The 72089-nt window shown below is 34.6% G+C and overlaps 6 protein-coding genes and 4 long non-coding RNA genes across 10 annotated transcripts in view; 6 read left to right on the top strand and 4 right to left on the bottom strand.

The window, feature by feature from the left end:
- Window positions 1-18487: 18487 nt before the first annotated feature.
- LOC137572834 (seminal metalloprotease 1) lies at window positions 18488-19442 on the bottom strand. Its single transcript, XM_068284676.1, is given in 2 exon segments — window positions 18488-19312; window positions 19314-19442. Coding segments are annotated over 2 exon segments (795 nt in total). The 5' UTR covers window positions 19428-19442; the 3' UTR covers window positions 18488-18631.
- A 7749-nt stretch (window positions 19443-27191) lies between these two features.
- LOC137573031 (uncharacterized) lies at window positions 27192-28418 on the top strand. Its single transcript, XR_011031777.1, has 3 exons — window positions 27192-27529; window positions 27589-28241; window positions 28315-28418. It is a non-coding gene; the product is annotated as an uncharacterized lncRNA (long non-coding RNA).
- A 63-nt stretch (window positions 28419-28481) lies between these two features.
- LOC137573008 (uncharacterized) lies at window positions 28482-30133 on the top strand. Its single transcript, XR_011031767.1, has 6 exons — window positions 28482-28569; window positions 28637-28858; window positions 28936-29197; window positions 29257-29700; window positions 29757-29927; window positions 30008-30133. It is a non-coding gene; the product is annotated as an uncharacterized lncRNA (long non-coding RNA).
- A 2746-nt stretch (window positions 30134-32879) lies between these two features.
- On the bottom strand, window positions 32880-33833 carry LOC137572830 (seminal metalloprotease 1-like). Its single transcript, XM_068284672.1, has 2 exons — window positions 33586-33833; window positions 32880-33520 (listed from the first exon to the last, which is right to left on the bottom strand). Exons 1-2 carry the CDS (start codon window positions 33806-33808, stop codon window positions 32973-32975), a joined length of 771 nt encoding a protein of 256 aa, XP_068140773.1. The 5' UTR covers window positions 33809-33833; the 3' UTR covers window positions 32880-32972.
- A 734-nt stretch (window positions 33834-34567) lies between these two features.
- LOC137572919 (seminal metalloprotease 1-like) lies at window positions 34568-35538 on the bottom strand. The gene is made up of 2 exons (XM_068284773.1): window positions 35308-35538; window positions 34568-35244 (listed from the first exon to the last, which is right to left on the bottom strand). Exons 1-2 carry the CDS (start codon window positions 35522-35524, stop codon window positions 34706-34708), a joined length of 756 nt encoding a protein of 251 aa, XP_068140874.1. The 5' UTR covers window positions 35525-35538; the 3' UTR covers window positions 34568-34705.
- Window positions 35539-41637: 6099 nt separating this feature from the next.
- Or35a (Odorant receptor 35a) lies at window positions 41638-43307 on the bottom strand. Its single transcript, XM_068284754.1, is given in 5 exon segments — window positions 41638-41706; window positions 41777-41959; window positions 42269-42364; window positions 42425-42844; window positions 42846-43307. Coding segments are annotated over 5 exon segments (1230 nt in total).
- Window positions 43308-48920: 5613 nt separating this feature from the next.
- On the top strand, window positions 48921-49799 carry LOC137573044 (seminal metalloprotease 1-like). The gene is made up of 2 exons (XM_068284888.1): window positions 48921-49144; window positions 49211-49799. Exons 1-2 carry the CDS (start codon window positions 48943-48945, stop codon window positions 49756-49758), a joined length of 750 nt encoding a protein of 249 aa, XP_068140989.1. The 5' UTR covers window positions 48921-48942; the 3' UTR covers window positions 49759-49799.
- Window positions 49800-50790: 991 nt separating this feature from the next.
- Window positions 50791-53051, top strand: LOC137572775 (uncharacterized). The gene is made up of 5 exons (XM_068284600.1): window positions 50791-51061; window positions 51127-51229; window positions 51374-52036; window positions 52106-52424; window positions 52488-53051. Exons 1-5 carry the CDS (start codon window positions 50880-50882, stop codon window positions 52892-52894), a joined length of 1674 nt encoding a protein of 557 aa, XP_068140701.1. The 5' UTR covers window positions 50791-50879; the 3' UTR covers window positions 52895-53051.
- A 16759-nt stretch (window positions 53052-69810) lies between these two features.
- Window positions 69811-70639, top strand: LOC137573039 (uncharacterized). Its single transcript, XR_011031783.1, has 3 exons — window positions 69811-70198; window positions 70270-70470; window positions 70534-70639. It is a non-coding gene; the product is annotated as an uncharacterized lncRNA (long non-coding RNA).
- A 904-nt stretch (window positions 70640-71543) lies between these two features.
- LOC137573042 (uncharacterized) overlaps window positions 71544-72089 on the top strand; it is a 705-nt gene continuing 159 nt past the window's right edge. The window contains exons 1-3 of the long non-coding RNA XR_011031784.1: window positions 71544-71620; window positions 71686-71856; window positions 71910-72089. The exon at window positions 71910-72089 is cut by the window's right edge and continues 159 nt beyond it. This is a non-coding gene — a long non-coding RNA (uncharacterized lncRNA). The remainder of the gene's footprint in view (window positions 71621-71685; window positions 71857-71909) is intronic.

The raw sequence follows: 72089 nt of genomic DNA, 5'->3' as shown, positions 1-72089 counted from the left end.
ACATATGAGATTCCAACTTTGATACTGACCAATTCAATTAGTCTAAGGTATAGCTTCAGTTATATAATCTTTAACCTGAATCAAATGATTTAGTTGCTCAATTTTTTGTATTGCAGCTCAAGCAGGAGCGATAATTTCAACATAATCAAGGTGGAAACTGAAATACTTCAAAAATATTTAAGTGAGAAAAAGTTGGAATGTTACAAAATTATTAACATTCAAAAAACTCATCGAAGTTCTGGCTTAGTCGACTTTACTTTTGCAAAGAAAACTATTTTAGTACTTCGTCAATAAGTCGGAGTTGATCATAATCAACACTACGCATGGGTGATCTTAAATCTATGACTAGTGGCTATAAATGATTTAACTATGCAACTTTAATTATTATTCGTTCACCCGCAATCCCCTTGTCACATTGCAATTAATTTAAATGACATCTAAAAGACATTTCCCCCACAACGAGAGAGATGACAGTCCAAACCCCTCACCAACCACATGACCTGGCCGCCCACTGTGCTCCACGACACCTCCCATTTCCCATCTCCCTCTGTGTCTCTTCCTCTGCCGCTTGTCAACCCAAAATTTTACTTAATTTCAATGATTGTTGTTGGCTCGTCTGCATAAATGTTTTATTATCTCACACCCAGTGAATGAACGAAGAAACATGACAACATTTTTTGCTTGAGGGCAGCACAAAAAAAAGAAAAGAAAAAAGAATGAGGGCCATCTCCCTTCCCATGAAATATATATAGACGAGAAAGAAGAAGAAAATGGCCAACTCGTGTCAAGTGACTTTTAAGCCATATTTAATCCGGCTTGTAAGGGAGACGAAGAGTTCGAGGCAGAAAGCGGAGTAGAAAAGTAAGCGGATGGATAGGAAGTCTACACCAACGAGTGCAACGATGGGAACAAAACCAAAACTAGAAAGGCCCACCGAAGTTTCCAGACCCTAGCTCCCCACTGACTTGTATTAAACTATATTATATTTTACATATATATAATTAATTTAAGTAAATATTCAAAATGCTTTAACATATTTTAATGCAGATAAAGTAGTCTTAGACAGCATAAAATTTGTTAGCTCTATTAAAATTATATATTTTTATTTGTATTGCATCAAAACGTGTCCTCGGTTTTAACAAAATGTTATAATTTTCAATCCAGCAAGCTTTATTCAGCAGATTTTCATATGCCTATGTATGCAGTTATATATTCTGATCTCTAATCCTATGTAGTTGGTTGGTTTCTGAATACGTATTAAAATGTTTATACCCGCATGACAAGAGTATAGAAAAGGCCATATACATATAACAAGCTGAGCCAGTTGGATGAGATATATATTGGTATATACATACATTTGTATATAATATATAACTACATATATAGTATGGCTGGAGTATAAACTGTTGCGACAATGTCAACATGCAAAGTTCTTCCTACCGCAAAAGATGACAGATGACCACTTCATGAACCCATGCATTTTAATCCAACAACTGCAACAAGAGCAAGAACAACAAAAACAATGCCAAACTGACCGGGCCTTGTGTCTGCATCCGGTCCAGGGGCAGCAGTACGAGAAGGATCAGCAGCAGGAGCACGGCCAGTACTGACTACTGAACTCAGGCTCAGTCCCCCGGGTGGATAATGATGGAAATGCATTCTGTAAATGCAAAATATACTTTATACACATAAATAATTTCTTTCTCCTGCCCATCTGCCCCTGCTGTTTCTCTCTCCAGCTGGCTTACAGAGAACTCTGTTTGGTGGCCCTTCCCCATTCTCATTTCTCATTTATGCATTACGTTTTAATTTTGCACCAAAAATTTTATTTTAAATGCAAGTATAATGTAATGTAAATTTCCATTCGTTGTATAAGAGGGCGCTTGGTAGGAATATGAGTGGGGGGCGTGGCTGGTATAAGTAGCTTTACATGGAGAGGTCTCCAAATTAATGGATTTTTAATTGTCTCTTTCTCACTTACACCGCAGCAGCCAGTCATCCGACCAGCCAGCCATCCAGTCAGCCCGCCAGTCGGTAGTCCTTCGCGGGATGTCCTTTTTAAGTCTGAGAGGCAAATTACCTCAAAATGTCGTGTGTGTGTGTGTGTGTGTGTGTATGTATATGCGTGTGTCCTTTGTGGGTCTTGGTGTGTTTTTTGTTTTCTCTTTAAGTTTATGAAAATGAAATTCATGCTGAATGAAAGGTAAATTAAGTAATATGTAAAAAAGAGAGGCATTTGTTTAATAAGTGGCTTAAATTCATAATTCATTAATTATTCAAAAAGTTAAAAACAACTATTTTTAAGTCACTCCTTTTTATGTTTTATGCTTAATTAAATTCATTCAGAATTCATCAATACCGATATTTAGGAATCGTTAAAAAGAAAAATAAAATATGTAATATAAATAATATTTAAATATTATAGATTTAAAATTAGTAGAACTTCAGTATTCATTGACTTTTTAACTTTCATTTTTATCCGACCTGCGTCTATATTCTTAATTGGCTTCACAACATTATTTTGTTTATGTTGTTGCAACTAGTTTAATTAACGTAGGCATTTACTTGAAGTTAGTCTCAATAAAAATTTCACCCCAAAAGTACATATACCTTTTACTAAGTCTGTTGTGTTATTACTTTTTATTTTATTTAAATGTTACTTGTTCCTATCCCTTTGACTGGTCAAATTGAAAATAAATATATTTCAATTATAATTTCTCTCAATTAAGCTCCTATCACTCTCTACCCCTCCATTAGCCCAAACATGCAGGGAATTTCTCGTATTCCCTTTTCCAACACTAAGTGATGGCAGAGTAAGAGTCAGAAGAAGAAGACAAAACCTTTACTCGCCAATTAAATCGCTTATAAATATCTAAAAAGGACAACCAGATAACCTTCATTTTCAATGCACCTTCCCTTTGGTGCCCTGTTCCGTCTATATTTCTATGAAATAGCATCATATGGCCAATTATTGCTTGTCCATTTATCTGGCATGTCCAGTCAAAATCAGAGACTCCTAGTCCAAGGTTTGTTTTCCACCCCCTTAGCCAAAAACACATAGATACTCATATGCATGTTGTATAATTGCTTCATTTATTGATTTCAGTATCGAGTAGAGGCTAGAAGATTGCTATACCCTGTACAAAATAAATAGACAGGACTCAGACAGACAGAAAAGATATTAAAAATCAGTTGGTATCTCTATAGAGATTGCCTAAGATTGACTCCAAATCTGTACACGATTTCCTGTCATGGGAACAGGGTACAATAAAAAGAACCAAAACGTACGTACCCAAAGGAAATTGCCAAATTTTTACTCGTAAATTTCAAGGGCGAAGATGTAGGCAGGACCTTTACACTGATGAAAATGTGCTTTATCATGGTATGCGGTTCATATGACTTTAATATTTTTTTCTTCCTCTTTTATTTTGCTTCTATATTTTTGTGTTTTTTGTTTGCGATGTGTGAAGACGGCAGCGGAAATTAGCTTGATTAGATTGTCTGGGATGGCAATATTATAAATGACAGACACCAGGGAAGGAAAGAGTCTTCCTTTTTTCACGAAGTGAAAGTGATGATAGTTGAATAAGGCGGCTGAATGAATCTTCATACTTATCATGCCAAAATATTTAATGCATTCATAAAAGTTGTGTTCAAAAATTACTTTAAATAAAATTCTAAAACATAATGGAAAAACATATATAGATGTGTTTGAGTATATATTGTTAGAAGTTAAAATAGATTTTAACTCATTAACTGTACAAGTCAAGTTGATTTTTTTTACTTTATTTTAAAAATTACTATTAACGACTAGACCAGCATGCTTTTGGAAATGCTTAAAATGTCTGTTAGATTGATATATTGGTTCTCTTCACAACTTGTGAAAACCAATCATTCCAATCTTCCATGTGTTTTAATTAATTACTATCGACCTTTTGAAATTTCATTAAGTCGTTTTTTAGGCAATTATTAATTAGATTCAGTATAAAACTTTAGTTTTTTCCATAATTGGTTATACTTCTAAAATAATAAGACAATTTAAGATTGCATCTAAAAGGAATCTAATATTTCAATTTCTAGAATATTCATTTATTTATGAAAACTTATTTATTTATTTTTGTTTTTTTTTTAAGTACAAAAATATTAACTCATTATCGAAGCCAAGTGCTTTCGCTTGGGAAATGCAATACACAATTTGTTGGTCTCAAGATGAAAGGTTCACTTGGGTGACCAGCTGTCCAGCTTTTGGTTGGACAAGTCCCACACCGATACCCCATACCCTCTGGCACACGAAATGTTGTATTACGTCGTTCTGACAAGCAACATGAATATTCACTTTGCACTTTGCCGGAATGCCCGGATTTACTATACAGGTGTTTTGCTCTAGTCAGCCCCCGGGTGCCAGCCAGTCAGTCCAGTCAGTCAGCCAGGCGGGACGACGATGAAGCTGATGTGAATGTGGATGTAGATGATGATGTTGTTTCTACCGAAAATTTGCATCTTAATCTCTGCCCGTCAGCGACGCTGTTGACAAGCATAAAGTGAGAGAGAAGAGGAGAGAGTGAAGGAGCAAATCGCCTGCTTACGCCTGAACTTACAGGACAACATTGGCCGTGGTCAAGACAAGGACCCTTGATTGTTGTTTAGATTTTGCAATTTAAATCACATTTACAGGTGCAATGTCCTGGTGCTGGTTAAAAGGAACGGCCTCCCTTGCAAACACATATGTACAAGCATGCAAAGACACTCACACATACTTCTACACGCACACACACAAACACGAAAATCTGGAAGGGCAAAAAAGGGATATCCAATGACGACTTTTGGCTTTTACTTATTTTCCAAATGAAATGAAATGTATCCTTATACGGCTATGTATGTCCTTTCACTCTGCAATGTAAATTGTTTAAATGTGCGCATAAATTTGCGAGAGAGACAAAATTTGAAATTCCGATTTTCGACCAGATTGGTAAACAATTTATGTAAACGCACACACACACACATTGAGACAGCATACACACACGCAGCCAGAGATAGCCAAATCGGAATCAGAATCATGGTCAGAAGTGTCCTTTCGGCTTTGCTTTTTAGCATTTGTTTGCCCTTCTATCTTTGCTCATAGTTGCAACCCCTTACTCCGTTCATGTAATTGCGTAACCCTTTTCTAGATAATGGGACCCTTGAGTACTTGGAAATTTCTATGTTTTGCCTCAATGTTTGTTTGCCTTCGCCGCCGCCACCGCCGACGTTGTCTCCTTATGGTTATGACTTGCCCAAACCAACTGAACCAAAACAAGCCAAACCAAACCACTTGGCCATCACTTTTGCTTATCTTAAGTATTTTACTTATGTCCTGCCAGACGCCTCTCTCATTGTTGTTATTGTCAATTTTGTAGTTGTTGTTTCCCTTCTACCATACCCTGGAGAATTCTCTCAATGGTTGTAAGCTCAATTTTTGAATGTTCGTCTTCCCTGAATTTTTCGTTTTCACAATTTTATCTTTTATCTTAATTCAAATAGCTTATTAATTTGAAAGAAAAAAAATAAATATTGATTATATAAATAAACAGCTTAAGCAGTGTCAATAGTAATTTTTTACTTGATTTGCTTCAAACTTATATTAAAATTGTTTAAAACTTTTATAAAGAGTCGACAGCCGTATTCTAAGAATATTGGCACCGTAAGTAAATAAGTTAATCCATTTTATTTTAGTTTAAAGCTTGACTTTAGTATGTATAATTTATAATTAGTTTATGGTTTTTTATAATTTGTTTTTTATAATGTCAACTCTTTCATTTGTTCGGTGATGCGTTCTTTACTCTTGTCTATGTCTCTTTTGGACCGATGTTTTTTCATGGTTTATGGATTCAGATACCTGGTTTTTAGTAATCCCTAGCAGCAGAAACTTATTTGGGATCATCTAACATCATTACCGAATTGAACAAAGTAATGTTCTTAGATTTTCCGCAATTTTCCTTATCGTTTGTAGTTATGGAAATTTTGAAGAATTTTTAAATGAAATCTCAGACAAAACGCAGGAAAATCATTTCGAACAACATTCGGCCAGCTGCTTGATTTGCTTTGCATTTATGCATGGATGAAATCAGTTTTTGTGTTTGTGCGTAACAAACAAAAATGTTGTATTTGTTTTACGGCATCGACTGTAAAGTCTTTGGGCAGGAAGACGAGAGCAGAGCAAGAGTTTAATGCCAGACCAGTCCGGCTAGTTGAACGAAAACAGCTTTACGTGCTCGACAATTTGGCCATTAATTGAAAACAGATTTGCCACTCAGATTGCATTGTCGACAGCCATCTGATTTCTGCACAAATTAATTATAACCAACTGCCATTGACATGGGGGCCAGAAAGAGTCGGGAACAGAAGAGTAGACAGTAGACATTGTCAGGGGCAGGAGGACGGATCAGCAGACTGCTGCACGAGTCGAGACTGAGCGATAAGAAATTTAATTCAATTTTATTGAGATTTATTCAACCAAAAGCCGAATCAAGTTGAGTTCAGTTAGGTCTGGCAGTTAGTGAAAGTGAAATGAGAAATGTCAAAATATCAAATTATGTGTATGCAATTGTTTAGTTGGTTTAACAAATTAAAAAAAAACGTCGATAATCTTAGAGTTCTCATTAAACTTGCCTAGCAAAAGCAAATTGAGCTATTTAATTAGATATATGTAAGCTTTAAGATATTTACAACTTAAACTTAAAATTTCTGTTTGAACCAGATAAGCATCAAGAAAAGCAAAGACTTGAATTTTGACTTCATGTTCATGTTTTATAATATACTTAGATATCTATATAGTATCTGCATACTATATAGGAAATCTTCTAAAATGGTTTAACCATACTTTAAAAAACAAAAAATGTGATTTGAAACGTCATAGAATTTGTTTTTACAAAAGTTAGTTTATGCCTATACATAAACATACTAAACATCTATACATTCATTGGTATTTTTACATCTATAGGTAATTAGGAATATTCATTTGCTTCAAATTTATCTGATAAATGTTACAATACGGGATACAATTACAAAAATTCCGAGAGCATTACAACGGAAACGGATATGACAGACGTGTTAAACGGAAATGCAGGTTCAATACATTCCATAGAGGTAGAAGGTCGGGCGGTCAGGGGAATTTGTCAGTGACATGCTAATTGCGCAGAAATTTCGTTTCGTGACTTCAATTTGATAGGCAAATCGTCTGTACAAAAGGCATTGAACATATGTTTGTTTATTATGAATGGTATAATTCCATTAGGCGCTAATTTTTACAGCTAATTAATTTCAATAATTGTGTGTTTTATTGCCTGGAATTGAAATTAAAAACAAATGGAAACATTTATGTGCCTTCAACTAATATTTATTTATTTCAGGGTTAAAAATGAATTAATAATTTCGATAAAAGAAATTATGTTTACTTTATTTGAAATTTAATTTAGAATTCAGTTCAATTTCTAAACTACTTGTAACTGATAAATGTCGTCGGTATCGCAATTACTGCTTAAAATTGTTAGCTAAAATATTTCATTGCAATTGGCCAATTTATGTGTAGTATTTCATATTTGCAGAAACATATAAATGAATTGACTCTCGCATAAATTGACTAATCGAGGGCCAACCCAAAGGCAAATAAACGTGGCTTAAACGAGTATTGTGTATATTGCGCATACGCCCAGTTGTCAGCCATGAGGCTAAGTTGCTAAATCTTTGTGAAAAAATAACTGCCAATTTCTTATCTACCCCCGCTCCACATACGTTTGGTCATGCAACACAAAAATCCTCTAGCTAAACCCAAAAAAAAACCCCAAAGCTTTAGGCAAATCCTGTGCAAATTTCTAACCATTCAATTGCTGCAATAAAAATATCAACGGCAGCTAACGGAACATATATGTTTGTATATATGTAAGTATAAAAATGAAAGCAAACTGAGGAAACGCCTTCACATTATTGGCTTGGCTTAGCTAGTTGGCAATTGGTTTTTTCTTTTTCTGCTTATTTTTTAATATTTCTTTATGGACTGCAGGCAAGAGTAGAGAACAGAAAATACAAACAACATTTTATGGCTTTACTTATTCTTTTCTAACACTCTTCTCAAAAAGCTTATTTGTTACGTGATTCAAGATGACGTTTTAAACGTTTTAAATGTAATACTTGATGGAAGAAAAAAGTCAAACCCTTAGTTTATTATATTCCAAGTAATTCAAAAAGTCTTTCTTTAATAATTCAAATAGCCATTTCCTATCTTTTGATAAGAGTATAAAAGCTTCACTACAAAGTTACAAGTACCCATATATTTCTTGCTTATTTTTTGGTTGTTTAAATAAATTTCCACTTAATAGATTCGTTTCATTTTTTTCTTGAGGGGGTTTTTGGTCTATTTTATCGCCGCATTTTGGCCAAAACCAGACACCCAGCAGGAGGCATTTTTAGATACTCCATTGAATTTTATGGCATATTAAAAGAAGCAAACAAGGAAAAAGGCTTCTTGGAAATTTCCGTTTTACTTACACAGTGAAAGAGACAAGTGAGAGGGACAGCAGAGAACAGGAGAAGGGAACACACAAAATTTGATTAGCGGCAATTGTGGAAAATTATAAATGACAACATTTCAGCAAACGCTTTAATTTAATCTTCTCGTTTTCAGTTTCATTTTGGAGCATTTTCATTTCAGCTTTCATTTTCCTCTTTCGTTGAAAACCTTTTTCAGAAAAATGTAAACACACACACAAAAATTAATTTCATCATATTTTTCACTTCTCACAAAACTCAATAGCCTTTCGTTCCTCCCGTACGCCTTTTGCTTTGGCATCTCCATCGACAGAGTTCCTGCCTCATTTCGTCCTTTTTGTTGAACGCTTCGTTGGCTTTTGTTTTGTATAAGAGATAGATGCTGGATAAGAGAGGAAGCCGGGTGATGGGGTGCGATGAGGAGATCCATGAAAGGATAATATGCTGTTAATGCTTTTCTCTGCCAGCAAGGATGTGGTCTGTTGCCTCCTGCTGACTACTGTTAGCTGTTTGTGTGTTTTTTAGTAGGAAAGGATTCACAAGCAGCCGCATTTAGCTTGAATTGTTGTCATTTATTATGCTTGTTGTTGTCTTTAGAGGAGTTAGCACACACCCCCAATACACAAAAACACAAACACACACACGCACACACATACATACACAGCAACTTCCCCCTCTCTCTGTCCATGTCTCCCCACATACTACGCCTTCTCATCACAGCTTAGCTCTCACATAGCTTGGTAATAATTAGTAAAAGATATCAAAGCAAATGACTTTATCTGCTTACAAAACTTTATACTATACGCACTCATATCCTCTTTATAATCCTTACATTGCCAAGGACAATGTAAAACTGCAGGACGATTGAGATTGAGCAAGACATCGGATGTCAAGTGCAAGTAAACAAATATTTTGAATCCTAAATTATTTATAAACCATATACTTATCTTAAATATCCATACAATAATCAGGATAATTTAGCTTTGAATCAAATAAATATATTACTTTTCTCTAAATTATTTTTTGATATGATAAGATGATAAACATAAATATTTCCATTTATCAGCTTGACATTTATAAACTGACATTGAAATATCGATATAATATTTCCGGAACTCGAGCAATTGTTCAAATATCTCAATAAGAGATGACACATAAACAGTAAAATCAAAATCTATTACTTATTTATCCAACTTTAAAAGAGTATATAAAACACAATGAGAAGAGTACAAGGAATACAATTCGCAACAGAAAAGAGTAGGGTTGACTGTCCGTTGACTGCAGATATTCCAAAATGAGATCTGGGTTTTGAATGATTCTAGCTTTTATCTTTTCTAAATTTAAATAAAACTAATAAATAATTCCGATAATATCTGATGAGAATATTTAAATCTGTCTCCTAATTGAATTGAATTATACTGCAATGCAATGAAAATGTGTTCACTTCTTCAGATTTTTCTAATGTATCTAAGAATAAGATTGTCGTAAAGGTATCTACATATATGATAGATATGAGCAAAAGAAATGTAGTGGATTTCTTAGAGGTCTTAAGAATGGCCAATTTTAAAACTTAAAAATATGTAGGATTATATAATTTGATACTCACGATTAAGTTATGTTTTACATAAAGATCTTTAAAAATATGTCTCAATTGGTCTCTAAGTATTTCTTCCTATGTATGGATGGTTGTGCGTATCTCCTTCCTTAGATCATTATGTAGTTTTGTAACTTAGCTTCGTTTTAAATTTTTTTGTGAAATATGCCAGCAAACAGCTTTATATGCATATGTATGCATGTGTGTTCGTACGTATATTATCCATACATATCCAAGGCTAAATGTATATGTTTGTAAGTTGATTTGTTTATCCATTACAACTTGTCTCTGGGTCTATGTCTTTTGGTTATAGTTGTCATTTGAGGAGTTTTGCATGGGCACCATGATAATAATTTATGACTAGTTTATATTTTGGCAATTATTTCCTCAACATACATACATGCGAAGTAATGTGGACAGAGTACCCTACGACAACATGACATTTTAAGGGGGGAGAGGTATGGGACCAGCATGGGGGTTTCGGGCCAAGTACAATTAAAGTCATTTTGCGTAAGGCCATAACAAGCTTAATATGTTTTGCCATCTAACTCAAAGTCACGAAGAAGAAAACTCACTCAAGAGTCGCGATAAGAGTCAAGTTAATTCATGGATAACAATAAGCATGCTCTTGGGGCAAAAACAGCACTCACACTCACTCCCACTCACAGTGGCAACAACAACTCATGAATATAAATTGCTGTCTCACTTTATACATTTATATATTTTTTTTTTCTGACAAGCAATGCTTAAAGTTAGAGTCGCCGCGGGTGGCTGACAATTATAACACCAACACAAAATAAAACTTTATATTCTAAAGAAAGAAAACAAAAAACAAATATTGCTGGTAAATCAGGTGAACTGACAATGGCCCAGAAACATTTATTCATGTGGCCTTAAGTTCTCAGTAGGGAAGCCTTTAAAGAAATCAGTCAAAATATTGCTTTTTGGCCAACACTTAAAATATAAAACGACTTAAATGAAGAAGATCTTATTTCAATTTTAGGAACTAAATTTGATGTTTTAAGTCTATAAAATATGTCTTCATTTATATTTTGAAAATATCAATCAAAGCAACTACCTTCGTTGCAAAGAAAAAGATTGGGAAAGGTGAATGATTTAATCCTTAATCCGTTAATCTGATTATTATATAATATTAGATAAAGTATTAATACTAGAACTAATCAAAAAGAAAGAAAACCCGATGCATTAACATATTCTTGGTCTGCGGAGAATACCACCTCATGTAAAGATTTAGTCTAATTAAGTATACAGTTCTTAAAGTAATTGTTTATCTTACTACGAACACTCAATTAACATAACAATAGAAGAGAGAACAGCTTGGGTACTTATTTAAAGGTTAAACAAAGACATGAGTTACTTTTTTTTAATTTGGATCAAAAGGTATTTACTTAATTGGCATTCAATTCTTACTCAGTCTTTTACTCAAGCCCCCCATCTTAATCATTGACCAAGCAATTAAGCTATTAATTTGCATTTTCATTTTCCGATGCACTTACCACTAACCATTCTCTCTTGACCAGGGTGACACAGACATATGCACACACAGACACTTACCAATACAGGCTTATGACATTTTCATATAAATCAAAGAGAAAGTGTGGTTTTTTTTCACCCTTCGGGGTAAAAATGAAAAACATTTTGATGAGTGGAAAATTTTTATTGCATGGCTTTTGATTTTTTCCCTCTTTTTTGTTGCTGTTTATTTCAACGACTTCTTTTTGCTCCTGTTCATTGGCTACTTTTCTTCACACAGATACACACACACATACACATACGGGAGCGGCGAAAAAAAAAGGTTTATGCAAATGCTATAAATTACAATTTTATTATGAAAATTTAAACGTTTTCGCTTGCCCTTAGGGGCGTTGGGCAAAAGACTCCCCATCAATAAGGGGCATGGTCGCGTTGATCGTTGTTGAATGCATACATACATATGTATATAACAAAAGGCTGGGTTGAAAATCCAATTAATTGTTATTTTATTTGTTTATTGTTTTCTGATTACGCCAACAACATGAAACAGAGACGCCATTAAGGTGGCTGTGAAAAGGAATGCTGCATGTGGTGGAAAGACTGAGACTGGGGCCTCCAATTACTCATTTGATTTATCGGAATGCAGTCGTTTTGATTAATAATTTAATTAATTCTATATATTAATAAATAAAATGTTTTGTACTTATATATTTTATCTCTTATTGTCACTTGAATATTGTAAATACTCATGTTTTTGATTACACCCTAATCATAAAACCGAAACAAATTAAATAATTTCTGAGTTTCCAGATTCCATTTTCAGGATGTTGTTACATATTTTAAAGCACATTTACAAAATGAAACAAATTTTTCTTAGTTGGCTTTAGTTTTTTTCTTCAAGTAGCTAATTGCCAAATGCATTTTGTGGTTTCTTGAAAACAAATGATGTGGTTGGTTGCTCTTATTCACTTTTTCACTTTTTTCACCCTCCCAAACGGCAACCTCACAACCTTTCTCCCTTACAGCTCACTTAACATTTCTCTTGGCACCTTTTTGAAGATGATGTGGTTCGTATTGTTGCTGTTTTTTCATGTTGTTGCTACTCTATACCTTCATTTGACTTGTCAGTTTTTACTCATTTATCACTCGACAAATGGTTTTTCTTTTTTTTTTGCCTCGGATATTTATTTAGCGTATGTGCAAAGGTTTTTCTCCTACTTTGACCTCCTCTGTCCCCTACCATTCAGTTGACAAGCCAAGTGGAGTAAGATAAATTATTATTTTAATTGCATTTAAATTACATGCGTTGCATGAGGCGTATACGCAATAACGTCAAGGCTGAAGTACTTAAAATGAATGTGAACTAGAAGAACTTAGATGACTATGATGAGCACTTTAAGCTAGAGCCGGAGCAGATTAACTTCACCTTGGCAAAATCAAATTTAAAATAGCTTTTTGAATAGCTTTAATGTTTGCTTTGTCAAACGATCAATAGACCAACCCCAAAATAGGTTGGGTTATACCGAACATTACACAAAAAGAGATAAAACATTTATTTCTCTTTTTAAATTTTTCCAGCAAATAAATCAAATTTTCAGTTCTTTCAAAGCTAAATTATGGGTTTGCATACTCGTAAATATATATTTTTATTTGTTTCACAAATTGTATTCACATTAGATTATATAACAATGCTTAATTTAAGAAATGCCCGAACTTTTTTGTCTTCTATCATGGAGCCGTTAACAATTAAGGCTGATTGATTTATATCACGACTTTTCTCCATTCTCTTTCCAACGCGTTTACCCTTATTAACAGTCTCATTAATAGAATCCCTATCAGGACAGGAATCGCGTTCAAGGCGAGGGTAAACATGGCAATTGAAAGGGTGCGGCGTTAAGCTACTTACAATGAGTTGCCTTAAACTCAATCAAAGTGGGCAATTTAATTAATTTGCATTCACATTTCTTTGGCATCCGTTTAAAGGGAAATCACACACCTATACAAATGCAAGTGTTAACTTACCATGTGTTCCTGAGTGCGTGTGTATGAGTGTTGGTGTGTTGGTGTGGGGTGTTATGTGTAGGTGAGCATTAAAATCTTAATTTGAATATGTAACCGCTTTTGTCTATGCCAACTAAGTACGGGTATCGAGGGAGCAGGGAAACAGGGAGAGCTTACCTGAAAGTGAACTGCAAGTGAGAGAGAAACATCATGTTAATTTAAAAAGGTAATTTCGGTGTTGAGCTTATTATGCTCATTAAGTCATCAGAACTGTGGTGTGGGCGGGATGGTGAGGGTTCTACCAAGGACGAAGGGATGAACTGGCCGGGACAACATTATAAAGTGCACTGGAAGCCACCGCAAAACGTGTGTGTGTTATATGTATATCTCCCTGTGTGTGTGTATGTGTGTGCACATTCATTTGCTGCTGTTGTTGTTTAGCTTCAGTTCATTCTATGTTTTTTTATAATACCCTGCAATCCGTAGGCTAAATTAAGTTACATCGAAGACATTGAAATGTAGCTAAGTGACTACAATCAGGCGATGTTTCAAGCTAAACAGACAAAAATAAGGTCTTTGAATCGCATAATATCAAATAATATCGAGGTTCCCTTAATTTTATATTCCAGCACAGTAAACCATTCAAAGTCCCAATACATACATACATACATATATAGATAGAAGTTATTATATATATCATTCGAAAATGGAAAAAAATAGTTTAAGGGATCTTCTTTTTGTTGTGCTGGATATTTCTTGGTCGATATCTCAGTGTGCCTATGAAGCGCGGTTTTTTTTACCGACTGTTGGTCCTGCAACCAGTTTCCTGTCCAGGGCCAGGACCAGGACATCGAGCGTGAATTAATTTTTAATGATGTTGTGTGCGAAAAACTCCCATTTTTGCCCAGTTGGTGCTATCTGCTGCCTGCCAGCGTATGTGAATGTGAATGCGTATGCGTGTCATGCATTTATCCTTCTGGGCTCGCGCAACCCCATCAAGGCCCTGGCTCTTAACCCAACCCCCTTACACCTTATGCAGTTACTATCATCAGAGGCGACCGGATGTAGGTCATTTCAAAAAATTGTTTGCTTTAAATTGCATTTGCGTTGACATGGAAGCTGCTGCTGCTGCTGCTCCTAACCAACCGACCAACCAACCAACTAACCAACATCATCAACCCAGCCACAAGTGTTTTTTTTTACTGGATAGTGTTGGTGGGAAGAGGGCCGGAGAAGGGCGATGAAGAGCCATGTATGAGCAGAGTGGTGGTTGGTGGTGCTTGTTTAGCCATTAGTTAAGCGGGTTACAGGCAAACATACATATAAACAGAGTGGGTCAAATGCCTAATTAAAAACATTATTTTAGACACATTTTAGATAAGATAAAACCATCTCAAAGAATTAAATAACCATAATATACATACACATATGCGAATTTACAAACTAATATTCCAACATGAATTTTGACAAAATTTTGGTTAATTTTACATTTTATGCTCGTATTTTACGCACATTTTTACTGTTACGTAAAAAATGATTTAAATTAAAAGATAATATGAAATTTACAATCGGACTAAGCCAATTGATTTGAATATATAGCCTTAGAATATAAATTTTGTCATTTTCCAAATACGGTCAAATAGACTTACACCTTTCTGAAACGTTGACATGTTAAAAAATTCTAGAATCCTTTATGTGTATCATTTTGAAATGGCTGAGAACGAAATGTCAGTATCTCTTAGCAAACCCCACGAGTTATGGTCTTGATATAAGGTGCCAGCTTAGGTCAGATCACAAATAAGCCAACAATTTAGTTTCAAGGGCACAACCTGATTTAAGGATATAAACTTCGTGTACTTTACTATATTTTCGAGCTCGGCATATTTTTCTTAAATCTGATAAAGTTTATGGCTTAAACATCATGAACAACTTGGGATAAGCACATGGCCACATTCAAAAAGCCTTAAATTTTAATGCATTTTTAAGCATATCCTGGAATCTGACCATAATCAAATTAAAGCATAATTTTCTTTTACAACGTCATAGTCATAAATATGATCAATACACACACACTCACACACACATAAATTGAAGATGGGAAAACATGAATCGTAAAAATCGAAGGGCAGACGAATAACATCATCGGAAGCTAAATTTTATATACCCTTGCACCTCGAAGCTTTTTAGTAGCCATGGAATAAGGCATTCAAATTTTTTTATAGTGGTTCAAAATCTAAAGATCATAAGGGAATGGCAGATATTTGAAATACGTGAGAGTGAAATGTTGCGAAATGATGAAATATTTATTTATTTTATTTGAACTATTTTCACAAATTTTATTTTATTCATCACTGAGTAGACATGGCTAGATATTCGGTTAGTTTGATAAGTAAGATATTTTTCTGTACCCTTTGTAAGGGTATTGGGGAAAAAAGAGATGTGTAAATTTGAAAACCTGGTGCTGCGCCAAAAAGGGAGGATGGATATGGAAAAATAAAATCAAAATGTATAAATCATTTATGCCTTTCTTTTGGCTTTAAAATTGAATACGCATTCGTCAGCAATAAATCGCCACAGGACGCAAGGCAGTCGAAGAAGCCATTGGAGCTGTGTCTTGAACTCGAAACCCGTTGGATAACTTTGAGTTTCTTGCCTCTGGACTCTGGACAATCTCGAGGTCGCATTTGCGTTATGCGGATTTGCGTTTGGAGTTGCCAGTTAGAGTCGTGGACTAAGGGAACTGAAGTGTAGGTGAAGAAAATTGCAGCAATTTTGTTTCATATTTCATGCGAATGCCTCGCGTTGAAGCGTTTTATTTTTTTTGTTTTCTGTTTCTTTTGCTTCCACACATGAATTATTATTGGCACACGCCAACACGTTTAGCTTTTGCTTCGTTCTGGCAACAGAAACTGATTTGCATATAAAATGCAATAGAAGAATACATTTAGTTTTTAGTTTATTTATACATTTATTTATGGTTAACATATATGCAATTTTATGTTGCATACTTTTAAGCATAACCTGCAATTATATTATTTAACAAAAAAGCTACAACATGTGACTCAGATTTATAGCATTTTTACCACATCTACGGCATTCTTTTGATTATAAACTCATATCACACGATAGTCTAAACGCATTTCCGATTAAAACCTATTTGTACTTCCCCATAGATTCAGTAAAAAACACAATGGGACCTAACAAAAAATGGCACAATCACTATGGATCAGCAATTCTCTGTTTAAAGTAAAATTAGCTTAGAGACAACACACATTTTATGTGATAAAGAAACTGGGATAAATATTCAACTTTAATTTAAATATGATAATTCCAGATAATTCAAATCAACTCCAACTTTAGTATCTGTATATATATGATACATGTACATACATATTTGGTTTTAAGAAATTTTATAATTAAATGAAATCAAAAGAAATATCAAGATAAAGCATCAGCAGAAAACGATTGAAATTGGATAGTTATTTTCTTAGAAAAAGTAATCTTAGTACAAAGATAAGATTGTTAACAATAAAATTGAATTGAAAATGCAACCATATTTTGTTATATATGGCCCATTTAATGTGATAAGATAGTATTAGATATTTATTATGATCCCAACTGACCGATATTTGCTATAGTTTTTCCCGACATTGTCAATTCTAGCAATAAACTCGTAGCCGCAGATTTATAAATATATGATTGTAATAAAATACAAAATGCGGTCATTTCTTTTTGCTTTTAAATGTTCGAAGGCTTGACTATTTCGCTCCTATGAATTCTAACCCCTTTAGGTATGAGTTTCATTAGAATTCTAATATTCATAATGTTATAATACCATGATTTTATCTCAAAATTTTCTACCTTCTAAATTAATTTTTCCTGCATTTTTTTGTTTGTGTTTCCGCTTTTAAAAATAAAAAAAAAAAAATATTAAAAAAAGGTATTCCAGGATGTTAATATAAACTATTCAACAATAATAATTTCATTTTGTAAAGCAACGATTAAATAAACTTATAGAAATGATGATTTCGCTCTGCATAGCATACTTATGTGGCCTTTGAATGATATATGAAGCTATGTGAGAATTATTGACGATTTTTGCAAAGTATCCGAAATACCCTATTATTTATGAATCTAATATACCCTTAACCTAGTAGAGTACATAAACGCAAGAGCGATTAAAAAAAAAAAAAAAGTCAAATCTCAATGACTTTTTGAATCAAAGTTTTTTTTACAATTTATGATAGACCAGTAGCATTAGATCATTTTCTATTTATTTATTTTTAAATATTTTGCAATCAGTAGAAAAGAATCAAGGAACCTATGTACATAAATAGAAAAGTTTTTTTCACCAATGGCAATGAGAGTGATACTTTTTATTCTACAAGATATTTGTATTTGGACAATTCTGTCCGTGCCCAAACAGTAAAACTAACTTTAAAATTTCATTTCATGTTTGGCTATGCTAATTTTGCTAGGCAAAAACATGAAACCGTTTCGTTTTGGTAACTTAATTTCAAATGAAACTATATGCCAAAAGGAAAACGAAGAACCGAAAATTCAACCAAAATCAAACCGAAATTTATAGCCTACACACAGTCACACTTGCTCACACACACACACAAAATGTAAGAAATGTGAGAATTGTGAGCCTACCAACCAGATGCTACTTCTCGCAGATAGGACAAGAACATTTGCATCTTTGCATATAAATCGCATTAGAAAATTGTCAACGACATTTCCGACACATTTTGTAGCATGTTCAGTTTTCTGTTTAGTCTTTCAAATGGCTTGCGGGTACCCTAACACTTGAAAGATAAACCTTATCAGTGGCAGAGGCCTACTAGAAAAGACAAGCCAGTAATCGTAAAAGTGTTCTTTTTTCATTTCAAAGGTTTAATAAATACATCACCGACAAATGATAGTGTTAGATCCATAAAGCGATCTAATACACTACAGTCGGAATTATCACAATATGGCTTAATATATATATATATATACACAGATTAACTCCCGATTTTATAGCAAAATCGGGCACTTGTACATAATATTAATTTTATCAATATCCTTTGAACTTAGAATCAGACGTTGGCCAATCTGTGCTGTTGAATCCAATGGAATGATTGTATCCTCTCCGTTAGTGGAGAAAGCACCAGGACGATAATGCAGGCAACTGTCATAGTCGTAGCCCATTTCGAAATCGGTTACCTTGTCGGCGGAATACTTTTCAAAATTAAACTCTTTGCCGGGGACAATATTGTCATAGACAACCTGTATATAGTCATCACGTATGGCAGAACTTTGTTGATGATAAAAGCCCAAGGCATGCATGAATTCATGCAATATAGTGCCCGGACGGAAGCATCCTTCGCCCAAGGGATAGGTTTCCAAGTTCATTTCTTGCGGTTTGCCCTGATATCCAACAGCAGTGTAGCAGCCACCAGACTTGGCAGTTATGGTCAAATAAGTTTCATCCTCACCATCGATGGCCTCTCGAAATCTGACACATGTATTCAATTCGAGAGTAGCAATACCATTCAAAATTGCTTGCTTATGACTTAAATCAAAATCATCGGAAATTTTATATATAACCACGTTATCGGGCCACCTCTTTTTTTCATCTATTAGGCCATTGCGTCCTTGTATAAATCCTCCTTTTCTTGCTAATTCCTGTTCCGGGGTCAATTGCATATCACCCTCAAAGAAACCCCCCAGCTTCTTCTGGATCCAAAACGGGTAGCGGCAATGGCTTAAGCCAACTTGGCACTACCCATACAGATAAGAGCAGTAGAAAAGTTATTAAGAAACGCGACATCTTACTCGTTCAAGTTTTCTTTTTAGACTGAACAAGTGAATGCTAGGACTTGTCGTCTTTAAATGAATAAGAGATTAGATAGAAACAGAGAAGGACAGAAAATATCAAATAATAATAGTAAGCAATCGATAAACGATAAGCAACTGATGGCGCCTTTCCTTCATCATCGCATTAGTCATGTAAGTGCAGAAGTAAAGTTCATGTCATTATGCACATACGTCATTAATTTATTGGTAGTCAAATAATTAACGAAAAAGAAAAACCAATCCCCAATTCAATACACTGATTGAGTGTTATCCACAAGTACCCCGAAATATGCTTATCAATCGAAAGTAATTAAAATATGCCCCATGAAGATAGGATGAGTAAGTCACAAATAAATACAAAACAAAGACACGCGTAATCGTTGTGCTAAACAGTTGTTCCAATTGTCTTTACACTTTTTCAATCGCTTGGCTTATCAATTCGTTTTAAAATGTTGATAACAGCTACTTCTATTAGAAAGAGTCGGCACAACATACATTGCACCTTTCAATTGTAGCACCTTTTGCTAAATTATGAAATTTGATTTACTTGTCATATCATACCGCCACATTTGGCACTTAGCACTTCAACAAATCATTCAAAAATTTCTAGGAGAAAAAGTTTTTACTTCCTGAGCTGCGCCGATAACCATTCATCCAAAAGTCAATCATTTAACGTTTGTGATTAAGTTTCTTTATTACTTCCAATTCCTATATTTAATTTAAAGTTTGCAAACATGTGGAACATTTTATACGTTTGTTGGGAAAATTCGAAACTTCTTTAATAAAACTTTAAGCATACTTTTAGGGGTCATTATTTGCTTTAGCTAAACTGTCACCATGTTTAGCTTATTGTTTGTTTTGCAGAATAGTTTTAGGATTGTATACATGAAATGGGTTAAGGTAATCTAATCAAAATTAAAGCGAAATCTGAGTCAAACAATTCTGACCTCAGGCTATTTGGACTTATTCTACTTTATTTTGGGTTTTCTCATTTATTTATCAACAAGTTTTACTAGACTTTAGATGGTACCAGATTATTTTTACTTGGCTGTCATTTATGACCACGTTTTATCAATGTTTTTTAATCGAAAGAGTGCATTATCTGTTGCATCGAAACCAATTTTCTTTACTTAACTTATCCAATTTTCTGTTTCTTTATTTAGTGTTTAATGTAACTCTACATTGATCGAACGTGTGCATATAATAGGACTTCCACTATTATTAAAATTCGCGGTATCGTTTATTAAAGCTTAAGTAAGTAACTGATAACATGTTAGATTAAAAATCGTCAAATATAAGGTACATTGTTCTGACGCATTGATTGTTCGTTTGTTAATATTTAGGAAAAAACGTCCTTATATAAGCTCATAAATGTAAAACTGAGTTTGTTCCAAAGAGCTGCTTTCCAAAGCAAATAGAGAATTCAAATGCATTTACTTAACACCGTATACTAAACTTTTTTAAGCTTAAGCCAAAATTTCAAATGGATGAATCAAACCAGAGGCAATTGATCAACACAAGCGATCTAAAGGATCTACTATGCGCTCTGAGCAACATTCTTCAGCAGGATCGTAAAATAATTGCTATGGAGCGTATATTTCAAGGCTTCGGTAAAGAGCCAAATATGAATGAAAACTTGTTCAAACCGTTTTTCGAAAAGCTAATCCTGAAAATGAATACAGTCACTGAATTGACTAAAATCAACATTCTAAATGATCTGTTCTGTGATCTAATTGATATACTTCAGCCAGAAATCTTCGGTTTGGCTATGAACAGTGTAATGCAGTGCATACATAGCCTGGTGCTGAATAAAAATGTAAACTTTTGTTCGAAAATATACGAGAAAATAATCTGTGCCGTTATTACTACTTTTAGTGAAAATGATGTTGTTATTTTCTCAAAGGAACAGAGTCAGTTGGTGAGCAATGTCTTGAAATGTGTGACACTCCAGGTGGCAAAGTTTCCAAGTGTCAAAAGCAAGCAGTGGCTAAATATGATATCATTTATTGTAAATGACGTCCAGCTATCAGATAATTTTGATCTTGGACTAGAACAGTGTCCACAATTGCTGACGGTTATTCAACAGCTACTCCAATCAGACGAAAAGATTAATCGTCAATCGGCATTATTCATTATGCATGAACTTGAGAAAAAGTTTGAGAAAAACGAAGTCAGAAATGCTATAAAGTGTCCCAAAAGCCTATGGTCCGAGTACGTTAGTGCATTGGAGCTTCTGGTAGCACATCAGATGCCTTATAACCTAATCAGCTTGTTGGATAACCTGAAACACCTTAATTTGACTCCGTGGTTGAGAATTTTATTTCTCGGACTCTTTAAATCTGAGAATATAACTGTTGTTTATGAAACAGTAAAATATGTTGTAAACCATCTAAAATTTTCCAACTTGACTGACTGGAATCTGGTGGAGAAGTTTCTTACGGCCACCAATAAGATGCAGTTGCTCGATGTCGAAGATGACGAACGATTGACTGGACTCTTTGAAAACTTTTTAACAACAGAAGAATTGGGGTCATTTATCAAAGCTTTTGTTAACGTTCCTTGGAAATGGAATAATGTTTTATTATAGGGGACTACCACCGTGTGTTGATAAAGAAACGCTTTTTAAACTCGCTTCTCTAATTAAAGAAAATGGAAAATTTCCCACTTCGGTATTCTTCCCAAGAAAGGATTGGAATTTGTTTTCAGGTAAGAGTGACAAAAAACTACTTATTCCTATTCACTTTCAATTTTAATGTGTCATTTCTTACAGGCAACACTTGATAATTTGCCTTTAGGGGAATACTTGCTCTTCATTGACAGGATTTCCAACACTAGAAAATTGTACAATTGGAATAGGGAACTTTTATTAACAAAAGTAGTTGGTTGCACAAATTTTAAACGAGAAATTATACATTTCAACAAAGATCGATTAAATGAAATTCATTCTTGTCACTTCGAATTGGTCGATGCTTTAATTGGTAAACTAATCAAATTACCAAGAGCTCAACATGGATGGTTACGTTTATTTTCAATAAATGAAATCAAAAAATCTGCAAATGTTGAAAACTTCTACCTTACTGATTATAAAGTGGATAGATCGATTCTATATGGAAGAGATTTGAAGAAATTACAGCATCATTTGATCGATAAACTAGTGTGTGAAACTTTGGAAGAGAAATCTGTTGTATTAGAAAAGTCTGTGGACTTCTTCGTTGATGTCCACTGTAACAATTGGAATGATATGGAAAAGTTTCAACTCAAGCCGCTGGAATTGCTTCAACAGGGTGGAGAGAACACATTTCAACATCTGTGTTGGTTATTATGGTATTCTACAGATAGGATTCATGACGAGAATATATTGACGGCTGTGATCGCCAAACTAAAACAGTTTCCAAAATATTACGCGTAAGTTACTTTACTAAATAAATATTCAATTTCATGCTAATTTTTCTCGTTTTTAAAGAGCTAGAAATATTGGAACATATGCATCAAAGCATTTGACTATTGAAGAACAAAATAATCTTTCCGTGGAAATATTTCGCGGTGGTAATGAACATGTTGTTTGGGGACTATTAAATTCTCGTGTTCAACTGCCTCTGGATCTAGTTATTCGGTTTATTATCCCTACCTCAGTTCATGATGATGATGATGATTGGTAAGAGAAAATTAAATTTATTTGTAAGTGTAACTAAAAATGTAAAAATGTTTTTAAATTGATAGGATTCGGAAACTCTACTTATTTGACACATTTCGTTTGACACCAAGACATGAAATTATTTTTTATGCTCTTAATCAACCCAATTCATATGTAAATGAAATCGTTAATGAATTATTGCGGATGAACAAGGAGATGTCGGAAAAAAATCCTCGATATAGAAGCAAGTCCAAGCAGAACAGGATTAAATTTTTAATTGCTCGTGCTTTGATGACTTTAATTAAAAAATATACATGTTCAGACATGCTATGGTCGGCATTATTTTCTTCAACTGATCAGTTCAATATTATATTAATGTACGAAATAATAGTGGCTAGTAGCATATCCCACCCGGATGGTCTTCTGGAGCGTTTGCAGTCTATAGCCAGTCTGGAGCCAGACCATCAAATGTCTCTACTATCAGTTACAAATATTTTCATACACCTCGAATGGAGTTTACTTAAAGAAGATCAAATTCAAAACATGATTAACTCGCTGCTTCCTCTAACTGTAGAAGCAGTTTTACAAGTTGGCCAATTTGCTTTATTAATTGTTAACGAAGTAATAAAAAAGTGCAAGGATAAAGGGTAAGTTATGGATCATCATCTCTAAATGAAGTCTAAATTATTAATTTTTGTTTTTAGATTAAAGATTCCAATTGTTAATACGTTGCCTTCATCAACTGCTGTTAATTTGGCAGAGATATCGGTTGGAACTCAATTAGAAGTTCGTCTGTTATTACCTGAGCTAGACGAGAACACAAGGAAATCTCCTTGGACATGGTATATGTCGAATGTTAAACTACGAATTTTGTCCGATGGCGAACTATTGCAAGCCAAAGAGACTCGAAAAGCTATTAAATTGTCATCAATTGAAATTCAACCGATTAATACAAATGAAAAGATTTTTACTTCCAAAATTGACATGTATCCGAAATCAGACCTAGACTCGCCCAATATCTCAGCCAATAAGGCAGATCTCATTGTGGCAGCTGTTCTTATGGACGAAAGGACCAATCTAAACGATTTATTGCAAACCTGCCGAGCACTTGGTGTTCGCTCACTTATAGTTAGCGATTCGTCGAATTTGAGGTTTGGCAATTACTCACAAATATCCACAAATACTATATAATCTTAATCCGTTGCAGTGAAGGCTCTGAGGATACTTTAAACATAGTTAAGCTTAAACCAGAATTACTAAGCAAGTATTTGCGTGAGAAAAAGCTGGAGAATTATAATATCGTTGCCACCCGAAAAACAAGTCCAAATGCAGATTATGTAAACTTCACTTTTGCCAAGAGGACAATTTTGCTATTGGGGTAAGTTAATCCCTTGAAGGGATGGCTCTTGATATATGAAAATGGGTATAGCCATGTGGAGCGGTCGACTGGCACGTGATTATATTCACGCTAAAGATTTTTTAAATACATGCACCTGGGATTTTATTCAAAGAAATACATGAGCGAGAAATAACACTACATAATACCTCATTTAGAGATAGATCAGTAAAATATTTAAAATGGGAAAAATAAGGAAAGGAGTTCTCATAAACACGCTGAATGTATGCTAATCGTAAATCAAGTACTGTGGTGGTCACGAATCTGTGACATATTTAATTTTAGGATTTTTGTTTTAATTTTCCGATTCTCTGTTAAGCAAATATTTTGCTAAAATCTTTAATATTACAGTTAGATATAGATGGATCGGTATAGATATATGTAGAAAAACTAAGATAAAACTAAACACGAATATTTAACCCAAACACTCAAATTGAATCTAATTCAAATTGTAAATTTTTGTATTTTTTTTTAATTTTTTTTTGCGAGGTCGTCTTACTAAACTAATTTGTACTAAAGTTCATTTTTCCAAGAACAAGGAATGAAAGTGAACTTAATATCCAGTCCAATGCATGAAAATATGTTAAAAATTAGATAATTTTAAACGACCAATTTGTCTTCTATACATATAAGGCAAGGCAAGCAATTTATGTTGGTCATAAAGGTGAAAAAAATAAAAAGGAGGATAAATCCCTCACATTTGGTGAGACAGTCACATTCAATGCCGAAACCTAATCTTTTTTGAGAAGGTTGTGGTTGAGAGTTGTTTTTTTCTATAAATAGGCAATATTCATAACCCAATGGGTTTTTAGGATAATAGATTGGAAACGAAACCAATAAAAATATATTCCAAATTCTCGTCTAGAAAAATTGCCCAACATTTTCCCTTCAAATAGGTATACTATAAGTGATAAGAGACAATTTAAACAGATATACAGAAATTTATTCGCTAATAATCAGAAATGTCACTCATCAGAGGTTTCCACGAGTCTTGGCACTAAGAGAGTTCACTTATTCTGCACAAGCTCACTCAAGTCCCATTTTATTTGTCATTTAACTAAATTATTCAAAAGTCCTTGAAAAATTGTGTTATTTAATATTGCGTATTCATTTGTAAGTGGGAATAATAACAGTGAGATACATTCGAATAGGCCGGGATAAAATTGTTTAGTTGGTAAATTGTCTAATTTTTATATTAACTAATCAAATGTTAATGATTTACAGTCATGACCAACATGAATTTCCGAAAAATTTGATGTCCCTTTTGGATAATATTGTTGACATACCAATTAACGACTGTAAACATGCACAGAATTTGCTGGTGTTTAAATATTATAAACAATATTTGGAAAATTAATAAGATGTGCCAGAAGGCATCTTTTGACGAATGTCTGTAAGCATCGAGCTGGAAAACAACGAAGAAAAATACATTAATCTTAACAACATTTACTATAAAAATCATATATTTTATGAATAAAACTCTACACTTTTATCTATGCATTATATTAATATGGACGACAGATGGCGACACATTATATGTCAGCGTATCAAATTTGGCTGCGCGTATTATCTATATTTAAAATTAAACGAGTGTCTTATCAGTTGTGATTAATCATGGCACCGAATTTTATATACACTACTGATATTTCCTGTGGCTAATCACTGAAAATACTTTTCAGTGTATTCATTAAAATAATTGTCAACAGAAACCAATGTGTCTAGCCAGCTTCTTCGAATTTATTATTTTACGATGTGTTTTCGACAAACGTCTAACCAAAGTCAATAACCCCATCTTTTAAAGAAGATTTTATAAAAAGTGTCGCTTATCTCTGGTAGTGTTTACAATTAGTCTTTTCATTTTACCAGGTTTCGTAGACAAAAGCAGTTGTGCGTTTTACTTTTAAGGTTTATTTTTTTAAATAGTTATATATTAATGGATTGTGCCCATGAACACCAATCGATCGATAGCGATCTCAGTGATCTGCTGTACGATCTGGTTGATATACATCTTGAGGAATCCACCAGTTTGCCTTTAAAGCGAGTGCTACAATGTACTTTTACGCTAGTGAAAAATAAAAATGTGAATTTGGGGCAAAAAGTATTCGAGAAACTTATCGCTGCGATGTTAGCTACCTCTAATTTAAGTGGTCGAAGCAATTCCTCAGTGGAATTTTGCCAGTTCGTGGCCAATGTCTTGGCATGTCTACAACTGCAAGTGAGAACGTTTCCCTGTAAAGAGAGCAACATGTTGCTGCAACATTTGTGGTCGCTCAGTCTGAATACCGAAAAGCTGCATCCCCTTGCTCCACAAATCCTCTACACTCTGTTTGATGACTTCATTCGTAATCTCGGACTTAAAGAATGTATTCAGTTGCTGAATGTTATTCAACAGTTAATTCAATCAAATACGAATAAGGAACGCCCATCAGGCTTCTTTCTTATGCATAAACTAGAGGAGACTTTCGAATTGGATGTTGTTGCAGAGGCCATTATGTGCTCCAGAAAGCAGTGGTCAGACTATATTGCGACATTGGAGCAGCTGGAGGAGCAGCGAATGCCTTTAGACCTAATTACTTTCCTGGAAAATATAAAATCTTTACATGATTTTTTCCCTTGGCTTAGGATTTTGTACCTCAAACTTCTTCAATCTGAGAATGTATCAGTCGTATATGAAACCGTCAAATATGTTATAACCCAACTGAATCTGTCCTATTTGACTGAATGGAATCTATTGGAAGAGTTCTTAGAGGCAACCAATAGAACACAGTTGTATAATGTAGATGACGATAAACGGTCATATCCGTTCTTCAAAAACTTTGTCTCAAAAAGTCAATCAGAACTATTTGTCGAAACCCTAGCCAGCGTTGCTTGGGAATGGCACAGCCTTCCACTATGGGAATGGCTCGGAAGCATACCATCGGAAGAAGTCGGTCAATTACCAAATATTAGTAAAGAGAGTCTTTTAAAACTCGCCTCTCGAATAATGGGCATGGGGAAATCAGAGCTGCAGTATATGGCCCAGGCATTGATTACAAATCGATTTGAGGTAAGTCATTAACTAACAAAAATAATACTTTATTATTTTTCCTTCCTTTTTATACATAGTCTAGTCTGGATAATATGTCTCTGGGGGATTACTTACTGTTTGTTGAGACGATGTACAGCAGAGCTATAGAATACTATTCCGATCATGACCGATTGAAACGAAAGATATTAAATTGCGACAAAATCGAAGCAGAAATTACTCATTTCACAAAAGCTCGTTTGGCCATAATATTCAATTTGAAAACTCAAACATTCTTATATTGTGATTTCTTAATGGTTTTCATGGATAAACTGCAAACATTATCAAAAGTTCATCATGGATGGTTACGTTTTTTTCTGATGCCTTGTATCAAGCACTATGGGATTTTAGTTTTCTACTCCAATGTGTATGAAGTGGAGACTTCTTTAATACTACGCAGGAAAGATCTGACGATATTGCAGCAACATTTACTCGAGAAGCTTTTGTGTGAAACGGACGAAGAGAAATCTCTTATGTTAGAACTTTCTGTAGATTTATTTGTAACGAATCAGATAAAAGACTGGAACGAAATTGAAAAATTGCAATTAAAACCCTTGCAACTACTTGAGCAAGGTGGAAAGTTGACATTTAAATATTTATGCCATCTTCTGGGAACCACTCATGAACGATTAAAAGACGAAAATGTGTTGCCAGCAGTTGTTGGACTACTAAAGAAGTTCCCCTGTTCAAATACGTAAGTTTATTTACAAGTGAAAATTTGTGGCTTTTAAACAAATTTATCAGGTTTTGTTTTCATACTTTTAAAGAGCGAGAAATATTGGAACATACGGCGCAAAATTTTTGACGCCTGAAGAACAAAATAGACTTTCTGTGGATATAATTGAGCAACATATTCATGGTAACAATGGAGAACAATTTATAACTTCTGTAGATCTACAATCCGATCATGTGTATGGTCATAAAGGAGTAGTTGCTGGAATATTGGACTCAAAAGTTAAAGTGCCTTTACATCAGGTTATTCAAGGAATTATCCATTGTTCTACACTCTCCGAGGATGCTTGGTAAAAAGAAAATAAGCTACCTTTTCTATAAAATAAGGTAATGAGTTAGACTTTTTTATACTCACAGGATTGAGGCAAACTATTTAGTTTTTTATGGATTTGGTTCGGTGTCGGCCTTGTTTATGCTATATGCATTTGAACAGCCTGAAACTTTTGTAAACGAAATCGTTGAAGAGTTATTGCGCATGAACATGAAACTGTCGGAATCACATTCAAAATATTTCACCAACTCTAAAGAGCACAGAGTTAAATTTTGCATTGCGCTAGCATTGATGTACCTAGGACCAAGGTATGAATGCTCAGATATGCTATGGTCGGCGTTATTTTCCCAAAATGATCAATTCAATATTATATTGATGTACGAAGTTATCGTTGCTGAAAGCCTCCGCAATGCAGATACACTTATAGAGCGATTGCAGTCACTAGCCACACTCCAGCCAAATCAGCAACTGTCCCTACTTTCAGTGACCAATATATTTCTCAAACTTAAATGGAATACACTAAAAGATGATCAAGTTCAAAAGATAATTGAAATATTTCTTGTACTAGCCATGCAAGAAATTTCTCAAGTCCGACAATTCGCCAAAATAATTCTGTGTAAAATAACTGACATGTGTGAAGAGAAAGGGTAAGTTGTGAATTGTAATCCGGAATTTATTAATAACGGACTAAATTTTTTTTCAATAGATTTTGTATTCCCGTAGTTAATACTCTGCTGAGCTCTATTAATGTAAATTTTCAGTCGATCGCGCCACAATTAGAAGTACGTTATTTATTGCCTGACATACATTTCGAACCGTATCTTAGGGGTTGGGAATTAAATATGTCAAATATAAAACCTGTTTATTTGAAAGATGATGCCATATTGCACATTAGTAAATTTCGAAAAGCTGTGAAACTAGCATCCATGGAAAATTTTCCAACGAAAGAGCAACATGTTCATTTCAATCCAATAAGCCACATATATCCCAAGCCAGATCTTGTGCCACATCAATTAACGCATAATAATAATGCAGAGCTTGTTGTGGTAGCTAGCCTTATTTATAACTTGGCCACGTTAAATGGCTTGATGGAAACCTGTCGGGCACTTGGTATTAGGACATTGATTATTAACGACTCAACAAAATTGAGGTAAGACACTTTTGAAACTCACGCGTACAAAATAACTTATTTAATGCAAAATACAGTCCAACCACTGAGCGTACTTTAGACATTGTACAACTAAATTGGAAATCACTTGACAAATATTTGTATGACAAAAGGATGGACAATTATGAAGTATTTTTTACTCAAAGCACCGCTCAAAATACAGACTATGTGGACTTAAGTTTTGCCAAGAGAACAATATTGATACTGAGGTAATTAAACGGTTCGACTTTTTAAAGTATATGATCTAATTAATTAATCCAATCAACATTCCAATATTAATCATTTACAGTGAACATCAACATGATTTACCGGAAAATCTAAAGTTTATCTCAGATAAGGTTGTTGAGATACCGGAAACTAACTCTCAATATTCACAAAAACTGTTGATTTTTAAATATTATAAACAATATTTGGCAAAGGAGTAAAATTTATTATTTGTATAATTGAAGGAAATAATTTCCTTATTTTTAGTAGTCTTGTTAACAAAAAATTTCAAGCAAACGTCTAGTTTACTTGCTATCAGCTCTCAATGGACTACAAAGACTGCATGGTTAAACTCTTCTTATACAGAATTATTGATCTAAGATTTAAACAATGGTTTGAAAAATCATTTTCTGCTAGCTTTCAGCTTTAAAATCCAAGCAAATTTTTTAACACAGCATATCTAATGCGAGAGAACGTATTTCAACTACTTTTATATCGCTCACTTCAAGTTCTTAAAATGAACAGATGGCAGTTCATTTTCATCATTTTACAAATGAGCGATAAGATATTAAGTTATCCTTTAGAAGAACCTGCTTTGGATGATCCTGAGTTAACAGAAAATTATTATCAAGGTGATATAGAATATCCTCCAATTAAATCGCGTAATGGGATTTACTCAGAGACTTTCCGATGGCCAAATGGCATCGTCTACTATCATTTTGGCGAACGGCAATTCGGTAAAATATTCAGAAGATAATCTATAATCTATATATAAATAATCTATAATTATTTATTAATTAGAATCTCTCATCCTTATTTAGACCAGTACCAAAAAAACCATATAGAGCTTGCCATGCATGTAATATCCGGGTTTTCGTGCATCAAATTTCAAGAGGTTCCATCGAGTGCCACGTCTTACTTGAACATCACTTCCTATAAACCTGGTTGCAGTGTAGATAAAATTGGCTGGGAGAATAATGTTCGAAATATGAATCTGAAATCAAATAATGTGGGATTTGGATGTTTTCGCCTTGGAACCATATTGCATGAGCTGTTGCATGTGTTGGGCTTCAAGCATCAGCACGTAGCCGCTAATCGCGACGAATATATTTATATCCATTGGAAGAACATAAAGCCAAAATTCTGGAACGATTTTCTACATGATCACAAAAAACAGCCACTAGATAATTTTGGAGAGGATTATGACTATGATAGTGTTATGCATTATTCTCGATATGCCTTTACCATCAATCGTAAATTAATGACAATTGAACCCATTAAAAAGGGTGGTGAACGGATGGGACAACGAATCTTTTTGAGTAACAAGGACATTAGGAAACTAAATCAAATGTATAAATGTGAATTAAGAGGAAGTTTTCCAAAAAGTTACTTACAAATATAAGAAATTTAATTTTTGGAGTCGAATCAAGAAAAAAAATATATATAATCATCCTACATTTCGGTTGTATATGTACGATCTGTTACCTTAAAACCCTGAATTTTTCATCCTTAATTATCATCAAAAATCAAAAATTAAACGAAAAATCTTTATACGCCAGAAGATTAAATACTTTATTAAACTAAAGAGAATTGTTTTTGTTTTTTTTGCAAGAAGACAGTGATTTTTCTGGCCACACAAATTATAAATATATAAATATGATAAGCACTGTATTCTCTCATCTTTCCTTTTTTCTAGAAACTTTGAAGCTGGACCAAAATGAAGTAAGTTGACCGTCAACCAAATACTTTAACTGAACATCTAGTTTAGTTGCTTTAAACATTAGGTACTACCACCTGGACCAATCAATTCGTTTCTCTTATATAATTTTCTGTGTATATGTGTTTATATGTTTACTTGGTCTAAAATTTGGCTTCAATGAATGAATTTTCTGCAGTTAACAGTTTTAAACCTGAAGCGAATTGTCTTGAGGTGGCATATTTATTTGCGTGAATCGGAGTCTTCAATTCAGTTACTTTAAGTGCTTTCACCTCATAAAATGAAAAGATGGCAATTTATATTCATTCTTCTTCAAATTAGCCAAACGATAAGGACATATCCATTAGAGCAATCTGACTTGGAGGATCCCGAGTTATCGGAAATATATTATCAAGGCGATATAGAATCTTTACAAACCCTTTCCAAATTCAATGGAGTTCATTCAAAGACTTTTCGATGGCCAAATGCCATCGTCTACTATAAAATTGACAATGGGCAATTTGGTAAAAAAAAATTTATAATCTAGAATTTTTCTAATAATATATTTTATATTTTTAATTAGATCAGGATCAAATGAATCAGACACAAGATGCCATGTATGAAATATCCCAGCTTTCGTGCATTAAATTTTAATTGTTTTACCCTGGTGTCAAAACTTTCTTAGATATCACTTCACATAAACCCGGTTGCAGTGTCAATAAAATTGGCTGGCAGCAGAACGTAGTTCAAACTATGAATCTGAAACCAAATGTTATAGGCACTGAATGCTTTCGTCTTGGTACGATATTGCATGAACTGTTGCATGTGTTGGGATTCTATCACCAGCACGTAGCGTCTAATCGCGACGAATATATTAATGTCAATTGGAACAATATTAAGCCGAAATTCAGAAGGAATTTTCTTCATGATCACATAAATCAGTGTCTTTACAATTTTGGAGACGATTATGACTATAATAGTGTTATGCATTATGCTCCAAATGCCTTTAGCATCAATCGTGCGTCGCGGACTCTTGAAGCGAAAAAAGAAGGTAGTGAAAATATGGGACAACGTAAGTGGTAAGGATATTATAAAACTAAACCGAATGTACGAATGTTCAGGATATGTTTAAAAAATAAATGAAGTTCTTTTATGATGATGAAACGATTTTTCAATGCGTGACAGAAAATTTCTCAACAAAATAGTCAGACAAATTTTTTAACTCAGTTTTTTGAAGTGAAATCTTTAACAAACAATGGGATAAAATTCTATATTAACCCATTAAGGAATCTATATTTAAACCATTTGATTAAAATTTCAATCAACTTGGTAGTATTTCATTTTTCATGTACATTTAAACCTGCCTCGGGCATTTGTACATGGTATTCAGCTTATTTATATCGATTTGGGTCATTTCCAGTCGTTGCCCCATGAGCTCCTCAGCACCTTCTTTTAATGGTACAATAGTCATTTCACCATTTTTGGAGAAGGCATAGGCCGTATAATGCATTACGCTCGCATAATCGTATTCCTCATCATAATTTGTAACTGTATTCTCGTCGTATTTATTGAAATTATGTTCAGTGCCTTCGGTGATGTTTTCCTCCGCTATGCGCACATACTCATCACGATTATGAGTGCTCTGCTGATGATAGAAGCCCAGGGCATGAAGAAATTCATGAACGATTGTGCCAATACGGAAACAGCCCGTATCCAATGGATAGTTTTGTAAATTCAATTGTTGAACTCTATTCAAATGACCAACATACGAATAACAACCTCCTGCCTCGGAGGTGACATTCACATAGTAGGCCTGATCACTGGTTGCCTCTTTGAAGACTAAACACGAATGACGCTCAATAGTTCGAATACCACGGAGGATGTGATCACGATGTTCTTGATCTAGCAGATGAAAAAATTTAGAATAAACAAATGTGCTAAAAGAACGCGTCCTACTTAAAACATACCTATATAACTGTTAATGTAGTAGTATACAGTTTTGTCGGGCCAACGATAAGTCTCATTAATTAAACCATTTCTACTCTCTGGGGTATTGAAAACCATATCGCCTTGAACATAGCCAGCAGTTAATTCAGGATCAGTTTCTATCCTGGTGGATGTCGCAGCTGGTGCTGCCATACAGCTGCTAACTGCTAAAATAAGCCCCGCCAGGCAAACTATGGTCTGCATATTGTCACGTTTCAGTCAATACTATTTCAACAAATGAAACTTAAATAGAGACTTTTTATTGTTACGTATTTTTGCTGCGGATAATTTATTGTCTTTGTCGGTGCGGACCGCTTTTTATAACCTCAGCAATGGGGAAAATTCAATAAAATTGACCGTTGAAGATCTTATCTAATCGTGAGATGGCATAATACGCGCTATATGTTATTACTATGCTATAAGATGCCAATGTATTTTGTTAAAAAAAAACAACAACTTTGTTTCTGTTCATGACATGGCATTTTGTTCTTAAAATAAAACAACTTTGTGGTTTTGTTCAATTCATTTTAGCTCAGTTGATTTCAATTTGTTTATCAAATACCTTTACCTTTTGGTGACAGAATAGGTTATATACATACATACATATGCCGGTACAAGGAAGAAGAAAAAGGTATTATAGGTTTAGATATTTAAAACGAGGGGAAAAATTACCGTAACTACACCTAAATTATAAGTAAAATATCAAACCCTTTTATGTGCTGGCTCGACATTAAAATTTTGACATTTAAAGGTTTGACAAAATTAAAAAGGTCGCAATAGTCAAAACAAGTGAGAATATATATAGAAAGAATTTGAAAATATCAAATTAAATATTAATATTAGGAGAGAAAATGGCTCTTTTGTGTTGTGGAACTTTCTAAATTTATTACGAAAGTATGTATTTTAGAATTATATAAAAATTTGGAATTAGCAATTCCGGGGTTGTCAGCTTATAAAAAAATATTTACGGATTAGCAATACCCTGTCAGGCGTTTTATTAGCTACTTAGATAAGGCAGAATAAAAAGAAAATTTACGACTGATTTTAATAGGCAATTCGATCGATAGACAACTTTATCGCTTATATTGTAGACTGTAGTCTTTATGGACAATTGTACATGGCATTGAGTTTCTTGATATCGGTTTCACTTAATTCCAATCGTTGTCCAATAACATCAACAGCTTCCTCTTTGACGGGAACTATGGTCATTTCACCATTTTTGGAAAATGCATATGGACCATAATGCATAACGCTGCCATAATCATATTCCTCGCCAAAATCGTTAACAGTCTCTTCACTGTATTTATCAAAATTGAATTCCATGCCTTCGGTAATATTATCCTCGACAATAGTAACATATTCATCACGATTAGCGGCGCTTTGTTGATGGAAGAAGCCCAATGCATGCAGGAATTCATGGACCACCGTATAGAGTCGGAAGCAGCCCTCACCAATGGGATAATTTTGTAGATTCAATTGTTGAACCCGATTCAGATAGCCTATATAGGAAAAGCAGCCACCATCCTCTGATGTGACATTTACATAATATGGCTGATCGCTGGTTGCCTCTTTAAATGTTAGACAAGATATCGACTCAATGGTGCGTATGCCTTTCACTATGTGATCACGATGTTCTTGATCTAATAATAATATTAATATATTAATTAGTTATATATTGATTCATATGAACGTTACTTTCGTACCTATATACCCATTGATGCGATAGTAGACAGTACGATCAGGCCAACGATATGTTTCATTACGCCAAATGTTTCGCAATTTTCCATTAGGAACCATATCCCCTTCTATGTAGCCAGCCGTTAGCTCTGGATCTGTCTCAATGCGTTGCCTGGGCATGGCCAGGCAAGCAGAAATACCCAATAGAAATAGTATATTAGCAGCTCTCCACCAAGTATACATGATGCTCAACTGACTTATCAATGAAAACTAATGCCCGAAACAACTTAATTAGACATTTTTTGAATTGGTTAACTCAATTGTTCGTATCTAATCGCTCTTCTAGAGCACGGTAGCCAAAATTATCGTTTTCGATTTACAAAACATGCTTTTAGGCGTCAATTTAAATTTTTGCGCAATATTTTCAGTTGCCAAAAACAAACTCAGTACATTAAAAAACGACGAACAAATGATATTATTACGTAAAGATTTATTATCAAACAATATGTCTGTAAACCGTTCACGGAAATAAAAAGTTAACGAGCGAAATTTATCATCATTAAATTGTGTAAATAAAGGTAAAAGACCTGAAGCTGAGATAATGATGCATACAAATGTATAAGATGGAAAAAAACACAAATATTCAAAAAGCCTTGAGTGTGAATTTTCTTCTTTAAATAAAAAAAAAATGTTATCTTTTTTAGTATAAGACTAATTAATGTTTCCTTCTTTTTTTTTTTTGTTTTTGTGGCTTTTTTGTGTTGTTTTTTATTTCAAATATTCATAAAATATTTTTTAATATTTTTGAACTGGCAGTTTTTACAATAAAAACTGCTTCTTCTGTTTGACACATCACAACCAATTTTTTGGGCAAGCTACCATTTGTTATCGGTCAAAAGATAATATGTACAACATCAGTAATCTTCTGAGCTATATAAACCCCTGCCAAGCTACTAACGACTTTAATTTTAAGAAAATGATTCATCTGAACTGGGGCTGTCTACTTACATTGCTGCATTTAGTGGTGGCCAATCCGGTGAGTGACGATATGTTGCTTACCCAAGAGCAGCGTGATTATTTAGGGGGAAGCACCAAGAACCCACTTACTAAGAATGTGATGCTTTGGTCACAATATTATTGGAAAAATTCCGTCTTGGTCTATAGCTTTGGCGAGGGTTTGAGTGAGTATTATGAGGCATGTATGGAAAGTTGGTATGGTGAAATATCAGTGAAACTTTGATCTAGGCACCAGTGATAAGAAGACCATAATCCAGGCCATGTCTAGCATAAGCAGGCAAACGTCTTGTGTACGTTTTCGTCAAACAAGAAATCGCCAAGAGCCTCAAGTCATCATTCAGCGCAAGGATTCGGGCTGTTGGTCCTATGTTGGATTCTTGAATAGGATAGGGCAACCTTTAAATTTGGGGAGCGGCTGTATGACGCTCGGTATAATTCAGCATGAACTTCTTCATGCCTTAGCCATTGTCCATATGCATAATGATCCTCTTCGTGATAAGTTTGTCAAAATTCTTTATGAAAACATTCAAGATGATATGATAAATAATTTTCGTGTCTATAATTCAAAGGATGTCGCAGACTTCGGCCTTGGCTATGACTATCGAAGCATAATGCACTATGGTTCATATGATTTCTCGAAGAATTACAAACGCACTATTATACCATTGCAGAATGTTCAAATTGGTCAACGTTCGGGCCTAAGTCCAAAGGACATACTAAAGTTAAAACACATTTATTGTACCTAAATAACTAATAAAGAAATGAAAACAAAAAATTCAAAAAATAAAAAAAAAAAAAAAAGCATTTGCAATTCCAACAAGTCTGGAAACAGGAAAGAGAAATTCCCAAGGAAGTGTCTGGTTGCCTTTTGTTCTGGCCACTAAAAATTGAATATTTAGTGGCTGGTAATTAAAAATTAGCGCCAACAACTCGACGGCACAAAACTCTAGCCCAAGTCCTTGCATATATAATCCCAGGTTTTGTCCTGTCCATGTTACATTGTGCTATCCTGTTTCTTACTCTTTCCGCCTCCGCCCTTCTCCACACAGCCCGCTCTTACTATCTCTCTGTTAGGTGCATTTATACAGTATTTCTGGTTTTTTAATGCCACAAAAGGTATCTCTAGTTAGTTAGGTTGCCTGCCGCACCGACAGTCTGAACGGAAGTCGTAAACATTTAATTTATGCCAAGCTCCATCCATTTACGTTTTTAGTTACACCTAAAAAGATGTGCAAACTGCTGCATTTTATCAGTTGCACTGGAACTATCCATAAAATGCTCTTGCTAATGAATGAGAAAATATAAAAAAAATTTATAAAATATGTCGTTAAAATAAGCTAGAATGCAGGTGTCAGCTAGTGATATGGTATATTCAAGACTAGTTGTCTCCTATACTTTAAGCAGATTTTGTTTTGTATTTATTTTCATGTTCTGTGTATTTACACATATGTATTACTTTTTTTCTGTTTTATAGATAGAAATATTAAAAACAAACTTGAAAACTTATATCTTATTTAACTTACATGTACATCAAAGATGTTTTGTATGGCTGGACTAATCTCCTCGGTTCCAGCAGATGACGATTGAATTCCCCACCCAGAAAACCCTCTTGCTGACTTTTCTAATTGAGTCTTTTAAGGTCAAGGATAATATATTTGTCACCAAATTCAATCATCATGCAAATTACGACACTTTTTAAATATACTCAAACCAAACAAAAAAAAATTTAGCCAATGCTTTTCCAATTTTGATCCCTGTCAATAATTGATGACTTTCTGCTCTATTGTTTAACCTTAGACTTCATAAAGAAATTCTTGTAGATATAATGTGCAACTAAAACGATTCAAATGGCTGGTTTGAACTTTATATATAATAAACGTTTTTCTACTCTAAAATTTATAATGCTTCCAAAAAATACTCTAATCAATACAATGCAATCATTTCCTTGTTGCATCTACGAAACCCTTGTTATATTTATTGTCCATGGAATACTTTTCGGCTTGGTTGTCTTTACATTTTTTCTCCCTCAAACAAAATATTGCTAGAATAATAAATAGAAAATTTAATGGGTTAACGCCTGACCATCAACTTTTCACCAAGATGAGAAAAATGGCAAAGAAAACGAGCTCAAGCCAAGTTTTTGTTCTTTGCTCGATTCTTGTCTTGCTTATGATGATGATGATCATCATCATCATCATCGTTGTCGTCGTCGTTGTCCTCTTCGTCGTCGTCGCTCTAATTTTATGACATTCCATTGCCTTTTCATATATGTGGGTGAGGCGAAGTGAGATAAAGAGTGATAGGGGTGGAGAATCGAGACTGAGGCACATATACACATAGCCATTTCATAGTCAGACATGAATGCTGTTGCTGCAGTGCTTTGTTGCTCTGCTACGCCTTTGTTTGTATTGCCCTCAGGGGTAAAGTTTTTAGGATAATAACTTCCTGCGACTTTACGAGCCAAGGCAAAAAGCCAAAAAACCCCACTAACCCACCAACAGCAGAAGCTAAAGGGAAATGAGAATACTTAAGCAGGCACACACTAAGAGAAAAGGCAAAGCCACTTATTGCGTTAGTTAAAAGTGTATGCGTGGTCAGTTTTTTTCCGCTGATCATGGCTAATGACTTAAGTATAAAGCGAAACAGGAAACGGGTTTATCATTATTTTCATATTGTAAGTTGTGCATTTTATAGCTTCCATTTTGATCTATGGGCTTAGTAAGGCCACACCCAGTATCTAATAAAAAGTTCACATTATTTGTCGCGGTGTATGAATATCAAAAACTGCATATGAACAGCGTTTGGGCTAAGGCAAGGCAAGGGCCCTGCACAAAAATCTTAAGACCTCCACTTAAAGTTAGTCAGCGAGTAAAAAGCAAAAGCAAATGCCAACACATCAGCCAGCGAGAAGCAAGGCGAACCACAGAAAACTTTTTGACGTTGATGACAGCAGTAGGACCAAGAGCACGAGCAGCGGCATCAGCACCAGCAAGGACATACTCTTGCTGGTGGATTATTGCGGGGGACAGCGGGGAGTTTATAGAGCATATTAAAGACAGACAGTGGGAGAGGAGCTTGCTTCTATGCCATGACTGTGGGCATAATCTCAGACATAATTACACATAGCAGCCACAGAGACAGAGGCAGCGGCAGAAAGGCCGACAGACAGACCATCTGACAGAGCGACCAAGTCAGAGTCGGAGACTGACAAATGCAGTCATACATGAATGAGCTTCTTTTTGCCTTCCCCTCCATTTGTTCTTGCTGCTTCATTCCCGGCTTTTGAATCTAAGCTTTTCTTGCTATCCTACGTTTTTTCTTTACTTTGTTTTTTATTTTCCACCTGTTTTTCGAGTGAAAGTTAACTTAAAGGTGGTGGTCGACGAGTTTAGAACTTTTTTATATGTGGCTTTTTCCCGTGTTTCTTGGCGTGAAGTAAAAACTATTAAAAGTGCATTTAAAATTAATTAAGCATACGACGTGTTGCACGGGCGGAGAGTGGTAAAATTTTCTAGTATTTAATGTGAAAACATGTTCATGTTCATTTTCTCCATTTTCACCATTTCATTTGCAGGTCGTAAATCGGGCGAATGTAGATACATACATTATGTATATATGTTTGTATGTATGTCCATAAGTATAACCATATATAGGGCGGCGGCGGCTTGTAAACTTTTCAACACAATATCGCTAATGATAATTACAAGCTCTAAAAACTTTTCCTGCATTCGGATGGCGGTTTACCCGCCTCTCTCTCTTTCATTCTCTTTGTATCTCCCACTATTTCATCAGAACTCTTTTTCTCTGTCTGTCTGTCTATTTGTCCTTGCCTTTTTGATTTTTTTTTTGTGTTTGCTTTTTCAACTTCAGTTGGCAGTCAACACAAGCATAAAATATATATAAAAAAATTCAGTGGTTGGCAAACAAAAGTTCTAGAGACCAGAAAAAAGTTAAAGGAGTTCTCTAATTAAACGCTATTATTAGAAATTTGTTAGGGTTAAGTCCCAACAAAAAAAGATACATATATGAATAGAGATCGTTAACTAGATTTTAAAACTAAATCAATTCATTAGCTCAAAATAAACTTAATTTAAAGCTTCTCTTATGGATTTTCTGCAATTCTGTGGAGTCAATCGATATACAATTTTTATGGCGCCTAATAGTTATTTGGCTTGTATATAGTTTCTTCTATCTCTAATATGTAATGTACATTACAAAATCAAACGATATATAGATAATTTATTTTTGCATCTTGCACCATTTACATCTACTCGTCAGTATATATCATTTTCTAAGATTTTTATAGGAAATTACGAAATCTTGACTTTCTGCCCTGCTACTGCAGCTTAATGGAGAGCTTATTTAACTTGCAAATATATTTGAAAAATTCATTTTAATTGTAAATATTCTCTCGACCATTTCATTTAGTAAATCTCAATCCTTTTCGCTCATTAGCCTGGCCTATTAAGCCAATCGCCAAGGCCGCAATTCCCAATACCAACTGATGCGGCTGCTGCTGCTGCTGCGCTAATGAAGTGCAAATTGTCTAATGGCTCAATGGGGGTGGAGAAGTGGGGAACATGGGCAAGAAGACGGCAAAGAGGCGTGGTTAGACGTCGACTGTGTCTAATTATCAATGAGAGGAGGCAGCACCAGCATCCAGTGAGCCATAACGAAGCAAAGTTCGACTTCCTAGCCATGATGGAATTATACATATTTTCACCATTCAGTGGGAGCAGTATAGAATTTGCGATAGACAGAGACAGATAAAGATTTTTATGTGAAAAGTTTATATGGCAAAACTTTAATGGATTAATTTAGCAAAAATGTTCGTGCCAGAGAGGAAATTGAAATTGAAATGAAAATGGGAGAAGAAGAAACAGCTTGAAGATTTATAACCGCAAAAGAAAACCAACTCGCTGATCATTGGAGGAATCTTTTCATCTCCACCACCAACGTTTCTTCATTAAAGCAGAAAAAATATAAAGAAAAAGAATATTCTAATTTTCGCTAACTCAAAAAGTTTCACGAAAAACTTGATTTGCCTTTCTTCCGCCAAATTAAAAGAGAACAGAACAAAAAAAAAAAAATGGGGGAAAGAAAGAAACTGTGGGAAACCAGTCAAGCGTTAACCTGACGCCTTTTATCAATTTAATTTAATTAAAATTAATTCACCAATAATTGACTTTTAATATGCAATCATTTGTATCGACTACTAGAGGACCTCGACATCGACAGTAGCAGCAGCAACATCCTTCTGTCCTCTGACAATTTATTAAATTTATGCTTCATTAAAATACACACAAAAAAAAAAAAACGTAAATTATTCATTTTCATTTTTAATTGCTTATTTGTCGACGTTGCATCGATGTGAGAAATGTAAAGTAGGAGAAGGCACCCTGCAATATCTGTCAAAGCAGAATAATATATGTTTCACAAATTATACAAATTGGACATATATAATAGCAATTGATCCACCTTCAGGCCAGCCTGTATGCTAACACGAAAATACTTCAATCCTGTCACATAAAATGGTTTGCTGTTCATCTCTATGGCCAATGTGACAAGCTTAAGTAGCCGCAGATTCTCCTCCGCATTTGTCGAATACTGCAAAATGTCTTCCCAATTCGTGTGATAGTACATAGAGCTAAGGGAATCCGTCTAGAAAGATTAAGGAAAAGATGATTTAAAAAATTAACATCCGAATCGTTTCTTATTCAAAGATAAGCATATGTTATTTTTTAAATTTCAGTTATGTTTAGTAAGTATTTTTTCTTGCCAACGAAATAGGAACGAGTTATGAGGTTCCAAAGTTTAATTTCAGGAATAACTACCAAAATAAATAATGTTAAAAAAGGCTATAGTTTAGTGACTTAATCATAATATATATCAAAAGGAAGGTAAAGACTCGGTTCACAACCGAGTATTACTTCCTAAGATTTTACAGTTAATCACGAATAAATTTTTTACCGTATAAGCCAAATTTGAACCCAATTGGCCAAGTGAAAGCAATTCAACCGTTTTGGCACCAAACCAAATAGCATATATATAATTGGCCAATGGATTCTGAAAGACAAAAAAATAAACTTTTGACGGAGCCTATAATGCATTATAAAATCGACCCACCGTATAAGCCTTAAAGGATAGGGCACACAGTAGGCCAGCAGCAAATGCAAACATTATGAAAACTCTAACCGTATATTGTTCCTCCAACTCCTGACAGAAATGATTCAGTTCAACATTTTTACGAAGTGTACGAACAACCAGTTCCTTTAATTGTCTAGCCATGTGATTACGATTCCTTGCTAACAAAATTGTATCTATATCTTTTTTCAAATCTCTCTTCATCAATAGATAACGACCATTTAGATGGGCAATCAATTCACACAGCAAATTCGTCTCACCAAACATCATCGAATCGATAATCAAACCAACCCAAACATTACTTAATAGTAATGGTAGAAATATATAAAACGGTTGGACATCGAATGGAAATATCATTGAATAAAGAAAATCTTTTCGACGATTGATCAGCATAAATATGGGGGGAAATAAGATAGCCAGATATAACAGCTCCATACATGGCCGAAACTAAACGATTCACTTTCATATCTCGCTCAACTTTCTCAAACATTTGAATCTCCTTGCGTGGATCGACATAAATGGCGTAGTAGAACTTTTGCAGAAACTTTTGCAAGTCGCTTGAATGAAGCAATATATGAAGACTTCGAAACTGAACTTCAACCAATATCAAATATGTGGGCATCCCAGTTAGAAAAGAATCCAGGTTTAATTCTCTCGCTTCACGGCGTAGATAACGCAACTCGGCATCATTATGTTGTACGAATATCAGACAGCCAAGTACGGCCATTATATGATCTATATAGCGTCTCCATTTTCCAGTCGATGGATCCAACGGCCAAAAGATATGATTGTGGCGAAATATTGCCAATGGCCAAGCTAGTTTCACTTTTTCACCATCCGGCAGACGGGGCACGTAACGAACCATTTTGAAACAATTTTAGACTTTGAAACTTTTGCCTCAAAGTCTTTCTTTTATATATGGCAAAGTTTTCTCATGCGTGCAATGGCTCAATTAAGTTATTAGACAACAAAATGGAAACATTTAGAAAGTTTATTTCTAAACATTTTAAATTATTGTTGTCTCATCTGTAATAAACTTGTCCCTATCAATAGGTTAACATGTAAACACATTGCAACGAACTTTCAATAATAAGTTGGACAACAAAGACAAATTAAACGAATAAGAAATTAATGACCTGTGTGAGATTTTCATAAAATTGAAATTCTGTTAAAGAAAACAAAACAAATGCCCATAAAAAAGGACCCTTTTGACAATAGTCGCTTTGTTTTATTTATTTGGTTTGCTCTCTAGCTTACATAAACATTGTTTTGCACTTATAGAAATAAATTTTCATTTTGAAAATAATATACACACATACATATATTTCATTTAAATCAATATTAATATCAACTATTTCAAGCACAAGATTAAATTCCAGCTAAAGGCTTTCTTTTATCAATTGTATATTTCAGTGCATCAATATGTTTACCTTAACAATAGTCCTTCGACAGAATTTAACTAGCTTAATTCCTAAATTATTTCAGTCTTTTGACCCTTCTGAAAACCTTCTGTTTATTGTATAGTTTCTAATGACTTTAACTTGTATTATTATGATAATTATGAAACATATTTTTGCACTCCATTTCATCCCTGCTCCAGTTTCCTCTCTGCTTCCCTGTGGTAATTTTTCTCAACCTCTCGTCCAGCATTAGCGTCCGTGTCCTTTTTGTAGTATCCCCTATTCATTCATTCATTCAGTGGCTCTCGGCAGTGCATAAAAAACTCACTTAACAAATTCATAAAAATCAATTAATTCAAACGCGCAACTTTCGCACTGCTTTTGGCTTCCGCACACACCGCTTTCGTCCGTGGTCTCTGCCGCATGATGTGTCTAGTTGCTCTACGGTGGCAACAGTTTGTGTTATGAATATTTTAAGAGACTCTTCGCCTCTAACAACAGGACATCAACTAGAGAAACGGCAAGGGAACGAAACAAAAGCACAAATAAAAAACACTACCAACAAGCAGAAAGACAAGAAGCAAAAGGAAAGGACTGCAACTTCAGGCTGGACGAAACTGCAGTTTGTTCGCCACATTCATCTTAATTTCCTGTCACGACAATGACAACGATGTTGGCTTGGTTGGTTGGTCGGTCGGACTCATGGACGGATGGCCGGTTGGTTTGGTCTCTGTTGACTGAGGATAAAAGTGTGAGCGCACCGAGTGTTCCGTCTAGCCAAGCGGCTGACCAGAAACCAACAAGAACAACTGCAACACATTTCACTGTCATCTTTTTTTCCAGCTTTCTTATACCCTGTGGATAAAGATGAGTATATTCATTTTAAATTATTAAACTTTTGCACTTGTAATATGATTTCCTTTCAACAGAGTTAACAAAATGACAAAAATTACAAAAATTAAGGTGTTTTGTTGCTAAGTTTGGGAATTCCATTAAATTATTTATATGTATATCGAATCCACTATTTAATAAAGAAATCTGTACATTAGAATGAAACTCATAGTTGTAATTCCAACAATTTTGGTATTTGAAATGACCTATATGACCTATGACCTATGGTAATATGGAATATTTTGATTTCAGATAGAATACGCTGCGTATACGTTATTGTGGCTAAAAATCTTTTTGGTTAAGAAGAATTATATCAAATTTGAATTTGTTTTTATTTTTTCGATCATGATTTAAATTGTTGATTTCAGATTTGCTTTGGATTGCATTAGCCTAAAATTTTCGGGTTTTCTGTATTCACAAGTGAAATTTCACAACAGTTTATTTTTAGTTTTTAATTGGTCACAGTTTATAGCAATTTATATATATATGTTCGTTTAAGTTCTAGGGTATTTCAAAGTCGTTGGATTATCCATTTTATCTATTTCCACTAAACGGTTTTGAAGCCTTTGCAGCGGCTGCTTCTGCTACTTCTTTCTCCTTTATATATGTATGTATTCACATATATATCCTTGGCAATCCAGTTGGCGGCATCTGTAACTGTGCCCGGCTTTGTTTCTCATGGATGGAATTGTTAGTGATTCTTTTTAGCTGCTGCTGTTGCGTTTGGTCCCTTCTACGTTTAGCTACGCTATCGTATTCTATCCTCTTTTAGCCTTCCTTTGCTGCTGCTATTGCTTTTGTTGCTATGGTTGTTGTTGTTGTAATTGTTCTTGTTGTTCTCTTTTTGGCCCGATGTTATCGCGTGCCACAGGATATTGCACTCTAAGCCAGTAGATGGCGTCATGTAAAGCTGGACAACATCCGATTAAAACTTTACGATGTGCGTGTGTCTGCCCTCATACCCATAAGGCTAGGAGACGGTAGAAGAGACGAAGTGGAGTCCTATGTGTTGGTCAGCAAGTGGATAAATTCTCATTTACTGCTCTTTTAAGCATGTTGTTTTTGTCCCTTCATCTTGCTTTTTGCCCCGTTTTTAATTGAAAGGGGTGATGTCGGGTATAATGAAAGAACCAAAACAAAAACCAACAAACATATTTTCTAACATCATCTGTTGTCAGATTTAAAACAATTTTGATAAAGAGCTGCTCGGAATGTCACTTGTGGTTCGAATTTGAAGTACCATTTATTATATACTTGTAATACTTTTAATAACTATACATGTATTAGTTTAAATTAAGATTATCTAGTCATACAAATTCAATTTTCTGGCTACAAACGTAAAATGTTTGGTAAAATGTCTAGATATATATATATATATGATAGTTGCATTCCCTTGCTATACTTTCTCCCCAACAAATCTTTTATCTTTTTATTATTAAGAGTGAATTAAGTCTGTTTAAACAATAAACATAATTGTTGTTTGGTTCTGGGTTCTGCATCCATAAAGAAATCTTTTAAGATCGGCCATCTTCTGAACTCTTTTATTAATCTTATAACCATTCCTAGGAAAAAAACTAAGGAAATATACCTGATGCAATAGCATCTACCAAACTGAAAATAGTGATAATGAATCAAATTGGTAAAGCTAGGTATTTTGCCAATTCAACCTAGGATTTGCCTACAAATTGCGTTTTTATGTCTTTCATATCATTCAATACAATTCTAGGATATCACTTTGTCTACAACCTAATTGACATGCCTTAGTTTGTGCTTATTTTTTATACCCTGTGACGTTCAGTTTCAGCGTGTAAATTGTCCACTCGTTATGCCAGTGTGTGGGCGTAGTTTGTGGCAGTAGGTTTTGGGCCTAGTGCTACGAGGAATGGAACGAAGCTTTTGGTGGTGGCAAGTATAGTGGCTGGGTAATAGCGCGGCATGTTAAACTGACCGCAAGCATTGTTTATCATTAAGAGCCAGAAAGAGATATGAACAGCGAAGTGAATGCGAGGGATAGAGAGGATGACTTGTTTTGGGCCTGGTCCTGGGGCTTTAGCATCTGTCACATGAGATACAATGTGTGTCTGTGTATGCATAACTTAGCTCTCTGTTGGTCTTCCCTTTTCCTTTACTTTTTTGTTTTGTTTTTTTTTTTTTCTGCCCCCAAAAACATGTGTATTTGCGGGCAGTGTTAAATTAATGGAGTCGTTTGTTAGTGCCACTCAAAAAAAGCAGTGAAATAAAATAATATGAACTAAAATGTAAAAAGAAACATCAAGTTTAACTGCTCGAAACATTAAATAAGCCAAATAAAATAAACTCCAAAGTTCTCGCATTGTAGTCCTCGTCTTTGGAATGCAGGCAACGGGTGCATGCAAAACTTTTGTAATTAGGAAGCAATGTTGGTCATTAGTGTGTGCGGGTGAAAGGGGTTTTCGCCAGGGAGCGGTTAACACGAAATGTCAGGAGAGTTGGTCAAGAGGAGTTTTTGGCCAAGACACACACAAAAAGCGCCAGAAGTCAAAATAATAATGCAAATGCTTGCCAAGGGTAATATATGTATACAAGAAGCATCTATGGAGTTTCCCAAGTCTACTAGGTTTACTGTAACAACATCATTTCATGACGGTTCCAATTAAAGTATTCAATCGTTATACAGAAATATTAAATTGTTAATTATTTCATTAAAATGTTAAGCTATTTTCATTGCCGCTTATATAAGACGACGGGGCGTATACGCGATAATATTACTAAGCTAAATTAAAGAGAATTTATGGCTTAACAGTTTATGTCATGAAGTCAAATATGAAAATATTGATATTAATAAAATTTATTAAATTTAAATCTTTATGTGAGGACCAAACATTGATTTGGACAATACATAAAAGCATCTTAAGTAAAGTGCCAGAAAAAAGCAAAGAACTTTTACGAATTTTATTTTAATTTTTATCATCATTGTATATTGATTCATCGTACTTAAGAAATTTGACAATTTTTTTCGTCGTGATCACGCTTAAATATTGTTTTTCAGTCAAGCTAGTGAAATATTCATCACAATTGAAAATAAATAATTTAAAATAAAAACTAAATTCCCATTTGGTGTGAAAAGTACACATTTAATGCATTTTTCTTGCAGTGTATAAATTCCAAAGTGGAGTGATAAAAAAAACCTACCCAAAAGAAAAAACCACAATGACTTTTTTTTTGGCCTCTCTTTCGACAATGGTAGGACGAAAAAATAAAAAGGAGAAATAGAAAAATCAACGAGCAAAACGTAATTTTAATAAAGTTTGAATGCAAAAAGTTTCTGATTTGAAATGCATATAAAAGTTAACTATTTCCTAGCCACTGCAGCAACTGTGTGTGTGGAAAGTTAAAAAAAATAGAAAAAAAATATCGTGCAGTCCAAACAAACAGCGGATGGTCAGGCTCCAACCAACTATTTCCATTGCCCTTCTCCTTTGGCCTTTTTTGAGAAGAATGACAGAAGGCGGCGTCGTCGTCCTCGTCGTCGTCGACGTTGTCTGAAGCCATAAATTAAAGGCAACAAACCGATTGCGGAAGCCAAGTTCGCCAACTGACCAAGGACGTAGCATACAGGAAGCCAGGGAAAGAGAGAGAGAGACAGCATGGCGGAGAATGTGGTCTTAGGGGCGGGGAAACGAACAAGTGGATTTGCAGCCATTACATCTTTGGTCTAGGGGCCGCTTTCCATCCATCCTGGTATTTCGAATGTGTGACGGAAGTGCAAGCTGCTGTGCTGTTAAGTAGCCTCGAGTCAATGTCGTAGCTGGTTGGTTGGCAGCTCCCACTCAGTTCTCTGGTTAACGAGTCATTTCGGCAACCAAAAAGAAACTCAAGCCGGACTTGAAGTATTTACTCGAGCGGAGGAAGCTGCTCCCATCCACTATGGTAAGCAAAGAAACTTTTAACCAGACCAACTATTGAGTAGTTAACTCAAGTAAGTTACTAAAACCAAAAAAAAAGGAGAAAATTAAAGTCTAAAATATGAATCAAATCAAGTAAATTAAATCGATAGTAACTTTTAAAATCTACCCTCGTTTACCTCGTAAATACAATTAGCCAAAGTAGTAGCTAATCAATCAACTTTTATGGTCCACTTCAATTATCCCACGTTCAGTAAATAAAGATTAGCCAATTTTAAAATTCAGTTAGTCGAAAATGTCTATAACTTGCTTACAGTTGTGTCTCATGGTTTGCTGCCTATTCCCATGGGTTTCAGCAGCACCTACTAATCCGCTTAAGGAGGTGGAAGATGATCCTGAACTGACAGCTGGTTATTTCGAAGGCGATATGGAGCTAGATGGTGACATAAATAGTCGTAATGGTTTGAGAGACGATGCCAATCGTTGGCCCAATGCCACAATACCATATAAAATTGATCCAGAGTTTGGTGAGTTGAAAAAACCAAAAACAGAAAGGTTCTTCACAGATTTCTGTATTTCAAACTTTGTTGCAGCTGATCCCTTTGTTGCCTACATTAAATTGGCCATGATGCGCATTGAATTGGTCTCTTGCATTCAGTTTGTGGCAGCTGCCGATGATGCCGAAGATTATGTTTTAATTTTGCCCTCGACCACAGGATGCAGTTCAAATGTTGGCTATCTACCAGGAGAACGTACAGTTAAATTGAAACCAGGAGAGTTGGATAAAGGTTGCTTTAGACTTGCCAGCATACAGCACGAGCTATTGCATACCATGGGCTTTCATCATCAACAAAGCTCTCATGATCGTGATAATTACGTTCTAATTGTAGAGGAAAACATCAGGGACGGATATGCACATAATTTTAGGAAATATGAATCTGAAGTTATTGAAAATTTTGATCAGTCCTATGACTATGCTAGCGTTTTGCATTACAGTTCATTGGCATACTCAAATAATGGCGAGCCAACCATAGTAGCACTAAACGCAGAAGGTCAGTCCAAGATGGGACAGAGATTACAGATGACTGCAACTGACATAAATCGACTGAATGTTATGTACAAGTGTCCACTTCAAATGTAGACTTAATGCCTAAAAAATTTAAATTAACAATTATTTTACACTTTCTGCATTAAAAATACATATAATTCAAGCAGAATACCCTGAGAAATTTTTTAGGAAACCCTTTAAGAATAAATGTGAATACATATTTCATACACGTACTCCAGCTTTCTTTTTAATCAATCTCCCTGCCTAAGTTAGAACTTTATTAGAACTAAAAGGAAAATCAGTAAAATTCTAACAGAAATCGAAAAAAATCCAAAATGATAGAGAAAGCTATACTCTTTAAGTTTATTTCGAAAGAGAAGACATCTTTTAATAATTAAGAATTTGTTAAATAGAAAACAAAATATGTTTAAAGGAAGTTTTCAAGAACAAAAATACTTTCCTTAAAAATGACAAAGTGCTTTCTGCTAAGAGTTGCTTTTAATCAAAATTATCAAAGCTGAAATGTTTCTCGGAGTTAAAAGAGCCTTTTCGAAATATGTTTCACTGTAATTTGCTGAATAATTTGTAATTCCACTTTCAATTTCAAACATTTCTGTTAGCTTTGACCCCTTTGATAATTATGCCTAACATTCTGTTATTATATCACGCACGATAAGATAATTAGGGCATGGTGACAAAATGTTCCCTTCAACAGATGTGCCTACTTAAACAATCTTTACTTTCCAAAGTTAAGAAACTTTTTGATTCATTTATCGGATATAAACATATCACTTTAGTGTAACAAAGACCCATTTACTTTATCACTTACTCTCTCACTCTCTCTACTTAGCCTTGTTATCTCTATTACTATGGCTCTCTGACTTTTCAACTAGAAAGTCTCCAAAAAATCTGCTGATAAGATAAAACTTATCTGATACCCTTGTCTTATCACCATTCCAGTTAGCTATGCTTCATGGCAAAGTCTATGGCATATTGTTTACCTAATAAAAAGATAACATTATGCGAGTCTATGTAATCTATATGCCACATTCAGGGAAATGTAGAGTATCACTTAGTCATACGTTGTACATTTCCCAAGCACTCAATCAGTCAGTTGAATATAGCCAAAACTCAAGGGACAAAATGCTTAGAAAGTAAAAAAGAAAACGCCACTCCCCAAATAAATATTGGACATATGTGTATATAATTAACATATGGCTTTGCAATGCGTAATCAAGCCCAAAATGTGGTTGGGTCTTAAGCAAATTCTGCTCTATGTGGGCTTACTTCTATGCGTACTCCTGCAAGTCTGTAGAAGTAAAACCCAATTGCAAATGTTCTGTCCGAGCGTTTGCCATTGTGATCTACATAGTCAACGTAATCGAGCAATATGTAGGTGAGTGTTTTAAGTTTAAGCTGCTGCTTGAGATAAATTTGTATACTAACAATTATTCTCAAAAGCGCCAAACGCCTGATTGGTGCCAATATAGAAATACCAAAGACAGTAGAATTGTTGGATTTGAGTTATAATGATATCACCAATATAGATAATGAGTGTTTCCAGGTAAGTTTGAGTGACTTGGGATTGTTGTGATAATAATAAACGCAAACAATTGAATTTGGAGAGAAATGTTATAAAAATTATTGCAACAATCTTATGTGTTCTTTTGTTTATTAAACTAATTTTTGGTTTTCAATTTCTATTTAGGAAACGGTTCATCTGATCAATCTAACTTTGGCTCATAATGCAATTTCTACCTTGCATATCGATGCTTTTGTTGAACTGAATCGTCTTCGCTCGTTGGATCTTTCTTATAATCGTTTAGAGCAGTTGGATGAACATATATTAGAATCAAATTCACAACTTATACAACTCAACTTGGAGGGCAATAAGTTAGCTACACTAAGCAATGGACCGATTTTAAGATCAAGCACTTTGCGTTTACTAAATTTACGTAACTCTCAGATAAATCAAATAGATATTCAATTTTTGAGTGCTTTGCCCCAATTACGACAACTGGACTTGGCCCAGAATATGTTGATAACTCTTAGTTCGAGTGTTTTCTATGCTCCACGTTATTTGGCTTCTTTGAATATTGAAGAAAACCCTTTTAATTGTGATCGAGCATTGGCTAAAGTGGCCACTGGATTACGTCAAAGGGGCGTGTCCATATTGATGAGTGATTGTATGGAGGCAGAGCCCATGCAATTACCCGATGATGTGGAAGCTGTAAACGGTGGGAATACAAAAATGGTGCGAATGGAACATGTACAGGAGTCTAGCAGTACGAAAGAACCGCAATCGGTTTCGGCATTTGGATGGCGCGATTTGGACTCCAGTGAGGAAGATAACATCGAGGACGAAGATGTGGTAGGACTGTCGATATTTACGCATATTTTTCTCGATTATATAAGTCCCCTTATCTATTTCCTTTATCAGAGTACCTACCTTGGTGATGTCTGTGAGGTTAATCGAGAGGAACTGTGCTTCCGCTACCGCAATTGCCTGGAGCGTGTGAGTCATGAGCTCCTGGCTGGTGGTGGCGGCACTGGCCAGAATATGCCACCTGATGTGATTGAGCGAACGCATAATTCCTTCGATGAAGATGATGTGAAATTGGCATTTGTTGTCGGCGGAGCCACGGGCATTTGTATGGTCATCTTTATCATCACATTTGCCTTGTGCCTCAAGAGTTGCTGCGAGATGCGCAAGAAGAAGAAAACAAGAACACAAGAGGCAGTCGATGCGGGAGACACAAGTAAACGGCTCATGCAGGATTTGCTAATAACAATAGATTTATGAAAGATAATTTCTCTTTTAGGCACTTTGAACTCTTCACATCAAACACTACCCTCGATTCACAATTGGACGCCATCCCGAGTCCAGAGGCAGCCACGTCGTTCCAATCCTCGAAGCATACCCTCACGTGCTGTTGTTCCTCGTCCACCTTATGGGCCGCAAGACAATTTTGTTTCACGTCTCTTCGGAAGACCGGCACGTAGTCAATATTACCGCGCTATAAATCAGAACACAGCCACTTTAATACGACGCTTGAGTCGCAGTAATCTATTCAATAGTCGCGATCGAGAGCCAAGTTCACCAACAACACCACCAACTTCAACGGCTAGATTCTATACGGAGATTGTGGACGGAGCAGCAGCACGACCTGAGACCCCGCCCCCCAATTATGGTGATGTAGTGGTCATTGAGAATTGTGATAACAAATAGTAAAAGATATTTAGCTACACCATCAATAGTTTCACCACCTATTTTCCATACAAATATATTAAGTTTGTAGGTCACTGGACCTGATATACACATATACAAATGTCTTTGTTTTAAAACAAGATAAAAGAAGAAAACTATTAAACAATATTAAGAACCATTATCTAATAAATAACTAAATGTTCAGAAGCGATGACGTTTCTGAGCTTACGTTAACAGAATTGGTTGATTCTAGGTTTAAAAAGGACAAGGAAAAGCTGAAATTAAACTAATTACTGGCGTTCTATAATCTTCTTCATTTAAAATGCTACCAAATTGAAAAAAGATTTGGTCTCCTGATTCGGTAACAGCATCAGCCCTCCGCTATCTCTTTGACAAGCAACTGTCTAAATTGATCGTTGATACATAAAATAAATTAATTTAAGACTTTCCGTCCACCTAAGATGGATATGATCAAAAGGCATCTAGAAAAATCTTTTTCTATATATTACAGACCTTGTTATAATTGGGAGCAAATATGAATAGTGCATTGAGGAGTTTTTCAATATCTATGTATAATTTGCCCTTTAGAAGAAATATATTGAACTAAAACCTTAAAATTTTAAAAATCCCACGTTGATTTTAAATAAGTAAATGTTTAATATTTTTCAAAGTTTTCCATTAAACAACTTTTTCAATGTAACCAAACAAATATATACGTAATTTTCAATATATGTATTTCAATTTGTTTGCCTAAATCCTTTTAGATATACAATACATAACATTTAGTGTTCAAACAGAGTGTTCAATCGGCCCTTAAAGAAAAACTTTTTCAGCCACACATACACACACAGACACACAAAATATCAATTGGGGAATTTCACAAATTTTTTGTTGTTCCTCAATTTTTTCCTCATTTTTTTTGCGAATGAGCATTACTTTTTACAAGACTTGGACTTGGTTTTTGGGAATCTTCCTTCTTTTGCAGCTGCAACAAATCGCAATAAAAACTTTTGACAAAACTATCAAAGTTGGCATTGGAACGAAACGACGGCAGACGAGAGTAACAACAGGAACAACTATGAAATTGCCACAGGAAAATCTTCACAAAAAAAAATAAAAGAAAAGTAAAATAGGAAAATTCAAGTAGCAAAAGTTTACACACTCAAATAAATGCTAAAGCACGCGAGGAGAGCAGGCAACAGAAAACGCACTAGGCGGTCCCCAAATCGAAAGCCCCAACATAGAAACGAAAAAAATATATACATACGTGAGGGTAAAAGAGGGAATAAAACTGGCAAAACTGACAAAACCCAACAATTTGCACTGCAAAGTGTAGCAGCAAAAGTGTCGCCAAGAGATACAACCACCAAAACCAACTAACCAAACCAAAAAAGGAAATAACAAAAAAAAAAAAAAACACATAACCCGAGAAAGAAAAAAATGTAGAGAAAGAAATGTTCAAGTTTTATATTGAAGAAAAGAGAAAACAATAATAAAGAAATATGTATACAGGGATTAATTATCAGCTAGTGTTAAATAAAACGAATTGAACTTCTCGATACCCTGTTGAAAATCTATAAATTTTCGACTTGTCTACTTTTTTAAAATTAGTTTACATCTTCAGTTTAGGAACATCAATTATAATCCCAATAACTTCGATTCTTGTAAATAACACATTTATTTTCTATATAGATACCTAGATCAGCTGATTCGGGTTGAAGGTGAGTTTAAAATTTCAGCATAGAATATTATTTAATGAAATGGAAACAGTAGAACGCCAAAATAGTTAAAAGGGCAAATAAGATATACCAAATAAGATAATCTAATGATGAACAATTCTATGAAATATTGTTATAGAATCTTTTTTCTTGGAGGATTATGTTAATACATATCTTACTGATATGTACCTTTAATTAGTCCAAGCTTTAACATATTATGAGTATTTTGGCTTCCTCTAGCTGTTGGCAATTCATTGATAAATGTCTTCTTCAATCAAGTTAAATTTAGATTGAATTTCGTATAATTAATAATGACAAATTTTTAATATATTTCTGACAGCTTTTTTAATAGAGGTATATTGTTGAAATTACTGTACCAAACAGCGCTTTCGTATTTTCTTTCTCCTTCTTGTCTTTATGCCACTGCTCGCCGTTGTTGGGTTGTCTATATATGTCAGTATTATATATTTTTATATAGGTATTTATAATTGTATATATGTCTATATACGTAGCTATCCTATCTATATCTCTGTTTCACTGTATGTTTTGTGGTTTCAGCTCACATTGCATTTGGCGTTGCTGCTTCAGCTTTTGTGTTGCATAAAAGTTAACGTATCCTGGGACCAAAAGTTGCGTTGTCAACAACCAAACCAAAAAAAAGAAAAGCAAACATCACACACATCTACACCCACCGAAGTTGAATCTGCGAAACTGAGCGAAAAAATGGGACTGCTCATCGGGAGCAGGAGAAAGCGATAGAAGACATTTACAAAGCGTGAAAAAAAATATATCTAAATCCAACATTAATGAAAAACTTTTTGCATAATCCATGATGACGGCTTGGAGATACTCCCCGGGTAAGCAGTCAACTTGAAAACGAAAACGAAAAATGCAACGGTATTGAGTGGAAGCCAAAGAGATGGGAAAGTGGGTGGCGGGTGTCATGAGGGTCATGAGCAGCCAAAGCCGCTTAAAAGGTGTTCAAGGTTAGTTGGGAGCAAAAGAAATTGATTGAGATTGGCGAAAAAAAAACATTAAGATGCTAGGGCATGGATAAGCTGGAAGCTAAAAATGAATGAATAGCACTTCAAAAAAAAAACTTAATACCGAATACGTACGTACACAAATAAGAACTGCTCATACCGAAATATTCTTGAAATTTTTTAAAGTCGATAAGAGATGGACTTCACTTGGGAAAAAAAAAAAACACTTTTCTCAATTCTTTTAGAACTTGAAAATAATTTTTTTTTGTTTAGAGGTGTTTCAGTTCAGAAAGTTGTTTTTATAGCTCAATATATATATAATTATAAACTTATGTTATTGAATATCGTTATATTAGTTCTGAAATTCAGTTAAATTATTTAATGACAAGTCAGTTAACTATTTCGCTAACTATTAGGAAAAGAAATATTAATTAATGTGAACCTAAACTTTTAAAACTTTTACTGCATCTGTCTTAAATATATAACAAATGCTTAACGTAATTACTTTGCAAAGGTAATTAAAAGCTTACAAGTGTAATTACAATATATTTTTTTTTTGCGTACATTAAATAGTTTTCTTTATTTTTTTTTCACGGAGTTTTTATTTTGTCTGCCCGCCCGCTTCGATCCGTTTTGCCATTTGATTGGCGAGCGTGTTAAATGTTAAACATGGTAACATGCCCCATTTGGGTCGACACTTTTGCTACTGCAGAGTAAATAAATTAAATTCTTATTTAAGGGTTTTTCAGTATTTCAGCAGGTGTAGCCAGGACATGGACATGGATGTGAACGTGGACATGGACATCGTTCTTTTTCGCCTTCTTCCGCTGTTGCAATAACAAAACTCATGCTAATTGCTTTGCTAACAACTGGCAACGGCAATGGCAACAGCAACTGGCAGCAACTTTCGTATTGCAACAACTATAAATATTGCAACTGGAGACAAAACGAGGCAAGGAGCAGAGTGTGAGAGCGACTAGGAAAAGAAAGAAGGAGCAAAAGTCTAGCTTTAATTACGGCCAGGCCAGGTAAGGACGACACATAGTCAACTGGTTGCACATGGTTAGAAGGACTCTCGATTGACCTCCAACAAGGTGGCAACTGCCAACTACTCGTACTTGCTACTGCCTGTGGCAAGCTTATAAATTTGCACACGAACTGGCAATAATTGCTAAGGGAAATGAAATAAAAATGCAATTAAAGTTGGCGATGTGCCGCCGTCTCGTTGAAATGAGCATTCAATTAAGACGCAACGCAACTGAGATATATATAGATGTCGGGATAAAGTTACAGAATGAAAGAATCTTCCTCTCTACATCTCTCCTTCTTCCTCTCTCGTTGTGATGGCATTTTCTAAAATGATTTTTATCTTTATCAAATTAGAAAACGACAACAGCAACAGAAGGACATCCACCTTCAACCATCGCCTCGGCTCCCATCGTTCGCTCACCCTTATCCACTCAGCCGTGTCTCTCTGCAGTGTCATAGCAATTAAAACTGCTTTTCCAGATTACATCGGCAGCAATGGGGCGATTTCTTCTAGGGGTCAGTATCTAATGGGTGGTACAATGTTAAATGCTTTGATGTTTATTATTTTCTTTTTTTTACAGATGAGCATTCACACATATATACATATGTCTGTATACGTTTGTGAATTTTAATATATAAATAACTACAAGAAAGAAGTGAGATGGGATCACTTTAAATTCTTTCAACATTTAAATGAAAATTTTATTTCATTTTATTTTGCTTTCAATACCCTCAACTATTCTTTTTATAACAATCAATTACTTGCAAGTCATAAAGTTTAAAATAGCTTTGCGAAATTTACTTATATTTTTCAGTAACTTTAACATGTATATTTGCCAACTATTTGGCAACTTTAAGGCACAGAGAGTCTTGGCAAACCAATTAAATAGAAGAAGTCCCCATATCAACTTATAATAAACATACGAAGCTTCGAACAAAACTTAACACTTACTTGGCAACAATAGAATCAAATTAATTTTTAATACCATATACTTGATACTTTATACAAATTTGAGTCGTTATTCTATAATAACTCCCTCTCAGCTCTGTCTAGGATTACATATTTTGGATAAATGCCATCAAGATTGGAAGTGTAAAGCCTTTTTTTTCTTCTACAAACTCCATTTTTGGAAGAATATATGATATAAGAGTTCTACAAATCTTTAGGAAGCTAATCAATTTCTTGGGTATTTTTCAGAGACAAGTTCTAATTATTAATTTAATGGAATTTAGATGACATTATAATGAGAATTTTTCTTATACGATACATTTTCGCACAACTTTTTTTTATTTCCCTCTGAAAGTTGGTTTATTCTTTTGAAATTTGTCTTTATTAATATTGCTACCTGCTTACATTTTAATTTCGAAGAGGAAAAAATGTTGACAATCGTTTGTATCCTTTTGTATCCTTTAACAATTCATCCCTGGTGACAGTTAATTTTTAATTTAATGCACATAAAGTCGTTCATTCTGTCGCTTACTTTCTTCTCCCACAATGTGTCTGTCTCCCAGTTCATTTACCTTATGCGCTCCCTCTTAATGCCATTTTGGTGACTGTTTTCAATTTACATGAACCAAGCACACACAAAAGGACCAACAAAATAAAAAACACACCAAAAAACTCCATTCAGATAAACTTACTTACTAGCCTTATCGAAGTTTGTATACCCTTTTTTGGTTCATAAGTTACGAGGAATTTTAAACTTATAAGTTTAAAAAGATTTTAAAAAAATGTAAACTAAAGTTTCTTTAAAGTTCTTGACCAAAAGAAAAAGGAGGAGTAAAAGTACATAATATTTAAACCAACTACTTTGATAATTTGGCGTCACAAACGTTTAACCAAAGTACATATACCTTAAATCGAAAAGAAATAATACTGCGAGAAAGGAAACGCAGGTGGAGAAAGACGAGTAGAAGTTTGGGAGGGTCAGAAACTGCCATTGGCGGCATTTTACACGTGGCCTGACAGGTGAGAGAAACAGGTGGTAAAGGTAGAGCAAAAGGCGACCTCTTCGCACCCTACCCCTGGCCTATTTGCTCGCTGTGCCAAATGCGCCCTGGGGACAATTTTGTTTTTTTTTTTTTTTGTTTTTTTTTTTACTTCTTTTTTTTTTTTGGTATCCTAACTCTGCTAAACTTGCACTAAACATTTGCCTTCAATTTTTGTGTGTGCGTTTTTTTTTTTCCTTTTCGTTTTTGTACATTTTCCCTTCGAACTTGTTTGGCAGTTTGTTTCTGTTTCATTTTTCCCTGTCTCTCCAACGCTTTTTGTGCTAAACATTTTTTGATGACTTGTTTTGTGGCCTGAAAGTTGTTGACTGGCTGGCTGCCACCCACTACACCCCTCACCCTGTTCTGTTGTTCCTCTTGCTGGATGACTGACCAAAACGAGAGACACTTAATGAGTTTGTTTCAAAGTTTCAAAAACGATGGGGTGAATGAGAGAGAAGAGGAAATTAACCCTTTAAATGGTTTAGCAGATTACTGATTCCGATAACAGCAGAATTTACGTTTACAGCATTTCAAATGGATTTCGTTTTGCATTCATTTCTTTTCAACTTGCACTTTAAAATTCATACTCTTTTGTACAGAGTTCGGCTTTGAAGAAGGAAGCAAATTATTAAAGAAATTTGCCATGTTTCATGGTATGCAAAAATATAAAAGTTTGAATTGTTTTACTGAACTCCTTTTTTCTGCTTATTTGCGTTGATTTCTTTGTTTGGTTGGACCTAGTCAACATCATTGTTAAACATATGAACATATTTGTATGTAAGTGCACCTATTGAATCATGTATTCATTCTCTCAAAATTAATCCTTTTTCTTTGGCTCATTAGCTAGCCATTTTCCTAGATTTTCTTTTTGTGTTTGCGGCAATTTGCTGAGTTTGCTCAATTTCATCAGCAATTGTGTGTGAGTTGAGTTAATGCAATCCATTTCGTTTCTTCAACCAAGCTGCGCCTAAATGTATGCAGCTCACAACATACAAGTGATGCTAATATATGCCACACACACACACTTACTCTCAATCAGATACACACACACACACGCACAGACACATTTATGAATTTCAAATGGAGGCAAACGAAGTTGCAGCAGCAAAAGCTGCTGATGCTTTTAAAATACCCCGCAGCTGATCGGGTTAAAGCACATAAAAAAACAGTTTGTAAGTGAATAAGCCCATAACATATTTCTAAACTAGATTTTGATTTAATTACCATTATTGGTTTAAAAAACTTTACATATAATAATAATGCTATTTTAAATGCTTTGGAATATATTTAATATGTTTCTTTCATCAACAAACTTATACACCCCAAAAACTCAAGTAAATGCGAATCAGTGAAAAAGTTAAAGTTGAGGTTGCATTCGCTTGATTTGCTCGATTTTTGCCTGGCAAAGCGGTTATATTTCTCTACTTGTTGTTTTTTAGAAAAGAAAAAAATGTGTGAGAAGTTTCTCAAGTAGAGTTTTCTAGTGGGTTTTTGGTTGGGTAGCCCCATCATAAATTCATTTTGTGTACAGAAAGAGAGAGAAAGAGAAAAGGAGATATAGGCAAAGCAAGTGAAAGCGAGATAGAGACGGAAAATTTATGTATGGCTCAGGTCAAGTGGTTGATTAGCCTTTAATTGCTTGGCCTTTTGTTAACTTTAAAGGTAAAGAGAGGCAGAGAGAGAAAGTTCAGGGTAGGGAAAGTAATTATACAGCCGAATGTCCTATTTTGATGGGGTCTGGGGTTTTGTGCTAATTTCCGGTTCTCATATTTGGGCAGACGACGGTCACGCCCACTTAGTGAAGAGTGCAAATTGCACCACATCCTGCACCGACGATGCCCATAACGTTGATTACAACGATGATGATGATGACGATGTTGTTGATGATGTTGACCAATTGAAATTGAAGTCTCCAATGGATAAAACAACAGCAGCAAACATACTAAATCTATTATCCTGTCAAATTGACAATGAATATCCCTTTTTGTAAGAGCTATGTACATCAGGGTTATTCAGGTTATAATTCATTTTAATTGATAACGATTTCTATCAAAGATATCATTTCAAACGATATTTCCCTATTATCAGATCTTTCTAAGCCTACTCTCCTACCCTCCTCTCCCCTCTCCATTATCTAAATATATATATAGAATTTAACATTATGTTATAGTTCCCACTGTATTTTACGTTTCGATCAATGGTTTTTATAGCAGGTATACAGTGGTCTAATCTGACAAATTATCATACTTTATCTTGATATTAGGTTATAGCACTTTGTCTAGGCCGTAAACAAAGTCAACTCCATTGAACAAAAATACTTGAATCTTGAATAACCCCAATGAGAGTGGAACTCTAAACGACAGAAAAAATAGCAGAAGAAGCCCAACCCATCAAATGTTCATTCGATGGGCCACTCTACTCGACTCAACTCAACTCTCCCGCATCTCCACCGCCTAAGTGTTTGCAGCAATCAGTTATGACCCTTTTACCAAGCAACGAGCAACACACCAACCAACCAACCAAACAACGAATGAACGAACGTTCGCTCGCTCGAACAAACGAATGAATGAAAGAACGCAGAACCTGCCTCAACATCCTTTTCTACTTGCTGCCGCTGCCCACTTCCTGTGGCGATTGTCAACAGATCCGCGTGCGCGGGTAGTTTTTAGTCTCACGACAACAGCGACGACGGCGACGTTGGCAACCTCTATAAATCTGCAACAAATTGGCATCGCTGGCTGCTGTGTGGCATGTTTCTGTTGGTTCTGTTGTTGCTATTGTTGTATTGTGCGGTGAGGCTGCATTAAAAAATATTTTTATATATATGGTTTGTATATATAAAAGAGCAAAAAGTAAATAAAAATACAAGGAAAAGAGCCCCTAGGACAGTGGCCAGAAGCAAAGCACATGTTGCCACTCAGTTTTGGAGTTTCTCTATATATTTTTGCTTTTTGTTTCTTTAAGCCAACAGCTGTTTGTTTATTTATGCCTGTAACGTTTATAAATCGCTTCACCAAAACGAAAAAGTAACAAAAAGGAAGAGGAAGAGGATACAAACAAAAACGAGAGAAAAAAAATGAAAAAAATCTGATTGTGCAACTGACCAGGCGACATATCCTTGAGGTAAAAACTTGGCGTATGCTTTTCGTCCTCAATTGAGTTGTCATGCCTGGGTTGCCTTACGGCATCTTTCTCTTCCTCTCACACCGTCTACCTCACCCTCCCCTGCCTTATTTGTCTGCTGTCTCTGTTTGTGTTTGTGTCTCTGGCTCGTTGAGACCGCACAACTTCATAAATCAGTCGACAAAAACCGCATCGAACGTTTGGCGTTTTGATGACCTTATTACTTGTCCGTCCTGCAGACCAAATACAATGGTTAAATATTTAAACGTCACAGTGACACAAAATCGATACCCAATTCTCCAAAAATTTAAGTCGTGTTATCCGGCCCACTTCGATTCGTTTTAAAATATTCAATAAAATTTAAAAAAATATTTTTCATAACATAGTTTTCTATCACTTCAACAATATATCGTTCAAAACAGGACGATCTTTTCTTTATACAATTTCATGTAATTTCTTGTTAGAAATACAAAATATTCGAGGTTTCAGAAAATTTCGCATTATTGTGTAACTCCATTAAATTTTAAATTCACTTTAAGGAAAATCGCTAAGCAATAGGAGGAGTCCTTGCGGATTGAATTTAATTTGTAATTCATCGGCAGTTTTCATATATTTGTATCCACTGTCCAGGGCAACACGAAAACGCAGCTGCACACAGGTTGGTTGCTGGTTGAGCAAACCTGCTGGTGGATTGGTCATTGATTTGCTTTCGCCTTTGCCTGTGCCACTCCACGACGGCCACGGACAATCGAATCACGCGCCTGCCGCATTGCAAATATTTAAACCCACTGGCCATATTTCATTTGCCTCAGACTTGTGCCCAGACGAAGGGACAACTCATAAATCTTTGTAAGCGGTAAAAGTTGTTCTCGTTTCTCGTCATCTCGCTTTATTCTTTCTCTCCTTTCCTCTACTGTTTTTTATTCCTGGGTAGGGATTACCTTGAAGCAATCGTTAGAGACTGACAAACAGACATCAACATCACGTCGCAGGAGGGAAAAAAATCTGGAATAGTGTAGGGGGAGAATGAGGCAGAAGAAGAAGTAACCAGAATCGAAATCAATATTTTCATCAGAATGAAAAATGACCCCAAACCAATTCTGTGAGGTGAAAGAGTGAGGCATTTGGTCAAAGGAAATCTCATTGAATGAAGTGGAGAGCTTATGTTTATTGTGGTTCAGTGATTAGCAAGAATTTTGCAAACGCCGCATAATTGATTAAACAATACAGAGTTACCAAAATGACTTAATCAGGACAGGAAATAAGCGTGCAATATGGCGTATACGCAATGTGAGCACAGCACGATTAACATAATGATCCAGACGATGAGGATGATGATGATGATGGTAGTGGAACAAGAGCTAAGCAACAAAAAAAAAAAAAACATAAAATAAACAGGAAAAAAAGAAACAAAAGGAAAAGCCAGGAGTTGATGAAAAACAAAACGAAAGACACCCAATCAGCAGCAAAAGTATTTTGGGCCAAAGGGAAAAGTGAGAAGCCCTAATGGAAGCAAAGCATTGTTGTTTCCATACTCTTTTTGGGTAAAGTAACAAATGTATGACTTACTATTAAGAAAACATTTGAGCCAACCATAAACTTGTTGTCTCTTTTTTTAATCTATTCGTCTGATTTCTTATCCAAAACTATTAAGAAATAGATATCTGCTTAACTTAAATTTAAGAAAAAACATGAATTTTACAAGAAAATGTGCAATAGTAATTAAATAGAAATATTTAGAAATATGCTCACTTAAATAATTACACTATGAAATAATTTTTAGTATACTTATTGATCGTAAGTGCATTGGAAATTCGTTACGTTGTTGCTGTTATTTGAGAATCTTTGTCATCTTGTTGTACTTATTGTAGTTGCTTTTGGTTTTGTTGTTGTTGTTGTGAGACTACGTGACACTGACATAGATTTTCAAGTTGCCTGTGCCCCATGTGCCTTCAAGGATGATACGTATATCCTTAAGAGAGAGTGGCACATCAATGTTCGTTCGCACGTCAATTCGTTGCTTAGGCTCATCCCATCTCATCTTATATCGTCTCATCTCCTTCGCTCGTTTGTTTCGTGCCCCAGAAAAACCTACTCCTGCACTTTGTCAATTCGTAAATCTTTTTATATGTCCCCTATCCCTACCCCCCTTAAGACGTTTCGCCGTTACGCAGTCCTTGATACTCGTGCTTTGCCTTAGTCTATCATCAAAGAGAGAAACAAAAGTTGACAGAACTTAATTTTCGAACAAAACGTTGAATTGAATGGTTGGCGGGCAAAAACATTTCACAACAATTGTTGCAAGTTAACTTTGATGAATTCAATTATTCGTGCACACACACACATGTGTTATGGCTATCTCTATCTAAGGCAGCTATAGCCGTCTCTTTCAGCTAGCACGTGTTTTGTATTTGTCGTCTTTGTTGTTCTTACAAGGAATTGAAATTCCCTCATGTCCCTTGGAGTTGTTGGTCTTGCTTCAATCTGTAAAGTGGATTTATTTCGGCGAAATCGAAAGTTGATTTCATTTGACTTGGCATGCGTGTGCCCCACCTTAAGCCACCCGCCTACTGTTTGTGTTTTTTGTGTATTTCGAACATTAAAGGATTTATCAATTTACGCAATGAAACTTTTTCCTCAACATGGATGGCTTCTCATTTCTACGACTAACTTAAGTTAATTCGCACTATTGGTTCAGGTAGCAGTGATTGATTAATTTTAAGTGTACAAAAGAGATATTTAGTATTTTACAGATATTTTACTTACGCAAACATTGAAATATTTGTAATTATTATTAGTTCAGCTTATAGAATAAGTGAAATCATTTGCTTAATTTCATTTATTTGATATCGTCAAAATTCAAATAAATTTGCCATACAAAAATCACTTAGCCTTAACAAATCTGTTGACCGTAATTTGGCCAAACCGAAAATGGTCAGAAAACACTAGCGAAAAGCATGCAAAATGTAAATGCAAAATTGCTTTTTGCGGTTACACAGAAAAGTTACGAATACCAATTCAGTGACTGATTTGTGCACAGTCCAGTTCTACTAAAATATTCGGGTCAACATAATATATGTACTTTTTATATGCAAAACAATAAACAAAAAAAAAAAAAAAAAATAAAAAAAAAAATAAATAAAGCCAAAGAATATAAACAGAAACAATAATTTTTATATTACTCAACATTAACCAGATTTATCTATTTAAAAATTCTTTTATCTATGCATATATACGAGGGCAAAATGCAAAGTTGTCCATCCTGTCCTATGCCAATTGTCCTGCGCATATTTGTACCCTTGCAAAAAGAGTATATTAATTTTAAGGAAGTATCTCCGACCATATAAAGTATATATATTCTTGATCAGCACGGCGAGACAAGTTCAAGTGTCCGTCCGTCCGTCCGACAGTGTGGATCAACGCGAACTCCTCCTAGACCGTAGGAGCTACAGAGCTGAAATTTTGCATGTAGGCTTGTATATACTGCACAGGTTGTATATCTCGGTTTCAGCTGATCGGATCGAACCACTATATCATACACATAGCTCCCATACAAACGGCAAAGTCACCAACAATGACTTTTCTCAATAACTTTGTTATTTTCTAAACTATTGTCGTAAAATGTAATATTGGTGAGTTTATTACACTCATAACCGACCATACTTAATTTTACAATCGGTGGAAAACAGTGACTTTTATCAATAACTTCGTTTTTCCTTTTTGATGACTATAGGTAAGAAAAGAGAAAAAAAACGTTCAAGAGTATACAAACTTTAGCTTGGTCGAAGTTAGCAACGACCCTCTGTAAATTATAAAAGAATAAAATAATTTTAAGTTATCCACATCCTTCTTTTTTTATATCCTCGCACTTAAATTATAATATATGTATTTGTGAATGGTCTGAGAAAAGTTGTCAAAGTAACAATTGAGAATAAATTTCCGATAATATTAAGTCCCAATATTTCATTACATTCGTTTCTATACAAAAAAAAACTAAAAAAGACTAGAATAATATTTTATCAAGGAATCAAGCTCATTTTCCCTTAGTTACAACTTTTATTAGATTTTGTTTAATAGTTCTTTAGTCTGAACTCCTATTTGATTCGTACAATATTATTAGGTGTTTTCTTGAAGGGTTTCGAACTCAATAAAGAATAAAATACAGTTAATTTATTGACATAGCAGCTTTTCTTTAAAACTTTTTTAAACGATTACATATGTATGTATTTTTCATTCAGACCTCGCATAGTGCACTTATTGTAAATTGGCCACAAAAATGTTAAAGAATAAAACCGAAAAGAAAAAAAATACAATCAGCTCTTGAATTGTAATTAAACAATGTTATAACATCCATTCCCAATATACCCCCCTATATATGAAGGGATATAAATATATGTAAATAGTAGCTTCTGATATCAAATTACAAAATGTAAACCACCAACAGAAACAGAGTCGCAATTGCAATAACAATAAACGATGAATACTACCAAACAGCAACACCAAAACCATTACAACAACTATTAAATTAATGTTGAAAACAGAAATCAATTTATTTGTCGAAAATGACATGCAAGAATACGAGAAAGAGAGGAAAGGGCAGAAAAGAAAAGGATATTTTACAATCTACAATTTCAGTCAAAGAGAGGGAGGTACACCTTTAAAGTATTAAACCAATTAATGTGCCGGAACTGGAGAAAAATTACAAATACTGAAAATTGAAACCGAAACATTGTATGAATTTTTCCACACCAGACAATGAAATATCTTTTGGATTGTACCGTTCGTGAATGTTCACAATTTACATATAAATATTTTGTAAAAACTTATTCAAGGTAAACTTAAAGAATGAATTATACAGCTCATTTATTATTTGGTGTAGCTTTTCTTTCGAAAAATAGTCTCTATTTAAAAATGTTGCAAGGAGTTTGAATATATTTCAAACCAAAGATTTGCTAGATGTTTCGATAAAGCTATTACGAAACCGATTTCACCTGAAAAATTTAAATAAAAATACTTTAATAAACATTCTACGAAATGGAAAATATAGCCAACTAAAATTTATGTCTGTAAAACAGCCAAAAACCCCAAAAAAATAATGAAAATCTTATTGAGAATAAAAAAATCTTATATAAAAAAAATTATACTAAGATAGTCTCCAAGGATACTTTGAATTGGTCATAGCTCTAGGTAATAGTTTTGCTTATATTTAGTTTACCAAGGGAATAGTTACACTTTTGAAGCAAACAACAACAGTTTTGGCAATTTTGTATTCCCAAATATGAAAAGATAGCTTCACTTACTTTTTATACCCTTGCAAAAAGGGTATATTAATTTTGGTCAGAAGTGTGCAACGCATAGAACGAAGCATCTCCGACCATACAAAGTATATATATTCTTGATCAGCACGACGAGACGAGTTCAACTAGCCATGTCCGTCCGTCCGTCCGTCCGTCCGTCCGTCCGTCCGTCCGTCCGTCCGTCCGTCCGTCTGGATCAACGCAAACTCCTCCTAGACCGTAAGAGCTACAGAGCTGAAATTTTGCACGTAGGCTTGTATATACTGCAGGCGTTGTATATCTCGGATTCAGCTGGATCGGACCACTATATCATATAGCTCCCATACAAACCCCAAAGTCACGAACAGTGACTTTTCTCAATAACTTCGTTATTTTCTATGCTATTATCGTGAAACTTAATATTAGAGAGTTTACTACGCCTATAAGCGACTGTGCCAAATTTGATCAAGATCGGGTGACTATATCATATAGCTCCCATACAAACGGCCAAGTCACGAACAGTGACTTTCTCAATACCTTCGTTATTTTCTGAGCTATTGTCGTGAAACTTAATATTAGAGAGTTTACTACGCCTATAAGCGACTATGCCAAATTTGATCAAGATCAGGTGACTATATCATATAGCTCCCATAGGAACGATTGGTCGAAAACAGTGACTTTTGTAAATAACTTCGTTACTTTTAACGCGATTGCTTTTAAATTAAACATTTCTTAATTTAATATATATGTTAATGACTGTGCCGAATTTGATAAAGATCGGGTGACTATATCATATAGCTCCCATAGGAACGATCGGTGGAAAACAGTGACTTTGATCAATATCTTCGTTATTTCCTATGATTGTAGGCCTTTCTTTCTCAAGCTTAAGCCTTTTTTAGATAAAACGTTCTTCCACATTGATGGCTAATAGGTAAGGATAGAGTTACCAAAAAAGTTGCAAGGGTATACAAACTTTGACGCGGTCGAAGTTAGCCCCGGCCCTCTGGTTATATTTTGTCTTTGTCTAGATGATGTTTTTGTCTCGATAATGTCTTTAACTATAATTTGATTGATTTTGACCACAGATGGCGCTAGTTTAACGGCACAACGTTGCCAATTAATTGATATTTGCACTTTTCTTTCTCTTCTTTTATTTCTTAACAAAAGATTGTTAATACCCCTTATCTATAATTCTAATCAAATAGTTTAACAAGCAGTCTTTCTATGTCTTTCTATGTATGGTGAGAAAAAATGTATTACCTCCGCTTATCGAGACGTACTGATTAGTTACGAAATTTATATACCCTTCTTTATATAAAGGGTATAAGCAATTTGCTTATCTCAAACACAATGAATCATTTGTAAAACAGTCTTTCGGCGAGCAACGACGTACTGCTTAAGCAATTAAAATTATTTTTTTATGCTGGGAATGGTCGTTTCTGTCAAAATATCACCTAAGAAATGGATATTCTAAATTCAACTCAATCGATCGACGCAAATGATGTCAGTGAATTAGTGCTCAGTCTCTTAAGTATACATCGGAATGACTTCACTGGCTTGGCAGTGGAGGAAATCGTAAAGTGGATCAATAACCAGTTGAAGAATAAAAATGTGCACTTTTCACCAAAAGTTTTCGAGAAACTTATCGGAAATATGTTTGCCACATTTGATGTAAATATTAATGTTAACTTTGTAGAGAAACATCGCCAATTGGTGGCCAATATTTTGGAGTGTATACAACTGCAAGTCAGAAAGTTTCTTGGTGCCGAAAGTAATTGTTTGCTTGATTTGTTATGGTCACTTTGTCTGAGTGGTGAACAGGTGCATCCCCTTACTGAACAGGTCTTGGACATGCTATTTGAGGATTTTGTTTGTAGTCTCGGATTGAAATGCTGTTCACAAATACTGACGGTTATTGAGGAGCAGCTATATCAATCAATAATTTTTGTTGCCGAAGGAGCTGCAGATCCATTAAAAGAACGTATTGTTGGATACGAACAATCTGAGACATCAGATATGCCCTTATTGTCAAACAATTTGTTGCACAATCCAAATTCCGCCAATTCGTTTTATCCAATAGGAATTTTGTACTTTAAACTTATACAGTCTGACAATATATCAGTTGTCTATGAAACAGTTACGCATATTTGTATACATTGGAGAATATCTCACTTGAATGAGTGGAATATGTTGGAGGAGTTCTTGGCAGCAACCAATAAGATGCAGTTGTACAATGTCGATCATGAATTAAGTTCAATTCCACTCTTCGGTAATATTGTATCAACAAATGATGATGTTGAATTACTTATCGGAGCACTGGACAACGTTTCTTGGGAATGGAACTCAGTTCCACTAACAGAATGGATTAAAAGTATGCCAACTGAAGAAGTTGTTCAATCGCCTTGCATTAGAAAAAATATCCTCATAAAACTTGCTTCTCGATTGCAACGAATGACAAACCGAGAATTGCAGAAGAGTGCTCAGGAAAGGGTCTTAAATCGCTTCCAGGTAGGTCATTAATTTGTAAAAATTTATGATTTATGAATTTACTTCTATGTACTCATAAACAGGTTACACTTAATAATTTTACCCTGAAGGAATACTTAACCTTTGTTGAGACGATGTACAAAAAAAACACAGAAAACTATTCAGCTCATGACGCTTTAAAGAGCAAATTTATCGATTGCGATAGTACAGAAGTTGTAATTTTATGCTTAAACAAAGGTCACTTAGATATAATATTCAATGAGGAAATAAAAAATGATTTAGTTTTGACTTTAATTGATAAACTTAAAAATTTGTCAAAAACTCTTCATGGATGGTTACGCTTCTATTTAATAACTAAGATTAATTGCTTACCTTCAATTCTTGATTTCTACAAGAAAGTGTATGAAGTAGAGCCATTAATTGTACGTTGCAAAGATCTGAAGAAATTGCAAATTCATTTGCTCGATAAACTATTGTGTGAAACAAACGAAGAGAAATGCCTTGTAAAACAATTTTCGGTAGACATTTTCGTTAATTATCATATAAAGAAGTGGAACCATATCACAGAGTTGCATTTGGAGCCGCAGCAACTACTTGAGCAACATATGCAACATTTGAATGCCTTTGCCGCCTTTTGGGACACTGTCAAAAAAGATTGCAGGACGATGTTTTATCGACTTTTGTCGCTTCACTGAAGAAGTTTCCAAACTTTTCTGTGTAAATTATTTAACCTTTTTAAACTTTTAGACGATTTTTGTATGTTTAATTGTTTAAATTCTTTTTTATAGAGCTCGGAACATTGGCAGTTATGTATCAAAACATTTGACCGAACAGGAGCAAACTATCCTCTCGCATGATACTTTGTTCTATCATCTTGATCAAAATAATGGTGACGTTATTTCTGGATATATCCAAGCTAACGGAAAGAAATCTTCACAACAAGTTATTCGGAAAATACTGCAGTTAACAACCTTTTCGGATGATGCGTGGTAAGAATGAATGAATAAATATAAATAAAATTATATAAATGAGTATTTCTTCTTTATTTGCAGGATTGAATATTGCTATCAAGATGCTTTTGACACTAACAACCTACTTTCAAGATTTCTTAAATATATCATTGAAGAATCTGATTGTCATGTCAAAGAAATTGGAGACGAATTAATAAGCATGAATGAGGATTTGCTCAGAAACCAACAACATTATTTGAGAAACTCCAGGGAACACAGATTAATATTTTGCATTGCCAAATCATTGCTTTTTCTTGCATCACACTATGACTGTTCAGATAAACTATGGTCGACATTATTTTTATCAAGTAATCAATTCAATATCACCTGCATGTATGAAATGATAGTGGCTAAATCCTTAAGGGGTCCAGAAAAGCTCCTTAAACGCTTGGAATCAATATTTGCACTTGATGAAAATCAGCGAATATCTTTACTGTCTGTTGTTCATATATTTCTTTATTTGAATTGGGATGCAATTGATCCCAATCAAGTAAATAAACTAGTTACCTTTCTTCACCTTTCTCTTCATAAGGGAGAAAATAGAGAACTAAGCGAACTCACCAAACTGATTCTAATCAGTCTTATTGTAGAAACTCAAACGTCACGGTAAATATTCAAATTTTTATGATAACACAAAATAAGTTTAATACATTTTATTTATAGTCACAACAAGCCCATTGTGGCAACTTTACACAAAAAGCCTTAGACGTTTAACCCTTGATGAAAAGGAAACGCTTCAACCTCATATACAAGCTCGTCTTTTATTGCATAAGCTGCATTCGGCTACATTTATTAATTGTGGTTTCTATATTTCAAATGTGGAACCAAGAAATTTGAGCAAAACTGATTGGTTTAAAATGCTTCGCATTCGACAAACCATTAAATTAGTGGAAATTGAAAAGGGTCAAGAGATAATAACTGATATAAATCTTGGCACACCGAATGAATCCACTATTCATTCACATTCCAATCCACAACCTGTTCAGCAGAACAGATCTGTTATCTCTAAGGGCAATCTTATTGTAGTGTCTACTTCTATTAATGATGGTAACAGCTTAAATGCCTTAATCCAAAACTGCGTGTCCTTTGGAGTTCGCACTTTGGTATTGAGCGACTCAATAAGTTTAAGGTAAGCTTGAAGTCAGGCAAAGTTATTTGATTTTACTCTATAACTAATCTTGACAAATTTTACAGTGCCGAAACCAGGAAAGAATTGGACATATTGCAAATAAATCCTGATTTATTCGCTAAATATTTGCGTGGAAAAAAGATTGAGAATTATAACATTGTTGGTATTGAAAACATAGAAAAAAATGAATATTTAAATTTATGCAGTTCTACACCAAATACAATTGTGGTACTCGGGTAAGTGAATAATTAATATTTTGAGTTCATGAATTAATTTCATTAATTATAAGAAATGATCGGCATGGCACACCGGAAAATTTGAAGCATCTTCTGGATTATACAGTTCAATTACCACTCAACAATTGACAATACTCATGTACTCTAAGCAAACTTAAGCGAAGTTGAGAGTGAGGGAAATTGAAAGATTATGTCTTGTATTTGAAGCTGTGTTAATTAGTGTAAACAGGTCT

The sequence above is a fragment of the Drosophila tropicalis genome, unplaced genomic scaffold, assembly GCF_018151085.1.
Source record: "Drosophila tropicalis isolate 14030-0801.00 unplaced genomic scaffold, ASM1815108v1 contig_393, whole genome shotgun sequence".
In the NCBI taxonomy this organism is placed as follows: Eukaryota; Metazoa; Arthropoda; class Insecta; order Diptera; family Drosophilidae; genus Drosophila; species Drosophila tropicalis.
The sequence above is the reverse complement of the archived record's forward strand: the minus strand, read 5'-3'. Positions and strand labels throughout refer to the sequence as shown.

Excerpts from the sequence above, each read along its gene's own strand:
- LOC137572919 (XM_068284773.1), bottom strand. The coding sequence starts at position 35,524 with ATGTATACTTGGTGGAGAGCTGCTAATATACTATTTCTATTGGGTATT. Across the intron at positions 35,245-35,307 it reads TCGCATCAATGGGTATATAG|ATCAAGAACATCGTGATCAC; the intron begins GTACGAAAGTAA and ends TATTATTATTAG.
- LOC137572830 (XM_068284672.1), bottom strand. The coding sequence starts at position 33,808 with ATGCAGACCATAGTTTGCCTGGCGGGGCTTATTTTAGCAGTTAGCAGC. Across the intron at positions 33,521-33,585 it reads CTACATTAACAGTTATATAG|ATCAAGAACATCGTGATCAC; the intron begins GTATGTTTTAAG and ends TTCATCTGCTAG.
- LOC137573044 (XM_068284888.1), top strand. The coding sequence starts at position 48,943 with ATGGTTTGCTGCCTATTCCCATGGGTTTCAGCAGCACCTACTAATCCG. Across the intron at positions 49,145-49,210 it reads TAAAATTGATCCAGAGTTTG|CTGATCCCTTTGTTGCCTAC; the intron begins GTGAGTTGAAAA and ends ACTTTGTTGCAG.
- LOC137572775 (XM_068284600.1), top strand. The coding sequence starts at position 50,880 with ATGGCTTTGCAATGCGTAATCAAGCCCAAAATGTGGTTGGGTCTTAAG. Across the intron at positions 51,230-51,373 it reads TAGATAATGAGTGTTTCCAG|GAAACGGTTCATCTGATCAA; the intron begins GTAAGTTTGAGT and ends ATTTCTATTTAG. Across the intron at positions 52,037-52,105 it reads ACATCGAGGACGAAGATGTG|AGTACCTACCTTGGTGATGT; the intron begins GTAGGACTGTCG and ends TTCCTTTATCAG.